The sequence below is a fragment of the Lagenorhynchus albirostris genome, chromosome 12 (assembly GCF_949774975.1).
Source record: "Lagenorhynchus albirostris chromosome 12, mLagAlb1.1, whole genome shotgun sequence".
Lineage (NCBI taxonomy): Eukaryota > Metazoa > Chordata > Mammalia > Artiodactyla > Delphinidae > Lagenorhynchus > Lagenorhynchus albirostris.
Window position 1 is genome coordinate 88,022,134 of NC_083106.1, and position 72,089 is coordinate 88,094,222.

The window sequence follows — 72,089 nt, forward strand, 5'->3', positions numbered from 1 at the left end:
TAGAATCCAATCCAATTAAATCCCTATCCATTAGAAGTGTGAGGAGTGGACAGAAAGAACTGCAGTGCTACAAAAAGAAATAAAAGCATGGTCCTTTAATTATTTTGCTTAAAATTCTTCATTGACTCCTCATTGCCCTCAGAATAAAGCACATGCTACCTAAACATGGCTTACAGATGCCATCTATATCATGTCTACACGAGGAGACTGCAGTACATATTAAACATTTCATCTGCTCCCCTACATTTTTGAGGTCCTTGCAGTTTTGGGGGAGGAAGAGCATGTAAATAGAGTTAGCTAATAGGTTGTGGCTATAAATGATGTATGTCACTTCTAGAAGGAAATATATAAAGGACATCCAGATGTCTCTTTTCCTGCTGTGGTGACTAAGAAAGCCAGATTTCCTGGTGTTGCAGCTACTAGATGGTATAGACCCATCCTTTTGGATCCCTCAGTGGCTGTGTGCATTCCACCGCTACAAGCTTGCCTCCATTTTACACTGGGTATGTATTGTGTGTGAGAGGTAACAGTTATTATATCAAATCACAAATATTTTGGGCATTTTCCTTTTACTTGAGTATAACCTAGATGATCTTGACTGGGTAGAACTCGCCTGCCCGAATCACTTCATCTTTTGCTTCCATTTTTCTTACGTTTGAGGCACAGCCAAACTGAAACTGCAAGTTCCTTGAACATGCCTGTTTATGATCCTTTGCACATACTGTTCCCTTTCTAGATTGCCTTTCCATTTCTTCTTCATTTGTCTAACTCTTTTTCATCCTCCTTTTCTCTGTCTGGAGATCACTTCCTCCAGGAAACTTGTTTTGACCTGAGTCTGCATTAGATGCCCTTTTTATAGCACCTTGAATCTCCCCTGTACTTATCACACCACTAGATAATTCCCTGCTCATTTATCCTTGTGTTCCTTTGAGCTGAAGAAAATTGTGGATAGATACCATATGTATGTTGGCCACCATTATATTCTTAACATGGAAAATAGTACAACCACACGGTAAGTTCTCAATAAATATTTGTTGAATGAATGATTGAATGGACAATCCCACCAAGGCTGAATCTGGAGAGCTAGGCCAAAGGGGGAGAGAGGGAGGCAGCATGGCAGCAATTGCAAGGCTGCTGGAATTTTGCCTTCAAGTCCTGCAGATGATGACTATCCATCTCCTCTCTACTGCCTGCTTGACTGCTGGGCTCTTGCACCTTCCTGACATTGCTCTTTCCCTGCTAGCTTACCATAATTTATCAAAGGTATGTTAGCGTCTATTGCCTGAATACTAAGTGGCAAATCTTTACTCCAAGCCAGATGAAGAAAGACTGTTCCCTTAGCAATATTCTGCTTCTAAGTGAGAGAAAGATTAATCAATTTTGACTGCTATAATGTCAAGGAGAATCAGTGCTTCTTCTTGAAGTATCTTTTGCACTCCAAGTAATTTTCTTAAATGGATAAGTCTGTTCCAGATTATAAAAGCTGAAAGAAGACACCCCACATAGTGTATTTTCCTTTTGTTCTGTTTTCTTCTGGGTTTGGCAATCCAAGAACATGATTTCCCTCTGCTGAGAAATGTTAGGATAAAAATAGTGGCTATTTGTGAATGTACAACATTGTTAAAATGCACTCTGTATGTTTTAATGAAATCTATCCACCCAGAAATCTTGTTCCAGCTATCAAACTGATTCAAATGCTGAAAGCAAATGCGTTGATGGGGAAAAAAATATCAAATTTTCCTCTTTTCCCCTTCATTTTAAGTCTATTCTCTAACTTTTCCTCTTGAATATTTAAAATTCTATTGGCTCAAATAATTAGCAGTCAGATACTTAGAAAAGAAATTAAAGAGAAATACAATGGATGAATGTTTTTTAGAGGCTCAGAAAAGACTGAGTGTATCCGTTGTCATTCACTTGTGTCTGTTAGGGAGTTATAGTGCAGACTATTGAATCCAAGCATCGTGATTTTCCTACATATCAGCATTAGTAGCCAGAGGGCTTGCTCTTCATCAAGACAATCTTCACCCTTCAAAAGCTTGGCCCTGAATAAATGGAAAGTACTTTTTCTTATTGAGTTTTATTGAGTTATGGTTGACATACACAGCATAATGATTTGAATTACATACATCACAAATTGATTATCACAATAAGTTTAGTGAGCATCCATTATCTCATATAGATACAAAATTAAATAGAAAAAATAGTTTTCTTTGTAATGAGGAACCTTAGTATTTACTCTCTTAATGATTTTCATATGTAATACATAGCATTGTTAATTCTATTTATCATGTTGTACATTACATCTCTAGTACTTATTTATCTTATAACTGGAAGTTTGTGCCTTTTGACTGCCTTCATCCAATTCCCCCTTCTCCATGGCCCACTTCTGGTAACCACACATCTGATCTCTTTTTCTGTGAGTTTGTTTGTTTGTTTTTGAAGTATAATTGACCTACAACACTATGTTAGTTCCTGTTACACAGTATAATGACTTGATATTTCTATACATTTCAAAATGTTCACCAGGATAAGTCAAGCTGCCATCTGTCACCATACAAAGATGTTACATTGTTATTGACTATATTTCCCACACTGTACATTCCATACCTTTGTCTCATTTATTTTGCAACTGAAAGTTTGTACCTCTTTATCTCCCTCACCTATTTCTCTCCTTCCCACAACAGCCCCTCTCTGGCAACCACATCTTTGTTCTATTTATGATTCTGTCTCTCTTTTGTTATGTTTATTCACTGGTTTTATTTTTTAGATTCCACATTTAAGTGACATTATACAGTATTGGTCTTTTGGTCTGACTTATTTCACTTAGCATAATACTACCTAAGTCCATCTGCATTGTTGCAAATGGCATGGTTTCATTCTTTTTTATGGCTGAGCAATATTCCGAGGTGTATATATATATATATATATATATATATATATATATATATATATATATCACATCTTCTTTATCCATTCTTCTATCCATGGGCATTTATGTTGCTTCCAAATCTTGCCTATTGTAAATAATGCTGCAATTAACATTAGGGGTGAATATATCTTTGTAAATCAGAGCTTTTGTTTTCTTAAGATGAATATTCAGGGTGGAATTGCTAGATCATATAGTAGTTCTAGTCTTAATTTTTTGAGGAATCTCTATACTATTTTCCATAGCAGCTACTTCAACTTACTTTCACACCAACAGTGTAGGAAGTTCTCTTTTCTTCAAATTCTTGCTAATATTTATTATCACTTGTATTTTCAATAATAGCCATTCTAATGGGTGTGAGGTGACTGTGGTTTTGATTACCAGTTCCCTGATGGTTAGTGATGTTGGGCATATTTTCATGTGTCTGCTGGCCATCTGTACATCTTCTTTGTGAAAATGTCTATTCAGATACTCTGCCAACTTTTAAATTGGATTATTTGGGTTTTTTGATGTTGAGTAGTATGAGTTTTTTGCATAATTTTGATATTAACTACTTATTGAACATATTGTCTGCAAATATCTTTTCCATTCAGTAGGAGAACTTTTTATTCTGTTGATAGTTTCCCTCATTTTGAAATTTGATGTTGTCCCATTAGTTTGATGTTGTCCCATTAGTTTGCTTTTGTTTCCCTTGCCTGAGGAGAAATATCAAAAAATATTGCTAAGGCTGAGGTCTAAGAGCTAACCTATGTTTTCTTCTAGAAGTTTTATGGTTTCAGCCTTACATTTAAATTTTTGATTCACTTTGAATTCATTTTTGTGCATGATGTGAGAGAGTAGTCCAATTTAATTATTTTACATTTAGCTGTCCAGTTTTCCCAACACCATTTATTTTTTATAAATTTATTTATTTTATTTATTTATTTTTGGCTGTTTGGTGTTTTCATTGCCCTGCACGGTGTTTCTCTTCAGTGTGGTGAGTGGGGGCTACTCTTTCTTGTGGTGCATGTGCTTCTCATTGTGGTGGCTTCTCTTGTTGAGGAGCACAGGCTCTAGGCACACAGGCTTCAGTAGTTGTGTCACGAGGGCTCAGTAATTGTGGGTCATGCGTTCTAGAGTGCAGGCTCAGTAGTTGTGGCATACAGGCTTAGTTGCTCTGTGGCATGTGGGATCTTCCTGGACTAGGGATCAAACCTGTGTCCCCTGCATTGGCAGGTGGATTCTTAACCACTGTGCCACCAGGGAAGTCCCCCAACACCATTTATTGAAAAGGCTGTCTTTTCCCCATTGTACATTCTTGCCTCTTTTGTCTTAGATTAAATTGCCCATGTAAGTGTGGGTTAATTTATGGATTTCTATTTCATTGATCTATGTGTCTGTTTTTGTGCTATTACCTTCTGTTTTGATTACTGTGGCTTTGTAGTATAATTTGAAATCAGGGAACATGATACCTCCAGGTTTGTTCTTCTGTCTCAAGATTGCTTTTGCTATTCAGAGTCTTTTGCATTTCCATACAAATTTTAGAATTGTTTCTTCTAGTTCTGTGGAAAATGTCATTGGTATTTTGATAGGGATTGCATTGAATCTGTAGATTGCCTTGGGTAGTATAGCCATTTTAACAACATTGGATATTTCAGTCCATGAACACTGTATATCTTTCCATCTGTTTGTGCTGTATTAAACTTTGTTCTTCAGTGTCTTACAGTTTTCTGAGTACGGGTCTTTTACCTCCCTGGTAAGATTTACTCCTAGGTATTTAATTCTTTATGTGATTGTAAATGGGATTGTTTTCTTAATATCTCTTCCTGATAGTTCACTGTTAGTATATGGAAATGCAACATATTTCTGTGTATTAATTTTGTAACCTGAAACTCTACCAAATGAATTGATGAGTTCTAGTATTTTTTTGGTGATATATTTAGGATTTTCTACGAATAGTATCATGTTTTTGGCAAAAAGTGACAGTTTTACTTCTTCCTTTCCAATCTGGATCCCTTTATTTCTTTTTCTTGTCTGCTTGCTGTGGCTAGGGCTTTCAATACCATGTTGAATAAAAGTAGTGAGAGTGGGCATAGTTATTTTGTTCTTGATATTTTCAGCTTTTCTCCATTGAGTATGATGTTAGTTGTGGGCTTGTCATATATGGCCTTTCTTATGTTGAGGTATGTTGCCTCCATACCCACTTTGTCAATAATTTTTATCAAATGGATGTTAATTTTGCCAAAAGTTTTTCCTGCAGTTATTGTGATGATCATATGATGTTTTTCTTCAATTTGTTAATCTGGTGCATCACGTTGATTGATTTGCAGATATTGAACTATCCTTGCATCCCTGGGACAAATTCTAGTTGATTATGGTGTATGATTGCTTCAATATTTTGTTGAATTTGGTTTGCTAATATTTTGTTGAGGAGTTTTGCATCTATGTTCATTAAGGATATTGGCCTGTACTTTTCTTTTTGTGGTGTCTTTGGGTTTGGTTTCAGAGTGATGTTGTCCTCACAGAATGAGTCCAGAAGTGTTTCTTTCTCTGCAATTTTTGGAATAATTTGCAAAGGATAGGTGCTAACTTTTCTCTAAATGTTTGGTAGAATTCCGTGTGAAGCCATCTGGTCCTGGACTTTTGTTTGTGGGAGTTGTTTTATTACTGGATTAATTTAATTACTGGTAATTGGTCTGTTTGTATATTCTGTTTCTTTCAGGTCCAGTCTTGGGACATTGTACGTTATTAGGAATTTGTTCATTTCTTCTAGGTTGGTCATTTTATTGGCATATTATTGGTCATGTAATCTCTTATGATCCTTTGTATATCTTTGGTTTTGGCTATAACTTTTCCTTTTTCATTTCTGGCTTTATTGATTTGGGCCCTTGTTCTTTTTCTCTTGATGAGTATAGCTAAATATTTATCAATTTTGCTTATCTTTTCAAAAAACTAACTCAATTTCATTAATCTTTTCTATTGATTTTTCAGTTCCTGTTTCATTTTTCTCTGCTCTGATTTTGATGATTTTTTTTCCTTCTACTAACTTTGGGGTTTTTTGGTTCTTTTTCTAGTTCTTTTAGGTGTAAGCCTGTGTTGTTTGAGATTTTTCTTGTTTCCTGAGGTGGGCCTGTATCAATATAAACTTCCCTCTGAGAAGTGCTTTTGCTGTATCCCATAGATTTTGGATTGTTGTGCTTTCTTTTTCACTTGTTTCCAGATATCTTTTAGTTTCTATTTTGATTTCTTCAGTGATCCATTGGTTGTTTAGCTGCATATTGTTTAGCCTCTGAGTGTTTGTGTTTTTTGCATTTTTTTCTTGTAGCTGATTTCTAGTCTCATAGTGTTGTGGTTAGGAAAGATGCTTGATATGATTTTAATTTTCTTAAATTTAACAAGACTTGTTTTGTGGCCTAACATGTGATCTATCCTGGAGAATGTTCCCTGTACTCATTGAACAAAAATGTGTAGTCTGCTGCTTTGGAATGGAATGTCATGTATATTTCTACTAATCCATCTGTTCTATTGTGTCATTTAAGGGCTTTGATTTCTTACTGATTTTCTGTAGGTTGATCTGTCTATTTATGTAAGTAGGATGTTTAAGTGCCCTACTATTATTGTGTTACTATCAATTTCTCCCTTTATGTCTGTTAATATTTGCTTTATATATTTAGGTCCTCCTATGTTGGGTGCATATGTGTTTACAAATGTTATATCTTCTTGGATTGATCCCTTGATCATTATGTAATGTCCTTCTTTGTCTCTTGCTACAGTTTGTGTTAAAGTCTATTTTGTCTGATATAAGTATTGTTACCCTGGCTTTTTTTTTTTTCACTTCTATTTGTGTGGAATACATTTTTCCATCCTTGTACTTTTAGTCTGTGTGTGTCTTTACATCTGAAATGATTCTCCTGTAGGCAGCATATATATGAGTCTTGTTTTTCTACCCATTCAGCCATTCTGTATCTTTTGATTGGAGCATTTATTCCACTTAAAGTGATTATTGATAAGTATGTACTCATAGCCATTTTGTTAACTGTTTTGGGTTTTCTTTTTGTAGTTCCTTTTTATTCCTTTCTTTTTCTTTGGCTCTTTTCCCTTGTAATTTGATGACTCTCTTTACTGATTTTTTTTTTTTTTGGATTCCCTTCTGTTTTTTTGTGTGTATATATCTATTATACATTTTTGGTTTGTGGTTGCCATGAGGTTGATAGATAGCAATCTCTATATGTGTGTGTGGTTATTTTAAGTTGCTGATTTCTTAATTTCAAAAGCATTTTAGCAACCCTGTATTTTTAATGCCCCCATGTTTACTGTTTTTGACATCATCTATTACATCTTTTTGTTTTGTGCATCCCTTAACAACTTGTGAATATATATTATTTTACTACTTTTGTCTTTTTCCCTTTTACTACCTTTACTGTATATTTGCCTTTACCAATGATCTTTTGCCTTTTGTATGTAATTTTCATGTCTCTAGTTATAACCTTTTCTTCTTCATTTAGAGAAGTCCCTTTAACATTTCTTGTAAAGCTGGTTTGGTGGTGCTGAACTCTTTTAGCTTTTGCTGTTGATAAAACTTTTATTTTATCCACAAATCTGAATTAAATCTTTGCTGGGTAGAGTATTCTTGGCTGTAGGTTTTTGATTTCACCACCTTAAATACCTCATGCCTCTCTCTTCTGGCCTGCAGTTTCTGATGAAGAGTCAGCCACATGGGATTTCCCTTGTATGTAATTTGTTGCTTTCCCTTGCTGTTTTTAAAATTATCTCTTTATTTTTAAATTTTTGCCATTTTAATTACAATGTGTCTTGGTGTGATCCTCTTTGGATTGATCCTGTATGGGACTCTCTGTGTTTTCTGGACTTAGATGGGTGTTACCTTTCCCAGGTTAGGGAACTTTTCAGCTATTATGTCTTCAATTATATTCTCAGCACTTTTTCCTCTCTCTTCTTCTGGGACCCCCATAATGTGAATGTTAGTACACTTGATGGTATCTCTGAGTTCTCTTAAGCTGTCTTGATTTCTGTTTATTCTTTTTTTTTTTTTACCCTGTTCAGCCTCAGCAATTTCCCCTCTCTCTTCTAACTCACTGATCATTTCTCTGCATCATCTAATCTACTGTTGATTCTTTTTAGCGTATTTTTTTATTTCAGTTATTGCATTCTTCATCTCTGTTTGGTTCTTCTTAACATTTTCTAACTCTGTTAAAAACTTCTAACTTCTCACTCTGTTCATTCAATCATATCCTGAGTTCTCTGAACATCTTTTTGACCATTACCTTTAATCTGTATCAGGAAGATTGCCTACCACCACTTCAGGTAGTTCTTCTGCTGGAGTTTAATCTTGTTCCTTTGTTTGAAACATATTCCTCTGTTGTCTCGTTTTGCCTAATTTGCTGTTTTTATTTCTATGTATTTGGTAGGTTGGTTATGTTTCCTGACCTTGGATAAGTGGGCTTTTGTAGATGTCCTATGTGTCTCAGTAGCACACTCCCATCTGTCATCAGAACAATATGCCATGGGGTTCCTCCCTGTGTGGGCTCTGGTGTTCCATCTGTTGTGATGGGCTGACTACTGTGGGCACTATGGTCCAGCTGGTTGTCAGGCTGTGATTTCTGCAGAGGCTGCAGTCTCATGTGGTGCCTGGCAACAGGGCCATGTGTGGGCCCTGGGACTAGTGCTGGCTCACTGGTGGGAAGAGCCAGGTTCTAGCACAGGTAGTTGCAGGGCTGAGGGTCCTGGATCTAGTCTTGTCCTGCTGGTGGGTCAGGCCATTTCCTGACTTGACTGGCTGCAGGTTTCATGATGTCTCAAAGCTGGTGTTGGTCCCACAGTGAATGGAGCTGGATCCTGGGGTGGCTGGCTGGGGGTTCCATGGTGGCTCAGAGCTGGTGTGGGCCTGCTGGTGGGTGGGGCTAGGGTCAATTGGATGCTGGGGCTAGTTCTGGCCCCTGATGGGTGGAACCAGGACATGAGCTCTCTGCCTGCAGTGTACTGGGTGTCCCAGAGCTGGTGTTGGCCTGATCGTGGGTGGGGCTGAATACCAGGATGTCTGACTGAGGGTCACAGTGTGTCCCCAAGCCTGTGTTTGCCTGCTGGTGAGTATAGCTGGGGCCCAGGTTGTTCTGGGGCTTGTGCTGACCTGCTGGTGGGTGGTCTGAGCTTGACATGGCAAACTGTGATGCTGTGGTGGTTCTGGAGCTGGTGTCCACCCATTGGTGAGCAGCACTGGGGCTCAGGAGATCCCAGGGCTGGTGCCCACCTGCTGGATTGTGAGGGAGGGTACTGGGGCTGGTGCTGGCCCATTGGTGGGCAAAGCTGTATCTTGTGGTCTCTGGCTGCAGTGCTCAAGTGTCCTGGAGCTGTTGTGCCCACACTGATAAGCAGGGCTGGGCAGAGGGGGTTCTGGGGATGGTGACTGCCTACTGGCAGGTGAAGATGGTTTCAGGTCTCAGGCAGGCCCACTTATGGGTGGGGCTGGTTTTCAATGGCTGGCTGTGGGGGCCCAGGGTATCTGTGGGCCAGTGCTGGAGCACTGATGGGTGGGACTGGGTCCTGGACCCTTTGGTGGATAAGGTCAGGTCCTGGGTAGCTGTGGGCTCAGGGCATCTTAAGGCAGCTGGCTTGCTGGTAGGTGATGCTGTGTCCCCCACTTGGCTAGTGCTTGGTCTGAGGTGTCCTAGTACTGGTGCTAACAGGCTGGTGGGTGGGCCTGGGCTGTGTCTCAAGGCTAGTAATCTAAATGGAAGATTCCAAAGTGGTACTTGAAAGCACCAGTGTCCTCATGGTAGAACAAGCTCCCCAAAATGGTTGCCATCAGTGTCTGTGTCCCCAGAGTGAGCTCTAGTCTCCTCCTGTCTCTTCAGGAGCCTCTCCAACATCAGCAAGTGGGTCTGACCCAGGGTCCTTTCAAATTACTGCTTCTGCCCTGGGTCCTGGAGTGTGTGAGATTTTGTGTTCACACTTTAAGAGTGGAGTCTCTCTTTCCCACAGCCTTCTGGCTCTCCTGAAAGTAAGCCCCATAGGCCTTCAAAGCCAAACTTTCTGAGGGCTCAACTTTCTGGTGCAGGGTCCCCAGGCTGGGGAGCTTGTTATGGGACTCAGACACCTCATTTTGGGGGAGAATCTCTGTATTGTAATTATCCTCCACCTTTTGTATGTAGCCCACTTTGTATACAAGTGGGTACAATATACCTTGTCTCCATACATCCTACCCATCTCACTGTGTTTCCTTTTTTATATCTTTAGTTGTAAAAGATCTTTTCTGATAGTCTTCCAGTCTTACTCATCAATAATTGCTCTGTAAATAGCTGTAATTTTGGTTTGCCCGTGGGAGGAGGTGAGCTCAGGGTCTTCCTACTCCACCATTTGGCAACTCTCCCTAAATGGAAAGTATTGATTAAGAGAAGTGAGGTTGGAGAATATTTTTGTTTCTTAGGTTTCAAATAGTACTCTTGGGTGCTTGTTATTTGCATTGCTCTTTACCAAAAGCCCTAAGGGTGTCTTTTCAGAGGTTCTCTGTGGTCTTCCCTTAGTAACAAGCCCTTTGGTTAAGTAAAAAAGAAACAGAAGGCTTCTCTTCTGTCTTTGAGGAGTGTATAAATGGTTAGAGAAGCAATACCTACAAAATTCAAACACAATTAGAAAGTAGCAAGGAAATACGGCAAGATAATCTGGCAAAGTAGCATCTATGGAATATGGAATCATACATTGTGGAGAGAGCAGAGTACACTGTTTTAGATCATGGGATGTGGACTACTTGGGTTTGAATCTCATGGTTGCTCTTTATATTTAATGTGTGAGTTTAGGAAAGTTACTTAACTTCTAGGCAAAATAGAAAGTGATTATCATGATACCTAGAACATAGTACATGCTCAAAAATGTTAGCTATTGTTATTAATATCATAGGCAATATTGTTGATCAGGGTATTGTCTCACTTAGAGGGGGTAATTTTCTACCCACTTTATTTATTTATTTATTTTTGTGGTACGCGGGCCTCTCACTGCCGTGACCTCTCCCGTTGCGGAGCACAGGCTCCGGATGCGCAGGCTTAGCAGCCATGGCTCATGGGTCCAGCCGCTCTGCGGCATGTGGGATCTTCCCAGACCCGGGCACGAACCCGTGTCCCCTGAATCGGCAGGTGGACTCTCAACCACTGTGCCACCAGGGAAGCCTTACCCACTTTAAATTGCTATCCTTCTCTCTTCTTTTTTCTTATTTTATTTCCAAACAGCATTTTCTATACCATTTAAAAATTTATCAAAGTTGAGTAATGTTAATACTCATCAAAATAATGTATCAGCCAAGTAGAGTGTCTTAAATGCGTTACCTATTTAATCTTCCCAACAACTTATAAAGTAGGCACTATATACCGACTAATATATACAACCACACAAATGAGTGTTTGTATATTTTGTTTCATGTATCAATCTAAAGAACCTGAATAAGAAATCTATCCAAGATCCAGGTTTTCCTTGTAATTTCAATGAAGAGTAGTAGTAATATTTACAAATAAAATCACAATGATTACTATATAATAATATAAATATATAATAATAGCTAATACTTGTAGCTATTGCCAAACATTCTTCTAACGTGTATTCATGTAGCACAATTTCAGAAAGTCTATACTGACACAAGGACCACCAACGATGTATTCTTTTAGCCACTTCACAGTGTTTTTTATTGAGTTTGGGCACATTTAACCCAATTAAAAAACTTTTTTTCTAGAACTCCTTAATTACTAGCATTTGTATCCCTGGGTCGCCTTAATGGTTAAAAAGAAAAACTGAATTATTATTTCTCAGTAACATGTCTTCTTATTGCCCCAGAAAATCCACAATAATATCAATAGCAATAATAGAGCCTTATAACCTTAGCAGAGCCCCCATAATAATTAAGAAATATTTATGCCAAAGCATCATATTATCTTCCTTCAGTGATTATGTTTTTCTAACATTTTATCACCAGCAACCTTTTTTTTCTCAGTTCCAGTCACAAGTTCCTCTTATTACAAGATCATATGTTTGTACAGTGTTATTTCTTTAAACAAGAGATTGAGAAGTCAAGGAAGAACAGGTATAATATCCAAGGCATGTGTAGGTTTTGTAGTCAGATATACTGTCTTAGATAGAAAAATGGAAATGTGTCATGAACCCAGGAATGTAATGGCTTCCAGAAGCTAGAAAATGTGCTGAAAAGAATTTCCCCCTAGAGCCTCTAGAAAGAACACAGCCCTGTGGATTAATTTTGGACTTCTGATTTTCAGATCTATAAGATAATAAATTTGTGGTGTTTTAAGGCACTAAGTTTGTGGAATAGGAAACTGATACACATATGAAATGGGAGAACCATCATTTGCTTTAATCTGGTCTTCCAATTTGACTATTCTGACTGAAATATTCCATGATTACAAATACATCTTCTCCATTTTGACATCTTGAAAATTGTGAAGTATTTTTTTTAAATTTAGTTTTAAATTTAGTTATTTATTATTTTTGGCTGCATTGGGTCTTCGTTGCTGCTTGTGGGCTTTCTCTGGTTGGGGTGATTGGGGGCTACTCTTCCTTGTGGAGTGCAGTCTTCTCATTGTGGTGGCTTCTCTTTGTTGCAAAGCATGGGCTCTAGAGTGCAGGCTCAGTAGTTGTGACACATGGGCTTAGTTGCTCCACGGCATGTGGGATCTTCCTAGACCAGGGCTCGAACACACGTCCCCTTGCACTGGCAGGTGGATTCTTAACCACTGCACCACCAGGGAAGTCCATGAAGCATCTTAAAATCAGTCACATCTTACAATTGCTGTTAGGCAGTAAAGGTACTATAGTAGCATTACACATTCCTTTGGAAACCTAAAAGCGCTGTCAGTAAAACTTGCAAAATGGGTATCAACTCTTTGAAATAAAATGCCAGAGAAAATGCTGGAGGTCCATTAAAACAATTTTATTTTGAAATAATTTCAGACTTTTAGAAAAATAGTATAAAGAATTCCTATATAAGCTTGATCCTGATTCCACAAAGGTTAACATTTTACCACATTTGTTTTACCATTCTATCTCTAAGTAATTATATATATCTTTCTTTAAGTAATTTGGTATATATGTGTGTGTGTGTGTACACATATCTCAAAGGTCATTCTCTTACATAACTACAATATAGCTATCAAAATAAGTCAATTAGCATGGATAAAATACTCTTAAAATATTTACGTTTTGTCAATAGTTCCACTGATGTCCTTTATAGCAAAATAAATCATAATTCTGGTTCAGGATACAGACCAAGATCACATACTGTGTTTAAATTTACTCTCTTTTAACCTGAAAAACTCTTCAGTCTTTCCTTGTAGTTCATGACTTGACATTTTTGAAGATTACAGGCCAGTTGTTTTATCGAATATACCTTAATTTGAGTTAGTTCTGATGTTTTTTCATGATTAGATTTAGGCAATTCTTTTTTTTTTTTTGGCAGAAATATCACAGATATTCCTTTCCAGTGTATCAAGGAGTTACCTGTCTCATTACTGATGCTAACTTTGATCACTTAGTGAAGGTACTGTCGCCGGGTTCCTACATCATGGTAACTATTTCTCCATTTGTAATAAGCACATATCATATAGGAAGACATTTTGTGATGATGTAAATATCCTTTCTCGCATCATAATTTCTCAGTAGATCACTCTTTTAAACCATAGGAACAAAATGGTTGTGGGGAAGAGGTATGGAAAGTGGTGAGTCACATGTTTGCTACACTCTTGAAATGCGAGTCGAAGGTGTGCCAACTCTACATAATCTCAAGGCAATACAGAGCCTTGTGCCAATGGCTTTTGTTCTTTGGTGGATTATTTCATGAAGTGCTGCATCACCAATGCAGTTGGTGGAATGGAGGATGACATTATGTAGAAAAAAATAAAAGCACAAACATTGGTGAATCTGAGCCCAAAAGACTTTGAATGTAGAAAATTTGTAGGAAAAAAACATAACCAATTTGTTATGATGTATGCATAGAAGTGCTGTCTAATAAAAGTCTGCATATAATCAAGTCCAAAAGAGCTCTTTTAATAAGAATAAATAAATATAATCAGTGTTTAAAAAACTTTGTCATTGTTTAATTGAGAGGGTTTTTTTCATTTTTATTAGTATGTAATGCTGTTTTACAATTCATGGTGTCTTAGATTCCGTATACTAGAGGTTTTGAAGTTACAGGACAAGGACTTTGCTCATTTATTCCTTCTATTTTATTCTTTACTGTTATTCCCCTATAAATTGTATTCTTATATGTCCTAAAAGAAACTCAGATGAAAATAATTTACAATGTGCCATCAGCATGATAAGCCCTAGTTAAAACTGTGATGTATAACCAATTCTTTGCTATTCTCAACCCAAATTTAGAAAATGCCCTTGGTCATATCTAACCATTTCTCTTGCCTCTCTTTTAATTAGTCGCTTCCCAACATTTAAGATAAAGCTGCTCTTAGGAAAAAAAGTCTGATCAACTATTTTAAAGTGAATTGAGTTAGGAAAAACAGTGCCCTTTCTCAGCATATGTGCATTTTTATGGGAACAAAACCATTGGTTAGCTTGACAAAAAAAAAAAAAGAAAGAAAGAAAGAAAAGAAAAGAAACTTGATTGAAGACTTTCTCACATCTTGGTACTCTGTGGGGTATTGTTTTTAAAGAGCTGCACAGATTTTTCTGATTCTGCCACATAGAGAACTACCTACTCTGTCTAGAACTGAGAGCTGACTTTCTGGGGTCCCCTGGATGTTGTAACCCCAGAGGACTGTTTTATTCACAGTATCTCTATAGTATCTCTTTTGCATGATAAATATAACAGGGCTAGTAGCATAACTAGAGACATTTAGTCACAAAATTGCCTATTCATCTTCATGAGTTACATATACATAATTTCTGAAGTCAACAGCTTTAGGAAGGTGCAGGCTGGAGAAGATTCTGCAGACATCAGTGAGCATAAGCGTAGATTAAAGGACTTTATCATGAAAAGTGAAAAGATTTGGGAATACTATATTCACTCTGCAAAAGAAAAGATTAAGGGAAAATGTTTTTGGTTTTGTAAAAATATGAACTAAGAATAAGCAGTTCTTTAACAAAACTACTCTTGGGTCCCTATTTTTCTCTCAACACCACCATCATCCTGGACATGAGACATTACATTGCTCAATTCAGGAACCTGAAAGGGCCAAAAGTCATTAGCATTGGATTATAGCAATACAAATCATTCCATATTTGGCTAATACAGATTTACACTAATAAAACATCTATTGTTTTGAATGCTGGTTCTCATTTACAGGTGAATGTAGAAAAAAATGTAGTGATTACTTCAGCAGCTGCAGTGAACAGAGGATTATTGTTTTCTTCCCATTTTTGGCTCTTTTGAGTTCTCAGGAGGTAGAGCAGAAAAATCAACACCAGATGGCTCTAAAGGAGATTACATGGAGTTTTAATTTATGCCCTATTTCTAAAAAGAATTTGAGGGAGCTCAAAGTCTCAAATAATTTTCAGAGTAGAAACTTCTAATTGTTCTGGATCTAAGTCTCCCTAGGGGGAAGTATTACTTCCATTGGTTTACAAAGCAAATCTCTTGGTTCAGTGGTTTACAGATATTGTTTGGTCTTTGCATGACCAGGCCCTATGACTTTAATTGCTGAGGCAGGGACCCACCTTAGTCCTGCTTCAGACAACCTAGAAAATAGAAATTATTGAAAGAAAAGCATCCATATCTGGTCTAGATTATCATCTAATTTCTTAGATAAGTCTGAATATGCCCATTAGTATTTTAACAACTTGCATTGTTGAAAGGTATTCATTGAAAGAGATGAAGAGAATGAACTATTGGCAAATGTGTTAGCCTTTCCACTCCAACAGAACCAATTTATTGTCTCATGTTTTCATTCTAATTTTTGCACAACAAATATGTATGATAAAAATCAGTATCTCACAAGCAGGGCTAGCCATATAATTTGCAGGACCCAATGAAAAATGAAAATGCAGACTCCTTGTTCCAAAAGAAGGAAAACTACATTTATTTCCTCCAAGATTTCTTTCTCAATATATCATATCTTCTGTATTTGCTATTTAGTAGCTTGCTCCTTTGGCAAAGAATTACTTGCAGGGAAAGTGCAGACCCTCACAGGAGCCCACGGCCCTGCCCTCTGACTTGGCAAGCAGGGCATTTGCATCTGACCCCAAACCATGCCCAGGCTCCAATGGAGGGGTTAGGGGGTGGAAAGTAACAGTGGTTACTGGTCGGTGAAGAGAGCATCCTTGAGAACCCACCCTGGGGATGTGGATAGGCAGGACCCCATGTGGGCTTCCAAGCCTCCAGTGCCTACTCCATTGTTCCATAAGAAGTCACATAATTCGGGGTGGGATAGGGAGGGTGGGAGGGAGGGAGACGCAACAGGGAAGACATATGGGAACATATGTTTATGTATGACTGATTCACTTTGTTATAAAGCAGAAACTAATACACCATTGTAAAGCAATTATACCCCAATAAAGATGTTAAAAAAAAAAAAGAAGTCACATAATTCAAAATAAAAGTAATAAGAATTTCAAGACAGTGACCACAAAGCACTAAATTGCAAACATAAAACCCATTTGAGTGTGGAACACTGTGCTTCTCTGCGGGTTGCAAGGCCCTGCTCATAAGTCCTTTTGAGGTAGGTTTTTATTATTCTTACATAAGACAGGGACCAAGCCAGCACATCTTGCTGGTTACTCTCTACTGGAATCACCTCAGGGCACCTAGAACAATTCACTCCACCTTTGCAATGTGACTTCTTACTTGAGGAGAATGTCACACAGTATTAAGATTCAAATATTTTTATCATAAGCTGAAATAATTGCATTTCCACTATGACAAGTGATACTTTCTATAAATCTTTATATCATAAATACCTGGAAGAGAAATGTGATTTTTGCCTCTTTTTCTAGAGCCATTTTGAGGACTCTTTTCCTATTTCTTAAATACTTTTTTTTTTACAACTTTATTGGAGTATAATTGCTTTGCAATGTTGTGTTAGCTTCTGCTGTATAAAAAAGTGAATAAGCTATACGTATACATATATCCCCATATCTCCTCCCTTTTGCACCTCCCTCCCACCCTCCTTATCCCACCCCTCTAGGTGGTCACAAAGCATGGAGCTGATCTCCCTGTGCTATGCGGCTTCTTCCCACTAGCTAGCTATTTTACACTTGGTAGTGTATATATGTCAATGCCACTCTCTCACTTCATCCCAGCTTCCCCTTCCCCCTCCCCGTGTCCTGAAGTCCATTCTGTATGTCTGTGTCTTTATTCCTGTCCTGCTCCTACGTTCTTCAGAACCTTTTTTTTTTTGATTCCATATATATGTGTTAGCATATGGTATTTGCTTTTCTCTGACATAAGTCACTCTGTATGACAGACTCTAGGTCCATCCAACTCACTACAAATAACTCAATTTCATTTCTTTTTATGGCTGAGTAAATATTCCATTGTACATATGTGCCACATCTTCTTTACCCATTCATTGGTCAATGGAGATTTAGGTTACTTCCCTGTCCTGGCTATTGTAAATAGTGCTGTAATGAACATTTTTTGAATTATGGTTTTCTCAGTGTATATGCCCAGTAGTGGGATTGCTGGGTCATATGGTAGTTCTATTTTTAGTTTTCTAAGGAAGCTCTGTACTGTTCTCCATAGTGGCTGTATCAATTTACATTCCTACCAACAGTGCAGGAGGGTTCCCTTTTCTCCACACCCTTTCCAGCATTTATTGTTTGTAGATTTTTTAATCATGGCCATTCTGACTGGTGTGAGATGATACCTCCTTTTGTTTTGATTTGCATTTCTCTAATGATTAGTGATGCTAAGCATCTTTTCATGTTTTTGTTGGCAATCTATATTTCTGTTTTTGTGCCAGTACCATACTGTCTTGATTACTGTAGCTTTGTAGTAGAGTCTGAAGTCAGGGAGCCTGATTCCTCCAGCTCCATTTTTCTTTCTCAAGATTGCTTTGGCTATTTGGGTGTTTTGTGTTTCCATAAAAATGGTGAAATTTTTCTTTCTAGTTCTGTGGAAAATGCTATTGGTAGGTTGATAAGGATTGCATTGAATCTGTAGATTGCTTTGGGTAGTATAGCCACTTTCACAATGTTGATTCTTCCAATCCAAGAACATGGTATTCTCTCCATCTGTTTGTATCATCTTTAATTTCATTCATCACTGTCTTACAGTTTTCTGCATACAGGTCTGTTGTCTCCTTAGGTAGGTTTATTCCTAGGTACTTTATTCTTTTTGTTGCAATGGTAAATAGGGAGTGTTTCCATAATTTCTCTTTCAGATTTTTCATCATTAGTGTATAGGAATGCCAGAGATTTCTGTGCATTAATTTTGTATCCTGCTACTTTACCAAATTCATTTATTAGCTCTAGTAGTTTTCTGGTAGCATTTTTAGGATTCTCTATGTAGAGTATCATGACATCTTCAAACAGTGAGAGTTTTATTTCTTCTTTTCTGATTTAGATTCCTTTTATTTCTTTTTCTTCTCTGATTGCTGTGACTAAAACTTCCAAAGCTATTTTGAATAATAGTGGTGAGAGTGGGCAACCTTGTCTTGTTCCTGATCTTAGTGGAAATGGTTTCATGTTTTCACCATTGAGAACGATGTTGGCTGTGGGTTTGTCATATATGGCCTTTATTATGTTAAGGTAAGTTCCCTCTATGCCTTCTTTCTGGAGAGTTTTTAGCATAAAAATCTGTTGAATTTTGTTGAAAGCTTTTTCTGCATCTACTGAGATTATCATATGGTTTTTTTTTTAAGGTTTTTTTTTTTAACATCTATCATATGGTTTTTATCTTTCAATTTGTTAATGTGGCATATCACCTTGATTGATTTGTGTATATTGAAGAATTCTTGCATTCCTGGGATAAACCCCACTTGATGATGGTGTATGACCCTTTTAATGTGCTGGTGGATTCTGTTTGCTAGTAGTTTGTTGAGGATTTTTGCATCTATGTTCATCAGTGATATTGGCCTCTAGTTTTCTTTTTTTATGACATCGCTCTCAGGTTTGGTATCATGGTGATGGTGGCCTTGTAGAATTAGTTTGGTAGTGTTTCTTCCTCTACTATATTTTGGATGAGTTTGAGAAGGATAGGTGTTAGCTATTCTCTAAATGTTTGATAGGATTTGACTGTGCAGCCATCTTGTACTTGGCTTTTGTTTGTTGTAAGATTTTTAATCACAGTTTCAATTTCAGTGCTTGTGATTGGTCTGTTTATATTTTCTATTTCTTCGTGGTTAAGTCTCAGAATGTCGTGCTTTTCTAAGAATTTGTCCATTTCTTCCAGGTTGTCCATTTTATTAGCATATAGTTGCTTCTAGTAATATCTAATGATTCTTTGTATTTCTGCAGGGTCAGTTGTTACTTCTCCTTTTTCATTTCTAATTCTGTTGATTTAAGTCTTTCCCCTTTTTTTCTTGATGAGTTTGGCTAATTGGTTTAACAATTTTGTTTATCTTCTCAAAGAACCAGCTTTTAGTTTTGCTGAGCTTTACTATCATTGCCTTCATTTCTTTTCCTTTATTTCTGCTCTTATTTTTATGATTTTTTTCCTTCTGCAACCTTTGGGTTTTTGTTGTTGTTCTTCTTTCTCTAATTGCTTTAGGTGTAAGGTTAGGTTGTTTATTTGAGATGTTTCTTGTTTCTAGATGTAGGATTGTATTGTTATAAACTTCCCTCTTAGAACTGCCTTTGCTGCTTTCCATAGGTTTTGAGCATCATGTTTTCATTGTCATTTGTTTCTTGGTATTTTTCGATTTCCTTTTTGATTTCTTCAATGGTCTCTTGGTTATTTATTAGTGTATTGTTTAGCCTCCATTTCTTTGTATATTTTACAGTTTTTTTCCTGTAATTGATATCTAGTCTCATACTGTTGTGGTCAGAAAAGATACTTGATACAATTTCAATTTTCTTAAATTTACCAAGGCTTCATTTGTGACCCAAGGTATGATCTATCCTGGAGAGTGTTCCATGAGCACTTGAGAAGAAATTGTATTCTGTTGTTTTTGGATGGAATGTCCTATAAATATCAATTAAGTCCAGCTTGTTTAATATATCATTTAAAACTTGTGTTTCCTTATCTATTTTCATTTTGGTTGATCTGTCCATTGGTGAAAGTCAGGTGTTAAAATCCCCTACTATTATTGTGTTACTGTTGATTTCCCCTTTTATGGCTGTTAGCATTTGCATTATGTATTGAGGTTCTCCTATGTTGGGTGCATAAATATTTACATTTGCTATATCTTCTTTGATTCATCCCTTGATCATCATGTAGTGTCCCTCTTGGTTTCTTGTAATAGTCTTTATTTTAAAGTCTATTTTATTTGATATGAGATTTGCTATTCCATCTTTTTTGATTTCCATTTGCATGGAATACATTTTTCTATTCCCTCACTTTTAGTCTTTATGTGTCTCTAGGTCTGAAGTGAGTCCATTGTAGACAGCATATATATGTGTCTTGTTTTTGTATCCATTCAGCCAGTCTATGTCTTTTGGTTGGAACATTTAATCCATTTACATTTAAGGTAGTTATTGATATGTATGCTCCTATAATCATTCTTAATTGCTTTGGGTTTTTTATTGTAGGTTTTTTCTTTCTCTTCTTTTTCCCACCTATAGAAATTCCTTTAGCATTTGTTGTAAAGCTCGTTTTGTTGCTGCTGAATTCTCTTAGGTTTTGCTTGTCTGTAAAGGTTTTAATTTCTCTGTCAAATCTGAATGAGATCCTTGCTGGGTAGAGTAATCTTGGTTGTAGGTTTTTCCCTTTCATCACTTTAAATATGTCCTGCCACTCCCTTCTGGCCTGCAGAGTTTCTGCTGAAAGATCATCTGTTAACCTTATGGGGATTCCCTTGTAGGTTATTTGTTGCTTTTCCTTGCTGCTTTTAATGTTTTGTTTTGTTTTTGTATTTAATTGTTGGTGGTTTCCTTAACATGTTTCTTGGTATGTTTCTCCTTGGATTTATCATGTATGGGACTCTCTACGCTTCTTGGACTTGACCAACTATTTCCTTTCCCATGCAAGGGAAGTTTTCAACTATAATGTCTTCAAATATTTTCTCAGTACCTTTCTTTTTCTCTTTTTCTTCTGGGACCCCTATAATGCTAATGTGGGTGTATTTAATGTCATCCCTGAGGTCTCTGAGACTGTCCTCAATTCTTTATTCTGTCCTCAATTCATTCTTTATTCTGCTCTGAGGTAGTTATTTCCAATATTTTATCTTCCAGGTCGCTTATCTGTTCTTCTGCCTCAGTTATTCTGCTACTGATTCCTTCTAGAGAATTTTAAATTTTATTTATTGTCTTGTTCATCATTGTGTGTTTGCTCTGTAGTTCTTCTAGGTCCTTGTTAATCATTTCTTGTATTTTCTCCATTCTGTTTCCAAGATTTTGGATCATCTTTACTATCATTACTTTGAATTCTTTTCCAGGTAGACTGCCTATTTCCTCTTCATTTGTTTGGTCTTATGAGTTTTTACCTTGCTCCTTCATCTGCTGCATATGTCTCTGTCTTCTCATTTTGTTTAACTTACTGTGTTTGGGGTCTTCTTTTTGCAGGCTGCAGGTTCATAGTTCCCATTGTTTTTGTTGTCTGTCTCCAGTGGGTAAGTTTGATTCAGTGGGTTTTGTAGGCTTCCTGCTTGGGGGGTTGATGCCTGTGTTCTGGTGAATGAGTCTGGATCTGTCTTTCTTGTGGGCAGGATCGCATCTAGTGGTGTGTTTTGGGGTGTCTGTGACCTTATGATTTTAGTCAGCCTCTCTGCTAATGGGTGGGGATTTTTTTCCTGTCTTGCTCATTGTTTGGCATGGGTGTCCAGCACTGGAGCTTGCTGGTCATTGATTGGAGCTGGGTCTTAGTGTTGAGATGGAGATCTCTGGGAGAGCTCTCATCAATTGATATTACATGGTGCCAGGAGGTCTCTGACGGTCCAATGTCCTGAACTCGGCTCTCCTACTTCAGAGGCTCATGCCTGACACCCAGCTGGAGTGCCAAGACCCTGTCAGCCAGGTATGTGGGGAGTTTCTTGCCTTTTGGGAAGTCTGAGGTCTTCTGCCAGTGTTCAGTAGGTGTTCTGTTGCAGTTGTTCTACATGTAGATGTATTTTCAATATATTTGTGGGGAGGTAGGTGATTTCCACGTCTTACTCCTCTGCCAGCTTGAAGGTCCTCCTCTTTTCCTATTAATGTTATCAAAGAGTTTCACTTACCTGACACGCAGCAAACCTAATGCTGAGATGCTGGAGGTTTGCAGCAAAGAGTTTATTCACAAGGCAACTGAGCAGGGAGATGTGAGAACAAATCTCAAGTCTATCTCTGCAAAAGTGGGAAGTGGGGATATTTATGGTTAAAGAGCATAGGGTGGCCAGAGGTGTAAGGGAAGGTGACTGGAGGGAGGGAAATGTGCAGCAATTGTCAGTCTGCACAGGACGGACAAGCTTCCTCATGGGACACATGTGCAAAGTCCAGGAGGGTTGGTATGAAACGTGCAGGGGAATTTGGGTCCGTGATGTCCAAAGGTCACCTACTGGACAAGCACGTCCATTCTGAGCAGACTCCAATCAGCTATTTTGGTTCCATCCAGTCTCAGCCAGTTTTGTTACAAGCAGAGTGGTTTTTAACAAGCTCTTCCCTTATCTGCTGTTTTGTAAGATAATCTCAAGACTTTCTGTTATTTTCCGGTTTCTGTTAACCTTGTGGGGCATGGTTTCAGGATGTTTTTTTTTTAACTCTATGAGGCATGGTTTCATTAGGACAGTCCACTTCTGGAATAATTCTGTAAACTCAATACACATGTTCCTTAACTTATGATGAGCTTATGTCCCAGTAAACCCATTGTAATTTGAAAAGTTAATACACCCCTTGTAAGATGAAAGGTAATGCACCTAACCTACTGAACGTCATAGCTTAGCCTCGCCTACCTTAAATGTGCTCAGAACACTTACATTAGCCTACAGTTGGCCATATCATGTAACACAAAGCCTGGTTTATAGTAAAGTGTTGAATATCTCAGGTAATTTATTGAATACTGTACTGAAAGTGAAAAACAGAATGGTTGTCTGGGTACAAAATTGTTGTAAGTTGTTACCCTCATGATTGTGTGGCTGACTGGGAGATGTGGCTCACTGCCATGGCCCAGCATCATGAGAGAGAGGATTGTACAGCATATCACTAGCCTGGGAAAAGATCAAAATTCAAAATTCCAAGCATGGTTTCTGCTGGTATTGCTTTTGTACCATCATAAAATGGAAAAACCATAAACCAAACCATTGAGAGTCGGGGACCATCTGTGTACAGTTTCCTTGGTCATTTCTTAGAGGATATTTAGTTCTTTTACTGCATTAGATCTTCACCTACCTCCACATTAGAATCACCTAGGAAGCTTAAGAAACTATTTGCCCCACCTTCTTTTTTTTTTTTTTTTTGCGGTATGCGGGCCTCTCACTGTTGTGGCCTCTCCCGTTGTGGAGCACAGGCTCCAGACGCGCAGGCTCAGTGGCCATGGCTCACGGGCCCAGCCGCTCCGCGGCATGTGGGATCTTCCCGGACCGGGGCACAAACCCATGTCCCCCCCGGCATCGGCAGGCAGACTCTCAACCACTGCACCACCAGGGAAGCCCCTGCCCCACCTTTCACTATTTAAAGCAGAATTCTGGAGGGGTGAGGACTAGGCAGCCGTGCTTACAAATCTTCCCAGGTGATTCTAATTTGAGTCTAGAAGCACTGCTCCACCTACAATTCTGAGTATCCTGACAGGGATTACATTCTTGTACAATAGAAAAGTCTTGTACAAATGAAAAGTCTTTTCATTATCAGAGTAAATTTCAAGTCACCTAACATTGTTTCCATCTAATACTTAATATGTGCATATGAATGCAGCCAAGTTAATGCAGAATTATTTCTCCTGTATGTACTTATTAATCATAATGGACTTCTACCTACATTTGAAAAGGCAGCACATATATGGGCAAGTCACATGACTTATTCCATCAAGATCATGCTGAGTGTTTGGTACAATAACTGTAGGACTTCCTGGGCCAAGTTCTCCAGGTTTTATCTGTGTATGGGTTAGTTCATCATAAAATAGCACACATGAACTGGTCTTCCCTTCCTTAAGATAAAGATTTAAAGACATTCTCACTATTTATAAAGAGAAATATGAGGAACATCAATTTCAAAGAATGTCTCTAAATTTCCTATGACTTTCATTGAAGAGACAGTGTCAATGTTCAGATGTGGCCCACCTGGGAAAAGTTGACGGCTTGCAGTCAACTCTCCTTTAGCACAAATAGAGGGGCTGCAGATTATGTTTAAATGATCATTCTTTAAACACATTCTTATTTTGTGCCAGGCATGCTTCTCACTCCAGGGAACATAGCAGTAAAAAACAAAAGGATAAAAATATTTGTCTTCATGGAGTTTATGTTTCAATATGAGAAACAGACAATGAACAAAATCTGTGAGTTAAAAAACTGATGGTTATATATATTTTGGAGAAAAATGTGCAGGGAAGGGGAATAAGGACAGTTGAAGTGGCAGAGGATTGATTTTAAATGGGGAGACCAGGAAAGACTTACAGTGAGAAGGTGACATTTTAGGAAAGACTTGGAAGTGAAGCACCTAGCCAGGAAGGTATTTTCTGGAGAGCAGCAAGTGCAGAGCCTGGTGTTTTCCGATAAAAGCAGCAGGACTATATTTTTGGAACAGAGGGAGCAAGGGTGAAAGAAGTTCCTGTGGATGGTGGGTTTGGGGGGATTGTGAACTTCTGCTGCTGATGGTGTTGCCAAACAAGTTAGTGCCATTTGAAGGAGAGTCTATAAAGTGTTCCCCATCCAATGAATACTTGGAACAGATAAAGTTTATGGGTCCTCATGAGATCTCATGATTCTTGATAGCTGCAAAGACACACTTTACTCTTACTGGGCAGGTGTCTTCAATTTCCAAACCAGTGGGGGAGAAACAGTGAAAAGTCAAATTCAGTTCCCCCTTATTGAAATATAAACTCCATGAAGGCAAAGAGTTTTACATTTTTTATTCCCTTTTTCCCCAGGAGCTAGAAGTGTACAAAAATGAATATTTGCTACAAAATGAATATTTGTTTAGAGAATCATCATTTAAGCTTACAATTAATCAGTATCCCCTCTATTCTTGTTAAGGATAAGTTAAAGGAAAATGAATCAATTTGTTTAGAGTTAGAATGATTTGGGGTTGTGATGTTAATACGCCTTTCTTTATAATCATGAAAATATTTTAAAGAGTGAAGACAATTGGTCGTATTACAATTTTGCCACTTAAAAGTCATGTATTTTCAGGAGCAGATCTCTCTTCTCTCAGTTACCTGCATGCCTCAATTCCTCAGATCTTACTTTCTCTATTCAAATGTCATTTTCCTTGACCACCTTATCTCAGTGTGCCTTCCCTACCCTTGCCTGTTACTCTCTATTTCCTTTACTCTGCTTCAGTTTTTCATAATATGGGTTATGAGTTAAATTTTGTCCCCACCCCCTAACATATATGTTGAAACTCTAACCTTCAGTACTTCAGACTGTGACCTTATTTGTAAATAGGTTCTTTGCAGATGTAGCTAAGTTAAGTTTATTGGGGTGGGTCCTAGTCCAGTATGACTGGTGTCCTTATAAAAAGGAGAAATTTGGACACAAACATAGACATATATAAAGGAGTCTGTGAAGAGACACAGGGAGAATGCCATGTGAAGATGGAGGATTGGAGTGACACATCTATCAATGCAAGCCAAGCATTCCTGGCAAACCCCCAGAAGCTAAGAAAAGGCAAGGGAGATTTCCCTTCAGGTTTCAGAGGGATCATGGCCCTGCAGATACCTCAATTCTGGATTTCTAGGCTCCACAACTATGAGACAATAAATTTCTGTTGTTTTATGTCACGCAGTTTGTGGCACTTTGTTGCGGCAGCTCTAGAAAACAAATACATCACTTGACGTGTGACATACCATTTCTTTGTTGAGTTTCTGCCTGCTCCTACCAGGCTCTTTAAGTTCCATGAGGAAAAGGATGTAATATATTTTGTTTGCCTTTGTACCCGAGTACTTAGAACAGTGCCTGACACTCAAACAGTTTTGCTGAAAGAATGTAGAGCTAAACTATTTTATTTTTCCCATTCTTTTTTTTTTGTTGTTGTTGTTGGGGGATGGCTGTTATTTGTTCTTTCTAAAGATGGATCCACATCCAGGATTGGAGAGGTAGGAAAATTTTCAAAATTGTAAAAGCATATAGTGGAAATTTTCACTCTATATTTTATTATGGTTCCCTAAAAATATACTCTTTGGTAGGAACTAATTCTCTGTGTGGAGGGTCTTAAACATCTCTGAGCATGTCCAGGAAAGCACTGTGACCAGGATAGAGCCATTGCTTGCCCAGGAGATCCTATTGGGCACTTAGGATTAGGTTATCCTTCATGTATGTCAGCCTCTTGCCTGCTGATTGTCAAAGGAAGTGGGAGCAGGTTCTGTCTGGATGGCTCCATCTCCTTCCCTTTTGCTCTTAGTGACCTCTGCTGTTGTAAAGCAACACTGCTGCTCGCCAGCAGAGCTGCTCTCTGATTTCTGACCAGGAAAAACATCAGTAATAAATCTCATCATTCTGAAAAATAAAAATACCCCCAGGCATCAAAGTCCACAGTGACTTCTGTGGTTTTCTTAGGTTTGAAAGTGGTTTGTGAGAATGTCTTCAGACTTCAGCGTTGCTGACAGAGGCAGGTGGGGGCTGTATGACCTCAAAAGAGAAAAGGAAACTTGATAGATGCATCTTGCACCTTCCCTTGACCACCAGATGTGCCTCCTGCTGCAGCTTGCTGCAACTCCAATTATTGAGGTCACGTCAGAGATTTATTTATTTGTTAGTTTTCATTAAAGAAGGTATCCGTTTTTCCATTAATCCTCATCCTTATCTAATTCAACCACCTCATCTGGCCGACTCATATGAGGAAAAACAATACTGTCCCTTTGTTTAGGTAGGCAATCTAATGTGACTCACAATAAAACATTTTTTATGTTAATGATCTTAGTGAAGTCCTTCTAATAAGGTAGAAGCATGATATTGTAAAATAGGAAGCATAAAAACAAAATGTGTATGTGCATAAATATCCTTTCTAATACATGAGTTTTGGAAAGTCCCAAATTTCATGAACCATTAGCCTGATTTATATTGATATTATATAATCCTTTCAAAAACAAGACTGTGTAGATGTTGCCATCTACTGTTTGCCTAGATACATACTAGTACATATAATTCGCTTTATATAACAATATTCTTCCCTCTAACTGCATTTCTTTTTCTGCAAAGATCATTTTAACCTCAATGCCTTCTTCTTTTGAAGTGATTTATTTACTTACTTACTTTTAAATACTGTACCCAAAGGGTCATTACAAGAAATTCTTCCACTGATACATTGGAAAAATCCTGAGAAAGTGACCTAATATTCCTTAAATCTTCTCCAATATGTTGACATCATTTTGAAGTTGGAAAAGAGATGCAGTATCTATAATTGAAACTCCACTTTAATAATGCTTTAGTCTCTAATCTAATTCAAAGAGGTTAAGATTACTGGATTGCTGTTACTTTTATTTTCAGATTCAAATTCAAGACATGTATAAAATAAATATCTGGTTGTTTTTTTTTTCCCTGTAAATACATTTAGATGTCAGTGATTGTGTCAGATTCTTTTTATTAGGATAAAATACCAATTAGTTTACTTAACAATTGTTTTTCTGAATTGTTTACTTTGTAGTTTTTTGATGTGTATGTAGCACTTTTTAAGTATGCTGTTGATTCAATCTGGAAATAAAGTAAAATTTAAAAATTCTGTGCACTTACAGTTCAGACTAATTTTAGTGATCTGAGATAATCTATGGTCTTCAAACATATAACTATGACTAGACCCAGTAGCAATCATAAGTAAAATCTGTGAACTGTTTTACAGTTTATAAATTTCTTCAAATATTTTAGTTAATTTGGTACTAGTAATAATACTGTGAAGTAATTAGTAAAGTAATTGGTTTTTTATAGGTATATTCAGCTTTATGAAGAAAACATACTGAAATATTAGGGGAAAACAGAATTTTTTTTCTGACTCCACTAAATACTATAAAATCTGTTGATACTTTTACAGAAACTAATCCTTTTTTTCAGGAGAATATCCAAGGAAAAAAAACATTATCATTTTTTCAATGACATAATGACTGGGAAAGAAAAGCCATGAACATATGTAAGCTAGTATTTAGATGTTGAATTTGCACAAAGACCCCAAGTGGGAATAGAAGCATTGTGTTTAATGCAGGCCAATAATCTTTTATATAGAATTGTTCCATGATACTCTTTTTTATTTTTTGTTAGGTTCAGATGTACAGTGTAGTGATTCAATAGTTTTATAAATTATACTCTATTTAAAGTTATATTAAAATAAGGGCTATATTTCCCTGTGTTTCTTCTCTTTTATAGTTTGTACCTCTTAATCCCATACCCTTATCTCACTCCTCACACCTTACCTCTCCCCATTGGTAACCACTTCTTTGTTCTCTCTGTCTGTGACTTTGCTTCTGTTTTGTTATATACAATATTTTGCTTCAGTTTTTTAGATTCTTCATATAACTGATAACATACAGTATTTGTCTTTCTGTCTGACTTATTTCACTAAGCATAATACTCTCTAGGTCCAATCACATTGCTGCAAATTTCATTCTTTTTTATGGCTGAGTAATATATATATATATACCACATCTTCTTTATCCATTTATCTATTTATGGACACTTGGGTTGCTTCCATATCTTGGTTATGGTAAATAAGCTGCTGTGAAAATTGGGGTGTTTGTCTCTTTTTGAATTAGTGTTTTCATTTTCTTTGGATATATACCAGCAGTGGAACTGGTATCATATGGTACTTCTATTTTTAGTTTTGAGGAATTTCCATACTGCTTTCCATAGTAGCTGCAACAATCCCACCTACAGTGTACAAGGGTTCCCTTTTATTCACATCCTCACCAACATTTGTTATTTATGGACTTTTTGATGACAGCCATTTTGACAGGTGTGAGGTGATATCTCATTGTGGTATTGACTTGCTGTCTCTGATGATTTGGGACGTTGAGCACTTTTTCATGTGTGTGTTGGCCATCTGTATATCTTCCTTGGGAAAATGTCTATGCATGTCTTCTGCCCATTTATTAATTGGGTTGTTGGTTTTTGTGATTTTGGATTGTATGAACAGTTTATATATTTGGATATTAATCCCTTATCAGACATATCATTTGCAAAGCCTTGGCTGTACAGGAGTCTTTCTGCTAGTCTCCAGTTAATTTTCAGGGAGAATTATTCCATGTGCAGATGTATCTTTGATGTGTTCTTTGGAAGAGGTGAGTTCTGCATCTTCCTACTCTGCCATCTTGATCCAAGTTCATTACTATAGTAATTTTTTTTTTCATATTACAGTAATAGTGAAAGAAATCAAGGTATTTGTTGACTATTGCATGGCCAAAAGAACTATAAATCTAGTTTTCTTAACTCCAGAGCTTATTCACATTTATTGTTACTTATGAGTTAATTTAATTAATTTACATATAGGTAATCAACTTTTTTCAACTTTTGCTTATTGAGTGAATAATTTTAAAATGTTTAAAAATATTCAAGACAGAAATTGGCCAATATGGCAGAGTAGAAAGACCCTGAGCTCACCTTCTTTCACATGCACACCAAAATCACAACTATCTGCAGAACAACCATCAATGAAAAAGACTGAGACCTACAAATAAAGATCTTCTACAACTAAAGATATAAAAAAGGAACCACAATGAGATGGGTAGGAGGAGTAGACTCACAATATAGTCAATCCCCTACTCCTGGGCGGGCAACCTACAAATTGGGGAATAATTACATTACAGAGGTTTTTCTAAAGGAGTGAGAGGTCTGAGCCCCATGTTGGGCTCCCCAGCCTGGGGCTTCTGCAATGGGAAGATGAGCTCTCAGAGTATTTGATTCTGAAGAAGAGTGGAGCTTACATTTAGGATTCCCAGAGGGCTGGGGAAAATAGAGATTTTACTCTTAAAGGGTGCACACAAAATATCACACACTCCAGGACTGAGGGCAGAAGCAGTAATTTGAGAGGAGCCTGTGTCAAACCTATTTGCTGAACTTAGGCAGAAAGCAACAGCAGCTCACTCTGGGGACATAGACACTGGTAACAGCCATTTTTGGGAGCTCCTTTTACCACGTGGACACTAGAGTTGGCAAGTGCCATTGCAGCATCCTCCCTCTAGCTCATTAGGCCAAGACCTGGCCTCATCCAACAGCCTGTAGGCACCAGTGCTAAGACTCTTCAGGCCAAACAACTAAATTGGTGGGGACACATCATCCATCAACAGACAGGCTACCTTAAGACCCCCTGAGCCCACAGCCTCCTCTGGACATGACCCTGCCCACCAGAGGACCCAGGATGCAGCTGTACACAACATTGGGCAGACACGAGTTCCAGAATTCCTTGGTCCCTGGTCCTGCCTTCTAGGGAGCCTCCTCTAGCCTCTGGACAAGCCTCACCCACCAGAGGGCTGACACCAGACTCAAGAAAACCACAGTCCCACAGCCTGCAGATCCAGCCTACCCATCAGCAGGACAGACCCTTCCCTGGGATCACCTGGGCCCTGGTACTGCCCACTAGAAGGCCAACACAAGTTTTGGGACACCCTGGGCCCATACCCAACTGTGTCAGAAACGACCCCTTCCCCCAACTGATCTGACACCAACTCTGAGAAACCTGGGTCCTACAAGCAGGCTCCAGGACCCAGCTCTGCCTGTCAGTAGTGCAGCACTTGGCTTCACCTACCAGTGGGTAGGCAATAGTACTGGAGTCTTCTTGACCCCAACTCAACCCACTAGTGAACTAACATAAACCCTGGAGACCACTGGAGTTCTGCAGTCAGCCATTCATGATGCAGTACCACCAGCAGCAGCCTCTACACAAGGCATGACCTGGAAACAGACCAGACTGGGAGCAACAAAGTCCATGAAACCACACACATAATCCGTCCCCCACAACAGAAGGACCCATGCAGCCCTCATAACAGGAACCCCTAGAATAAATAGCTTGGGGGATGAGAGTGGGGTACACTGCTGGTATGCATGGGACATCTCCTACAAAATGTCACTTCTCCAAGATTGGGAAACATAACCAATCTACTAGATACATAAAAATAAAAACAGCAACTTAGGCAAAATGAAGCAATAGAAGAAAGTGTTCCAGACAAAGGAACAAGATAAAACCCCAGAAGAAGAACTAAGTGAAGTGTAGATAAGCAATTTACTCAAGAAGAAATTCAGGGTAGTGATTGTAAAGATGATCAAAGAACTCTGGAGAAGAATGGGTACACAGAACTAGAAGTTACACATTTTTAACAAAGAGTTACAATTATAAAGAAGAACCAGAGATGAATACAGTAATCAAAATGAAAAATACACTAGAAGGAATCAACAGTAGATTAAATAATACATAAGAATGGATCAGAGAGCTAGAAGACAGAGTAGTGGAAATCACTACTGCTGAACAGAAAAAAGAAAAAAAAAGAAAAAAATTGAGGACGGTTTAAGAGACATCTGGGACACTATCAAGTGCACTAATATTCATAATACAATGGATCCTGAAAGAAGAGAGAGAGAAAGGTGTTGAGAGCATATTTGAAGATATAATAGCTGAAAACTTTCCTAACCTGGGAAAGGAAACAGACATCCAAGAAGTCCAGGAAGTCCAGAGAGTCCCATACAGGACTAATCCAAAGATGAACACATCAAGACACATTGTAATTAAAATGGCAAAAATTTAAAGATAAAGAGAGAATAGTAAAAGCAACAAGGGAAAAACAACAGATTATATACAAGAGAACTGTCATAAGTCTATCAGCTGAATCTTCAGCAGAAATTTGGCAGGGAAGAAGGCAGTGGCATGATATATTTAAAGTAATAAAAGGGAAAAACCTACAACCAAGATTACTCTACCCAGCATGGTTCTACTTCAGATTTGATGGAGAGATCAAAAGCTTAGCAGACAAGCAAAACCAAAAAAGTACCACAAAACTGGCTTTACAAGAAATGTTAAAGGAACTTGTTTAAGCAAAAAAGAAAAGGTCACAACTAGAAAAATGAAAATTATAAAATGAAAAAGCTTATTGGTAAAGGCAAACATATAGTAAAGGTAGGAAATCATCCACACACAAATCTACTAGGAAGGTTAAAAGACAAAGTAGTAAAATCATCTGTATCCACAACAAGCAGTTAAGGGATATATAAAATAATTAGATGTAAAATAAGATATCAAAAAGAGTACTTGTGAGGGGAAGAGAGTACAAATGCAGGATGTTTAAAATGCATTTGAAACTAATATCAGTAACTTAAAACAAGCATGTATACATATAGATTACTATGTAAAAACCTCATGGTACCCACAAAACAAAAGTCTATAATAGATGAACACACAAAAAAGGAAAAAGGAATCTGAACATAACACCAAGATGGTCATCAAATCACAAAAGAAGAGAACAAAAGAAGATGAAAGGAATAAAAAATACCTATGAAAACACCCCAAAACAATGAACACAAGATGGCAATAAGAACCTAAATATCAATAAATATATCCATAAATGTAAATGCGGTAAATGCTCCAATCAAAAGACATAGAGTGGCTGAATAGATATAAAACAAGGCCCGTATATATGCTGCCTATAAGAGACTCACTTCAGATCTAAAAACACACAGACTGGGGATTCCCTGGTGGTGCAGTGGTTAAGAATCCACCTGTCAATGCAGGGACACAGGTTTGAGCCCTGATCAGGGAAGATCCCACATGCCACAGAGCAACTAAGCCTGTGCGCCACAACTACTGAGCCTGCACTTTAGAGCCCATGAGCCACAACTACTGAGCCCCTGAGCCACAACTACTGGAGCCTGCATGCCTAGAGCCCATGCTCCACAACAAGAGAAACCACCACAATGAGAAGCCCATGCACCACAACGAAAAGTAACCCCCACTTGCTGCAACTAGAGAAAGCCTATGTGCAGCAACAAAGACCCAACATAGCCAAAAATAAAATAAATAAATAAATTCTTAAAAAAATAAAATAAAGCACACAGACTGAAAGGAAGGGATGGAAAAAGGTATTCTATGCAAATGGAAATCAAAAGAAAGCCAGGGTAGCAATACTTAGACAAAATGAACTTTAAAGTCTGTTATAAGAGACAAAGAAGGATATTATATAATGATCAAGGGATCAATTCAAGAAGATATAACATCCAACGTAGGTATAACTAAAGTCCTAAAGCAAATATTAACAAGCATAATGGGAGATATTAACAGTGACACAATAATAGTAGGGGACTTCAACACTCCACTTACATCAATGGACAGATCATCCAGACAGAAAAATCAATAAGGCTGTAAATGACACTTTAGACCAGATAGACTTACTAGATATATGTATAGAATATTCCATCTGGAAGCAGCAGAATACATAGTCTTTTCAAGTGCACATGGAACATTTTCCAGGGTATATCACATACTAGGCCACAAATAAGCCTTGGTAAATTTAAGAAAATTGAAACCATATCAAGCATCTTTTCCAAAACACAATGCTATGAGACTAGAAAACAACTATGAAACAAACACTTGGAGGCTAAACAATATGCTACTGAAGAATCAATGGATCACTGAAGAAATCAAAGAGGAAATAAAAAAATACCTGGATACAAATGAAAACAAAAACACAGCAATTCAAAATCTATGGGATGCAGCAAAAGCAGTTCTAAGAGGGAAGTTTATAGCAACACAAGTTTACCTCAGGAAACATGAAAAACTCAAATAAACAACCCAAACTTAGACCTAAAGGAACTAGAAAAAGAAGAATAAGCAAATCCTAAAATTAATAGAAGGAAAGAAATCATAAAGATCAGAGCAGAAATAGAGGCTAAGAAAACAGTAGAAAAGATCAATGAAACTAAGAGCTGGTTCTTTGAAAAGACAAACAAAATTGATAAACATTTAGCCAGACTCATCAAGAAAAAAAAAAAAGAGAGGACCCAAATCAATAAAATCAGAAGTGAAAAAGGAGAAGTTATGACTGACACCACAGAAATACAAAAGATCATAAGAGACTACTGCAAACAACTATATGCCAATAAAATGGACAACCTAGAAGAAATGGACAAATTATGTATAATCTCCCAAGACTGAAGCAGGAAGAAATAGAAAATATGAACCGACCAATTACAAGTAATAAAAATTGGATCAGTAATTTAAAAACTGCCCCCCCAAAATGTTCAGGACCAGATAGCTTTACAGTGAATTCTATTAAACATTTAGAGAAGATTTAACAATTATCCATCTCAAACTGTTCCAAAAAATTGCAGAAGAAGGAATGTCTCTGAACTTATTCTATGAGTTCAGCCTCACCCTGATATCAAAACCAGACTAAGATATCACACAGACACAAAAAAATTATAGGCCAATATCACTGATGAACATAGATGCAAAAATCCTCAACATTATATTAGCAAACTTAAATCAACAATACATTAAAAGGATCATACACCATGATCTAGTGGGATTTATCCCAAGGATGTAAGTATTTTTCAATATCTGCAAGTCAGTCAATCACCACATTAACAAATTGAAGAATAAAAACCCTATGATCTTCTCAGTAGATGCAGAAAAAGCTTTTGACAAAATTCAACACTCATTTATGATAAAAACTCTCCAGAAAGTGGGTATAGAGGAAACATACTTCAACATAATAAAGGCCCACAGCTAACAATCATACTCATTATACTTATCAAGCAGAAAAATTTTTTTCTAAGATCAGGAACAAGACAAGGATAGCCATACTCACCACATTTATTCAACACAGTATTGGAACTCCTAGCCACATTAATCAGACAAGAAAAAGGAATAAAAAGAATCCAAATTGGAAAAGAAGAAGTAAAACCATCACTGTTTGCAGATGATGTGAACTATACATAGAAAATCCTAAAGACACTACCAGAAAACTACTAGCGTTCAGCAATGAATTTGGTAAAGTTTCAGGTTATAAAATTAACATACAGAAATCTGTTGCATTTCTATGCACTAACAATAAACTATCAGAAAGAGAAATTATAAACCTACCTAAGGAGGTAAAAATCTGTACTCAGAAAACTGTAAAACACTGATGAATGAAACAGAAGATGACACAAACAGATGGAAAGATATACCATGTTCATAAATTGGAAGATTTTATGTTGTTAAAGTGACCATGGTACCCAAGACAATCTACAGATTCAATCCAATTCCTATCAAAATAACAATGGTATTTGTCACAGGACTAAAACAAATAGTTTTAAAATTTGTATGGAAACACAAAAGACCCTGAATAGCCAAAACAATCTTGAGAAAAAAGATCAAAGCTGGAGGTATCCTGCTCCCTGATTTCAAACAATACCACAAAGCTACAATAATCAAAACATTATGTTACTGGCACAAAAAATAGACACGTAGACCAATGGAACAGAATGATCAATTAATATATGACAAAGAAGGCAAGAATATACAATACAGAAAAGACAGTCTCTTCAATAAGTGGTGCTGGGAAAACTGGACAGCCACATGTAAAAGAATGACATCAGAACATTTCTCTCACCATATACAAAAATAAATTCAAAATGGATTAAAGACCTAAATATAAGACCAGAAACCATAAAACTCCTAGAAGAAAACACAGAACACTTTTTCACATAAATGGTAGCAATATATTTTTTAGATCTGACTCCTAAAGAAAAGGAGATAAAAACAAAAATAAATAGATGTGACCTAATTAGACACAAAAGCTTTTGTACAGCACAGAAAACCATGGACAAAATGAAAAGACAAGTTACTGAATGGGAGAAAATATTTGCAAAAGTGGTTAATACCCAAAATATATAAATAGATCATACAACTCAACATCAAAAACTCAAACAACCCAATTAAAAAATGGGCAGAGAACCTGAATATACATTTTTCCACAGAAGACATACAGTTGGCCAACAGGCACATGAAAAGATGCTAAACATCAGTAATCATCAGAGAAATGTAAATTAAAACGAGAATGAGATTTCACCTCACACCTGTTAGCATGACTATTGTCAAAAAGACCACAAATAAAAATGTTGGTGAGGATGTGGAGAAATGGGAACAGTCATACACTGTTTCTGGGGATATAAATTGGTGTAGCCACTGTAGAAAATGGTATGGCGGTTTCTTAAAAAACTAAAACTAGAACTACTGTATGACCCAGCAATTCCAATCCTGGGCATGTATTTGAAAAACAATGGAAACACTAATTTGAAAAGATACATACACTTCAATGTTCACAGCAGCATTCTTTATAATTTCCCAGATAAGAAGCAACCTAAGTGTCCATCAACAGATGAATGGATAAGGAAGATGTGGTATATATATACAATGGAATATTACTCAGCCACAAAAGAATGGAAGTTTGCCATTTGAGACAACATGAATGGGCTTGGAGGGTATTAGGTTTAGTGAAATAAGTCTGTCAAAGACAAACAAATACTGTATGATATCACTTAAATGTGGAAACTAAAAAGTTAAGTAAACTAGTGAATATAACAAAACAGAAACAGACTCACAGATATAGACAACAAACTAGTGGTTACCAGTGGGGAGAGGGAAAGGGGGTGGGGCAAGATAGAGGTAGTGGATAAGAGATACAAACTATTATATATAAAATAAATAAGCTACAAGGATATATTGTACAACACAGGGAACATAGCCAATACTTTATAATACTATAAATGGAGTATAACCTTTAAATATTGTGAATCACTGTGTTGTACACCTGTAACATATATTTTTTTACATCAACTATACCTCAATAAAAAAGAATATAATCCATCTTAAGAAAAAAAAAGCAACCAGATTACCATGCATAGAATGATAGTTAAATGAATTTGATTTTTTCCATTATGGAGTATTATGTTGCTTATATGATCAAATTTTTATAAAATTTACAGGAGCAATAACAACAAAAGAACAGATTTATTCTTCAGATTCACACGTGCTTGCTAAGTATCTTTTAAATATTTCCTTTTAAGCATTCTTTTCCTTTCAAGGTATTTTCTTTCTCTCTGAAAAATTGAGAAAAAAATCAAATTGGCAATTTCTGAAAAAGAAGAGACAAAAGTATGTGAAATACATTTTGGTTTCAGATTCTCTATAAATGCCATTCTGAAATTTTTCCTTTCCTTAAACTTTCAGCTATCACTCACTTTCTACAAATGAAAGAATTATATTTCCTCCTATGTAGACTTCCAACTGAAGATTTTACTATTTAGAAATGCTAAATATATGATATCAAACATCACTCCTAAAAACTCTAAAACACCTGTGCCCTCATAAAATCGATTGACAATTTGATTTTTGCTGTAAGTGGTCAAATAAATTTCCCACTCAGATGGGACAATTTTAGAGACAAAGAAATTATACGAATAGAGCTTCTTTAATCTGAATGGCTCCTGACAGTCTCACTAATGAAAAGAGAAAAGGGTTATTGAAGCTTCCTCACCTTATATTTATGCATCTATTTATGGTTTCTTAGGTGCTGAATTTTTTAAAAGTCTGGATTCCTTCCCATCTTGCCTTTGTGGTTGAGGGTATGGACTCTGGGCACAGGCTATTGGAGTTCATATCCTGGTTGTGCCACTTACTAGCTGTGTGAGGCTTCCACAAGACACTTAAGATTTCGGTGCCTCAGTTGCCCCCTCTGTAAAATGGTGGTAGTAATGGTGTTACCTCATTGGTTTTGGTAATTAAATGAGTTATTATCTGTAAAGCACTTAGAAGTTCACTCTAAGAACTATTTAAGTCTATCTTATTTTATTCATTACAATAATGTGGCAGTGCTAAATATTTGTTAAATCCTTAAAGCTTTTGTTGTAATTACAAACTTTTACAACTGGAGTGGAGGAAGCAGTGTGGAGACTCCAGCTTCATCTAGGTCACAGTTCCAAAGTAAAGAGACTGATATACACTGTGCTGTGTAGGCACATGGGCTCTCATTGAAGAAGCTCGGTTAATGAGCAGAGGAAAGAAGTTTTAAAAAATTTTTATTTCTTTTTCTAAAACATGTTTGCTTAATTAAAGACATATTACTTTAAAATTTATGATACCATCAGAAATTTATTTATTGTGTTGTAACATAAAACACACCAATGGACAGGTGATATATACCATTTAGATTATTATCTATCATCCTTTATAATAGCCAGTATACAATGGAAACTAAAGTCTTCAAATGATCTTGGGTCCTATTATTTGAGAATCTAACGTCATTATGGTTTTTAAAAATATATTTGTATATAGATTACAATTATATCTGTTTTGCAGACAAAATTATTCATAAGTCATCTAGACTCAAGTAGAAGGTACAACTTATCTTTAATTCTGTCTACTATCTAGGAGGCAATGTGGTACGAATATCAAGTTAATTTTGTGAATCTTAAATGACTCCCCTAGAATGATTCTTAACAAACCCGAAACAGGAGTAGATAATACAGATTACATTCTAAATCAGGAATGTGGTTAGAGAACACTAAAGTGTTTGGTGTGTAAATTGTGTGAAGGGCTCTAACTTTATCTGAAAAAAAATTATGAATATAAATAATTACTTATGGGTGAAGATGTCTGACAGTAGATATTTTCAGTCCTTTATCTAATAGAAAGAAGGCACTGTGGCTATGGTGATTGACAGGAGTATAGCGGATATCACCAGAAACTAGGTCATCATAAAAATTTGATTTGGTACAGCATAAGAGAGTATTTGTTCTTTGGCAATACATACTTAATTCTCATAATAGAAATGTAACATTTTTTCCTAGATAATAAGTTCCATTTTTCTCATATATCATTCATTCATTCAACAAATGTATACTGATCTCTTGTAATGAAATAGGCAGTGTTCCAGGTGCTCAAGTTACAAAAGAGAATCCAAATTCTAGGATGTGAACCCTCTGCTATGTGAAACTCTAGGAATTCACAGCTTAGGTGGGAGATATAAAAACAGATAAAATACAGTAAAACTTGATGAGCACTATATAGTTATATGAAAGCCAGAGGATAGAGTGACTAACTGTACATAAATTAAATAAGATATCATCAAATAAAGAAAGATCAAATAAATACAATTGAAAGAACTGCTTTTTGAAGAAAGAATGTCAACAATTTATTCATTTCTCTATGCCCCCATTTTCATATTTTTAATTTTATGTTGGAGTATAGTTGATTTACAATGTTGTGCTAATTTCAGGTGCACAGCAAAGTGATTCAGTTATACATATACCTATATTCATTCTTTTTCAGATTCTTTCCCCATGTAGATTATCACAGAATATTGAGTAGCATTCCCTGTGCTCTACAGTAGGTCTTTGTTGATTATCCATTTTATAGATAGTAGTGTGTAGATGTCAATCCCCAACTCCTAATATATCCCTCCTCCACATCGGAGACAGGGTGTGGTGTGGACGCTGCTGAGTGGAAGAGAGCACAGCCCGGCCATCAGACCTACTTCCTCATCTTGCTGATTATCTATTTTTATGGGTTTACAACTTCTCTAAGAACTTTTGTATACAAAGGAACTTTTTTTTTTTAAGTAATTTCCCCTTTATATTTAATCCAAAGAAGGATCTCGGGCAATTTGGGGTTTTTGGTTTTGGCCTCGTTTCTAAGTCTTTTTTCCTCTTTGTTGACTTTGGTGTTCGGGCACCCCCACTGCTTCGGACTCCTGAGGACCTTCTGGGCACCCACATTAATGAGGCAGCCACCCAGGGAAGGGGGAAGAACTGCGTCCAGCAGGTGTCCTAAATAACCGTGGGTGGGGGAGCTCTCCCATGTGAAGTGACTTCCCCCCGGGGCTTCCCGTCTGCCCCTACGACCTGGCGGCGGCGACCGTGGCCACCGACCTGCAGAGTGGCAGAGTCAGCGCGGCTTGTGACAGAGCAACCCGGCTCTCCTACCCTGGAGGGAGATGGAGGAGTTCAGTGATCTCCTGGACCTGGACTTTAATCTCTCCAACTCACTGTCCCATCATGAGCCAGTGGTTTCCACCGTGTCGTCAGCATCAGCCTCATCCTCGTCCTCCCCTTAGAGCAGCGGTCCTGCCTGTGCACCCTCCACCTGCAGCTTCAGCTGTCCAGACCAGGCTGGGGGCGACCCAGGCTTGGAGCCAGGCAGCAAGGGCGGTGGCCTGCTCCATGGCCGGGAATCTGCACCCCCTGCAACAGCTCCCTTCAACCTGGCAGACATCAACCACGTGAACCCCTCTGGCTGCTGCGTGGCTAAGCTCCTGTAGCCCGAATTGGACCCAGTGTACACTCCATGGTAGCAGCCGCAGCTGCCAGGTGGCTTGATGAGCACCGTGATGGGCAAGTTTGTGTTGAAGGCGTTGCTGAGTGCCCCTGATCATCGGTGTTAGCAAAGGCAGCCTGGATGGCAGCCACTTGGTGGTGGCGGCACCCTACAGTGGTGGGCCGCCCCGCTTGTGCCCCAAGATCAAGCGTGAGGCTGTCTCCTCATGCATCCTGTCGTTCTGACCCTAGAGGCCCACTTGGTCACTGGACCCCCTTTCAGCAATGGCCACCGGCTGCTGGCGCATGACTTTCCCCTGGGGTCGCAGCTCCCCAGCAGGAGTACCCCAACCCTGGGTGCCGAGGAACTGCTGAGCAGCAGTCATCCTGCCCTGCCGCTACCCCAGGCTTCCATCCCCACCCAACTACCCTCCCTTCCTGCCCTACCAGATGCAGCCACAGGTCCCACCGCTCCATTACCAAGAGCCCATGCCACCCAGTTCCTGCATGTGGGAGGAACCTGAGCCAAAGAGGGAAGAACGTCGTGGCCCCAGAAAAGGATGGCCACTCACACCTGGGATTATGCAGGCTGCGGCAAAACCTACAGGAAGAGTTCTCATCTCAAGGCACACACCTGTGAGCCCACCCAGGTGAGAAACCTTACCACAGTGACTGGGACGGCCGTGAGTAGAAATCTGCCCTCTGAGATGAACTGACCAGGCACTACCGCCAACACACCGGGCACCACCCCTTCCAGTGCCAGAAGTGCGACCCAGCATTTGTGAGTTTGGACCACTTCGCCTTACACGTGAAGAGGCACTTTTAAATCCCAAAACAGTGGGTATGACCCACCTTGCCAGAAGATAATTCAGTATTTTTTACCTTTCACACTGTCTTTCTGGTGAGGGAAGGAACCCAGCTGGAAAGCACTACAATCATGGTCAAGTTCCCAACGAATGAACTTGTGAATGGATAATCAGGAGACCTGAGGAAACCAAACGACAAAGAACAGATGGGGTCTGTGACTGGATCTTCTATCATTCCAATTCTAAATCCAACTTGAATATATATTCCTGGACTTCGAAAACACCAAGGGGGCGACTGGAAGTGGTGGATATCAGGGTATAAATTAGATCAGTGAGTGTGGGGGAGGGAAGACCAGAAAGCCTTGAATTGTTTCAATGCAATGTAAGCATAAAGATCACCTTGTATTCTCTTCTAAAAGCCGTTATTACGATCTTAGAAGAAGAAGAAGAAAATCAGGTACAGAAAATGTGTTTTAATAGCCTAAACAATGGTGCTTGGTGAGTCTTGGTTCTGAAGGTGCCAAATGAGGCCAAAATTTTCAAACTGCTGCATACTTTGACGAGAAAATCTATTTTTGTCTTCGAGTCTACATTTATAACCTAAGTCAGGTAAATGCACCTGGTTTACTTTAACCTTTTTAGGCAGAGAGTCTTTTATGCACTGTGGTTTCAGTTGGGCAATAATTTGTACAATGGTTTATCTCCAAATATGCCTTAAGCAGAATTTTTTTATATATATAGTTCCTTGTCTTAATAAACATGTAATATAAATTTTAAAAAAATGATCTCACTGCAATTTATGTCAAAATGTTCTGCCTATATTTTCCTCTAAGAGTTTTATAGTATCTGGTCTTACATTTAGGTCTTTAATCCATTTTGAGTTTATTTTTATGTATGGAGTTAGAGAATGTTCTAATTTCATTCTTTTACATGTAGCTGTCCAGTTTTTCCAGCACCACTTATTGAAGAGACTGTCTTTTCTCCATTGTATATTCTTTTCTCCTTTGTCGTAGATGAATTGACCATAGGTGAGTGGGTTTATTTCTGGGCTTTCTACCCCCTTCCATTTATCAATATTTCTGTCCCTGTGCCAGTACCATACTGTTTTGATTACTGTAGCTTTATAGTAGAGTCTGAAGTCAGGGAGCCTGATTCTTCCAGCTCCATTTTTGTTTCTCAGGATTGCTTTGTCTATTCAGGGTCTTTTTTGTTTCCATACAAATTGTAAAATTTTTTGTTCTAGTTCTGTGAAAAATTCTGTTGGTAATTTGATAGGGATTGCATTGAATCTGTAGATTGCCTTGGGTAGTATAGTCATTTTGATGATATTGATTCTTCCAATCCAAGAACATGGTATATCTTTCCATCTGTTTGTGTCATCTTTGATTTTTTTCATCAGTGTCTTATAGTTTTCAGAGTACAGGTCTTTTGCCTCCTTAGGTAGGTTTATTCATAGGTATTTTATTCTTTTTGATGCAATGGTAAATGGTATTTGTTTCCTTAATTTCTCTTTCTGATCTTCTGTTGTTAGTGTATAGAAATGCAAGAGATTTCTCTGTGTTAATTTTGTATCCTGAAACTTTACTGAATTCGTTGATGAGCTCTAGTAGTTTTCTGGTAGCATCTTTAGGATTCTCTATGTATCATGTCATCTGTAAACAGTGACAGTTTTACTTCTTTTCCAATTTGGAATCTTTTTATTTCTTTCTTTTCTCTGATTGACATGGTTAGGACTTCCCAAACTATGTTGAATAAAATGGTAAGTGTGGACATCCTTTTCTTTTTCCTGATCTTAGAGGAAAGAGTTCAGCTTTTCACCATTGAGTATGATGTTAACTGTGGGTTTGTCATATATTGCCTTTATTATGTTGAGGTAGGGAACTTACATACGCCCACTTCATGGAGAGTTTTTATCATAAATGCATGTTGAATTTTGGCAAAAGCTTTTTCTGAATCTATTGAGATGGTCATATGGTTTTTATTCTTCAATTTGTTAATGTGATGTATTACAATGATTGATTTGTGGATATTGAAAAATCCTTGCATCCCTGGGATAAATCCTACTTGATCATGGTGTTTGATCCTTTTACTATATTGTTGGATTGGTTTGCTAGTATTTTGTTGAGGATTTTTGTATCTACATTCATCAGTGATATTGCCCTGTAAATTTCTTTTTTTTTTTCTGGCATTTTTGTCTGGTTTTGGTATTAGGGTGATGGTGGACTCATAGAAAGAGTTTGAAAATGTTCCTTTTTCTGCAATTTTTTGAAATAGTTTCAGAAGTATAGGTGTTAACTCTTCTCTAAATGTTTGATAGAATTTGCCTGTGAAGCCATTTGTTCCTGGACTTTCATTTGTTGGGCATTTTAAAATCACAGTTTCAATCTCAGTACTTGTGATTGGTTTGTTCATATTTTCTATTTCTTCCTGATTCAGTCTTGGAAGACTGTACCTTTGTAAGAATTTGTCCATTTCTTCTATGTTGTCCATTTTATTGGCATATAGTTGCTTGTAGTAGCCTCTTATGACCCTTTATATTTCTGGGGTGTCTTGTAACTTCTTTTTCATTTCTAATTTTATTGATTTGAGCACTATTCCTTTTTTCTTGATGAGGCTGGCTAAAGGTTTATCAATTTTGTGTATCTTTTCAAAGAACCAGGTTTTAGTTTCATTGATCTTTTCTATTGTTTTCTTCGTCTCTATTTCATTTATTTCTGTTCTCATCATTATGATTTATTTCCTTCTACTAACTCTGGGTTTTGTTTGTTCTTCTTTCTCTAGTTGCTTTAGGTGTATGGCTAGGTTGTTTATTTGAGACTTTTCTTATTTCCTGAGGTAATATTGTATTGCTATAAACTTCCCTCTTAGAACTGCTTTTGCTTTGTCCTAAAGGTTTTGGATCATCATGTGGTGTTTTTCATTTGTTTCTAGGTGTTTTTTATTTCCTCTTTGATTGCTTCAGTGATCTATTGGTTGCTTAGTAACATGCTGTTTAGCCTACACATGTTTGTGTTTTTTACAGTTTTTTTTCTTGTATGAGATTTCTAATCTCAGAGCATTTTTGGTCAGGAAAGATGGTTGATAGGACTTCAATTTTCTTAAATTTACTTAGGCTAGCTTTGTGGCTTAGGATGTGGTCTATCCTGGAGAACGTTCCATATTCACTTGAAAAGAATATATATTCTGCTGCTTTCAGATGGAATGCTCTATAAATATCAATTAATTCCAACTGATCTAATGTGTCATTTTTTTTTTTTTTGTGGTACGCGGGCCTCTCACTGTTGTGGCCTCTCCCATTGTGGAGCACAGGCTCCGGATGCGCAGGCTCAGCGGCCATGGCTCACGGGCCCAGCTGCTCCGCGGCATGTGGGATCTCCCCGGACTGGGGCACGAACCCGTGTCCCCTGCATCGGCAGGTGGACTCTCAACCACTCTGCCACCAGGGAAGCCCTAATGTGTCATTTAAGGCCTGTGTTTCCTTATTGATTTTCTGTCTGGATTGTCTATCCATTGATGAAAGTGGGGTGGTAAACTCTCCCACTATTTTTGTGTTACTGTCAGTTTCCCCTTTTATGGCTGTTAGCATTTGCCTTATATTTTGAGGTGCTCTTATGTTGCGTGCATATATATTTACAATTGTTATATCTTCTTCTTGGATTGATCCCTTGATCTTTATGTGGTGTCCTTCTTTGCCTCTTATAACAGTCTTTATTTTAAAGCTTATTTTTTTCTGATATGAGTGCTGCTACTCCAGCTTTCTTTTGATTTCTATTTTCCTAAAATATCTTTTTCCATCCCCTCACTTTCAGTCTGTATGTGTCCCTAGAGATGAAGTTGTTCTCTTCTAGACAGTGTATAGATGGGTCTTATTTTTGTATCCATTCAGCCAGTCTATGTCTTTTGGTTGGAGCATTTAATCCGTTTACATTTAAGGTAATTATCAATATGTATGTTCTTATTACCATTTTGTTAATTGTTTTGGATTTGTTTTTGTAGGTTTTTCCCCTTTCTCTTTTAGTCTATTGTCTTGTGATTTGATGTCTGTCTTTAGTGTTGCGTTTGGGTTGCTTTTTCTTTTGTGTGTGTGTATCTATTGTAGATTTTTGGTTTAAGGTTACCATGAAGTTTTGATAGAGCAGTCTATATACATACAACATTGTTTTAAGTTGCTGGTCTCTTAATTTCATGTGCATTTCCAACATCCTGCATTTGCACTCTCCTCTTCTCACAATTGCTGGTTTTGATATCGTATTTATGTGTGGATGATTTCTTACCTTTACTGTATGTTTTCCTTTACTGGTGAGCTTTACCATTTATAATTTTCTTGTTTCTAGTTGTGGGCTTTTCTTTTCTGCCTAGAGAAGTTCCTTTAGCATCTGCTGTAAAGTTGCTTTTGTGGTGCTGAATTTGCTTAGCTTTTGCTTATCTATAAAATTGTGATTTCTCTGTCAAATCTGAATGAGAGCCTTGCTGTGGAGTACTCTTTGTTGTAGGTTTTTCCCTTTCATCACATTAAATATATTGTACCACTCCCTTTGGCCTGCTGAGTTTCTGCTGAGAAATCAGCTTATAGCCTTATGGGGAATCCCTTGTATGTTATTTGTTGCTTTTCTCTTGCTGCTTTTAATATTTTCTGTTTTTTGTCAATTTGATTAATATATGTCTTGTGTTCCTCTTTGGGTTTGTCCTGTATGGGACTCTCTATGCTTCCTGGACTTGAGTGAGTGTTTCCTTTCCCATGTTAGGAAAATTTTCATTTATTATCTCTTCAGATATTTTCTCAGGCCCTTTCTCTCTCTCTTTTCCTTGTGGGACCCCTATAATGTGAATGTTGGTGTGTTTAATGTTGTCCTAGAAGTCTCTTAGACTGTCCTCATTTCTTTTTTCTTTATTCTGTTCCACAGCAGTGATTTCCACCAATCTGTCTTCTAGCTCACTTATTCATTGTTCTGCCTCAGTTATTCTGCTATTGATTCCTTCTAGCATAATTTTTCATTTCAGTTATTGTATTGTTCATCTCTGTTTGTTTGTTCTTTAAATCTACTAGCTCTTTGTTAAACATTTCTTATATCTTCTCCATCTGTGCCTCCATTCTTTTTCTGAGATCTTGGATCATCTTTACTATCATTATTCTGAATTCTTTTTCAGGCAGATTGCTTACCTCCACTTCACATCGGTGTTCTTCTGGGGTTTTATCTTGTTCCTTCACCTGGAACATATTTCTCTGCCGTCTCATTTTGTCTAGTGTTCTGTGTCGTGGTCTCTATTCTGCAGGATGCTGAATTGTAGTTCTTCTTGCTTCTGGTGTCTTCCCCTTCATGGGTGAAGTTGGTCCAGGGGCTTGTGCAGGCTTCCTGGTAGGAGGGACTGGTGCTCACTGGTGAGTGGAGCTGGGTCTTTTCCCTCTGGTGGGCAGGGCTGTGTCAAGGGGTGTGTCTAGAGGTGGCTGTGGGCTCAGGAGGACTTTATGCAGCCTGCCTGATGGGTGGTGCTGTGTTCCCACCATGTTGCTTGTTTGGCCTGAGGTGCCCCAGCACTGGACCTTGCAGGCTGTTGAGTGGGACCAGGTCTTGGTGCCAAAATGGTGACCTACAAAAGTGATCATGCCTAGGAATATTCACTAGGGGCTTCAACCTCCAGTGTCCTTGCCTCCCACAGTGGGCCATAGCTGACTCCCTCCTCCCCTGGAGACACTCCAAAACCTGCAGTTAGGTCTGGCCCAGGGTCCTATGGTGTCCCTGCTTTGCCCCGGGTCCCAGTCCATGTGAAAATTGTGTGAACCCTCCAATAGTTGAGTCTCTGTTTCCCCCTGTCCTGTGGAGCTCCTGAACTGAAGCCCTGCTGGCCTTCAATGTCAAATGCTCTGAGGAATCCTCCTCCTGATGCCAGACCCCAGGCTTGGGAGCCTGATGTTGGTCTCAGAACTCTCACTTCTGTGGGAGAACCTTTGCAATATAATTATTTTCCAGTTTATGGGTCACCCACCTGGCAGGCATGGAATTTGATTATATTGCAAAAGTGCCCCTGCCTTCTGTCTCATTGTGGCTTCTTCTTTTTCTATGGATGTAGAATATCTTTTTTGGTAGGTTCCAGTCATTTTTTTGTTGATGACTGTTCAGCAGTTCATTGCGATTTTGCTTTCATGAGAGGAGGCGAGCTCAAGTTGTTCTACTCTGACAACTTGTCTCCAATCATTAAAGTTATAAGTGCCCATGGTTTAAAGAGTTAAACAGTTCTTTGTTCTACCTCTTTTTCTCCTCCAAAGACATCCATTCTCAATTTCTTTAGCTATATCTTTTGTTTGTACTCAATATGTCTAAAAATTGTACTTAAATTACTATTTATGCCTCTGTAATTGTTTGGCATTAACTACTGACTTCTCACATTGGATAAATGAGGATTTAGCTCTTTTTCCTCCCTCCTCCCTGAATGCACATGCACACTTTCAATTTTCCTAATCATCTTAATAAAGTATTGTGATTTTAGTAGAACAAATATTTAGTCTTTACATTGTGAATGTAATTCACAATTGTAAAGCTATCCACAATTGGGCCATGTAGTATTATCATATGATAATTTTTCCTTGCTCATATAATTTTTTCTTTTCCATGGAGTTGATAGGCATAGAGTAATATAATTAAACAGTTAGTTTAGAAATCCTACTAGAAGATTAAAGGAAGAAAGGGAATTTTAAGGGAGTTTGGAAGACTGTTGTAAGCCAGTGACCACTTAAGAAAATAATCCAGTAGCCTAGCAACAATTTATTTTACCTTGAAGGAAGACCAGGTGCATTTAAGCACCAGGCACACTCAAGCCACAAACCCTGATAATTAAAACACATGACAATAGATATGGGGTCTGAATCTTGTTACATGAAGTCAGGGAGTTAATGGTCCTCGAAGAGTAGAATCTCTGCATGTAACCAAGACAGGAATACAGGTGAAAGGGGAAAGAAACTAGGTGAAAGGGGACATTATACAAAAACCTGGGATGAATCACCATATTTTAGTATACATTACCACCATTTTGTTAATATACCTATGATTTAAATAGCACCATGACAGTCCCTGTTATACGATATAGGGTCAAAGGAGGAACTAATGACATAAGCCTTGATGTCTACCCAAAAATGAGGAAGAAGGGAGTCTTATCTCCTCCCAATTTTCTTTGATTTTAAAAATGTAATGCTCTTTGTTCTTAGGGCTGCGCTCCCTTGCCTACCTGCTCATATCTCTCACAAGCATCCCTCGCTAATAAACTCATTTTTTGCCTGTCACTTTGCCTCTTGCTGAATTCTCTCTGTGCCGAGACAAAAGAACCTGAGCTTCAGTAAGTCCTGTGGCCAGGTGTACAGTTTCAATCAAAAGACTGTGGGTTTGAGTTCCCTTCTACATCAGAGAATGTGGGTTCAAGTCCCAATCTGAAGTGCAGCTGGCTTCAAGTCCTATCCAAGGTGTGTGGTTTCAGAGTTAATAATTGTCTTTTTTTCCTAGTTGCTTACTATCCCATATATATATATTAGAAATTCAACCTCAATTATTTCCCAACATTCATGTACAAGAGGTATTTTATTAACTTATTCTTCTTGTAAATTATTTCTTGGGCTTTTGTCCTGAACATATCTGATAGTACTTTACTGCTTATAAAAGTAAAGTACTATCATATATGTCATTCAGCTGTCATTCTGAGATTTCACCTTATCAATTTCCTGGGGATTCCCTTTACTCTCCACCATTTGGATCTCCTGTTACTTGGTTTTATGGTTTTCCTCTGTATTGGTTTCCTATTTCGGAGAAACACATCTTTCATCAGTTTTTTGAGAAAAGTATATGAGTGGTATGTGAAACATGTCTTCATTTTGCTCTTCACTTGATTGTTAGTTTTGACTCAGTATAGAATTATGGGTTAGACAATTTCCCACATGATTCTGAAATTCTTTCTCCATTGTTTTCTAAGTTCCAGTGATGTTATTAAGAAGTCTGAGTTCATTCTGATTCCTCATCCATGGTATGTGCTAGCATTCTGAAATTTTATGACGGTGAGTCTTGTATCAATTGTAATCTACTTAGCTAGGTATACAGAGTACCATTTCATTCTGGAAACTCATGCCCTTCAATTCTGGGAAATAAATATTTTTGAAGGTTTATTTCCCTCTATTTTCTCTCATCTTTTTCAGAATCTTTTATTATTCATATGTTGAACCTCCTGGATTGGTAATCTTTTTCTTTTTTAATCCCTTCTATCTTATTTTCCATTTCTTTGTTTTATTTCTCTTATTTTTGGAAAGTTCTATGTGGTACACTGCATTGTTTCCTGGTTTTCCTCACTAATTATGTGGGAATAGCTCTCTGAGTTTTGTTAAATGTTTGGTACAATTTTTCTTACTGCTTTATTCCACCCAGATCTTTTTTCTTTTGTCCCCATTTCCATTTTCTTTTCTCACTTTTTGCTTATGGTATTTTGTTAACTTTTTTTTTGAAAGAGGCAAAAGTAAGTGCATGTATTAAATGTGGCATTTCTCCCCAAAAGGCCTCATCAACATTTTTAAGAAAAGCTTATAAAGGTAAAAGATGTATTTTATCCTAAACAATCAGGTAAGAAAATTGGTTGGTTAATCAAGAAAGTCAGCAGAAATAAGGAATCATAAAAAAGAGTAAATATTTTAAACATATTATTTTAAATTGAGTTGTATAATTATACATTTGTTAACCAACATATTGAATTTAGAACAATGTCTTTTTTTGAGTATACATCCATTGGTTTGAATCTCATATTGTCTTTCTTGCAAAAAACCATTATCATAGTGCATCATATAAGAATAATATAAGATTTTTTGTTTTTTGTTTCTTGGATGCTAGGTCTTAAAAACCATTGTAAGACAATCTGAAAGAGAATTCTAAATTTAACAAATTGTTTTAATTTTTTTTTACATTTATATTACCCAAACGGAATTCAACAATTTGTATTTGACATATACTGCTATGAACTGATCTCTCATAAATTGGATTAGTGCCCTTATGAAAGAGACTCCAGAGAGCTCCCTCACCCTTTCTGCAAAGTTAGGACACAGTGAGAAGACAGCTGTCTATGAATCAGGAAGCTGCCCTCCCCAGATGTTGAATCTGTTCTTGATCTTGAACTTTCCAGGCTCCAGAACTGTGAGAAATAAATTTCTATTGTTTATAAGCTACCCATTCATTCTATGGTATTTTGTTATAGAAGCCCAAACTATGGCATGTATTATATTTTCAAGTCTTTCTAAAACATTCAGCTTAGATTTGAAGAAATGTTAAATATCTTTCTTCATATTAGTTTACATAATATTTAATTAAATTGCATGTATGCAATAACCAGCACAACTATGATAAACAATTGTGAAAATAACCACAGTCAGTATACAACTAGACTGGTGGGAGAAGAAGCTGGATGGGGGGCGGGGGGAGACTGTTAAAACAGTTAATCTTGAGGTTTAGTTCAGGAAGAGTCCAATTATAATGAGGAGGGGCTAAAGATAATTTGATTAGTAGGTTAGATGATGACGTACAGGCCCAATGAGTACAACAGAGTTGGAAGGATGCTCGTGAATAGGTTGTCACTAGAAATGAGAATCTCTGAATTAAGATCTCTTTGACTTAATAATGTGCAGTTTATGCCTCTATTGGGCAGATAAGACAGCTCTTCATGACATGGAAAATCTTATAAATGAAGAATAACTAAGTTCTAACAACTTAGTAAGATCTAATAGTTTATCTGATTTATTTGTCAGAAATGTACCAACTCTGTGTTTTATGACACAACAATTTTTCCATTTTACTTCAAATATTAGAATTAGGATGAGTTATTAATTTGGAGAGTTAGGAAAAAGTTGTGGCTGTGGATGCAAACTGTATTTAGATTGTTGTGTTTTATGTAAATAATATTGATTATCTGGCAACTTCAGGTATAAGTTTTTACTTCATCTTGATTCTACAAAATAGATAGATGCATTATTAAATTTTATAAAGAGAATCAGCATTTAGGTTTGGATGAAAAACAACCAAGTGAACAGGTAAATAGGTTAATTTTAAGCTTTTTAAGTTTTAAAAGAGAAATGAAAACACTTTCAAATACTCATTTTTGTAATTAAGAACAGAGATAAAAATTTCTCAGCAATATAGCAACTGTTGTACACAGTATGTTTGAATTTTATATTGCAGTTTGAGTAGAAAGAAACAAAGAGGGTAAACGGAGAAGATATTGACATTCATAAGGTAGGAAAGAGAGACAACTGGAACGATGATCAAAGAAATAAAGGAAAAGGTAGAGTTGATTACAACAAACATAAAATAATGACTATGCAATTGCAGAGATAGAACAAGAGAGTCAGTCCCAGCTGACCAGTTGGAGTTGGGCCTGGACTTTCTTGGGCCTAGACGCCCTGGAAAGGAGTGATCAGCTGTGGAGACTATACATCACACAAGGAGGAGGGTACAGAGGGTTTGACTGGATTCAGAAAAAGCCTCCTACCATCCCCCATCAACTAGACTTGAAGTTGTGGTTGAAGGCAGCAAACTCCCTTTGAGAAAGCATTTCCTATTTCCTCTGACTGAGTTAGGATTGTTTCTGGGACCATGTAGAGCAGCTTGTAGATGATTTCTGTGCTCATTGTGGACAGCTGTAATGGCTGGGGTTCTTCAGAGACTGACATTTGGAGAATTGAAAAGGCTAAAGAAAGATGACAGTAGTTATACAACACAGGACCAGAATTAATTTAGAGACTAGAAGTGATGCTAGAAAGGAAAATAAAAATAGAAATTACAAATAAGTAGATCTTTGACATCAGTAAAAATCTGGGTCACTTACAGGTGTATTTTTCCAAATATGTTTTTGTCTGTGGACTTCGATAGCATAGTTGTCTAATAAATATTTCATTATCTCAGTCTAACAATAGATTTCATTCCAGAATACAATTGTTATATAACAAAACCAGTATGTTGCAGAAAATGTTGATCAACACAGTTTTAAGCTTTGTATATCCTTTGTTTGTAGGGAGTCAGGCATAAATGAACATTTGTCATTAGACTTTTCTAGTGCATTTCTAGTGTATTGTGCCTTGGGCATGACACATCAGAGTCTGGTGCTTATCTTTTGTTACCTGTCAGACCCCTCTGGAAAGAGCCTCTATGCAATTCATCATCTGCAGTGTTTGTTTTGGGTATACATATAAATACATGTTGAATGCATTTGTTGGGGAGACTGTGGTTTCCTAAGCCAACTTAAGTAAAACTGTGTGAGATGAATGATGAAGGGGACCTTCTGAAGGAGGTATGAAGTTAATAATTAACATGTTATTTATCAAAATACTGACAGCAAAGCTTTTTATTATTCTATGTCAACTGTTTGAGTGTCAGAATGAATAAGGACAACGTGATTACACTTGTTTTATGTCTGCACTGGGGAAGTTTATGAAGAAACTCTCTACTACACATTGAGTTTATAAATGTAATAAAAACTAAATTCAGAATTTGCATTAGGAAAGCATATTTAGTTTGATGAATCATTTAAAATAACTTCATTAGGCACTGAGTTTGAAGCATAAGTATGATGTAAAAATTTTTATGCCTATTTTGGTTGTTATTGAGAGAACAATCTTTGTTTTCCCAAAGTTTTTGTTTCATTCAAACAAAAATGCTTTGAGGTTAAATGACTAAAGGTAAGAAGCCATTTTCAAATTATATTTGAAATGCACGTCATTTTAAATAGTGACAGCCACTCATCTCTTTTAGAATATATTTAAACAACTCAGTTGTCAACATGTAGCATTTCTCATTACTTCTTAATGTGTATATACCCAACTTTGACTCCTGTTATTCTCACAGACCATTCTGAAAGTCTAGAATGTAGACTGGGAGGTATGTTGTGGTCAAGTCTGGGAGTATGTGGGTTTTCATTAGTTGAAGTTAAGAAAATACAGAGTAAGAAGCATGCCTACTCTGTGTGAGGCACAGTGTTAGACCAATGCACTGTGTTTGAAATAGTGGCAAATAGAGAATAGACTTCTCCATCTAGTGGGGAAGACAGCTAAAAACCTAAGGAAGCGGGACTTGCCTGGTGGTGCAGTGGTTGAGACTCCGCCTGCCGATGCGGGGGACATCGGTTCGAGCCCTGGTCCGGGAGGATCCCACATGCCATGGAGCAACTAGACCTGTGTGCCACAACTACTGATCCTGCGTGCCACAGCTACTGAGGCCCGTGTGCCTGGAGCCCATGCTCCACAGCGAGAGAGACCACCGCAGTGAGAAGCCCGCGCACCACAGTGAAGAGTAGACCCCGCTTGCCACCACTAGAGAAAGCCTGCACGCAGCGATGAAGACACAACACAGCCAAAATAAATAAATAAATTTATTAAAAAAAGAAAACAAACACCTGAGGAAAAATGGGGTAACTACTGTGTCTAATGAGCATAAGCAGTGTGCTTTGGGATGGAGACAAGTGCTTTCCACAAGGAAAGCGGGTTACACTGTGTGAAGAAGGGACCCACTGCGGAGTGGCTGTGGCTTATCAAGTAGTGTCCTGTCATTGTCAGAGGCATCAAATGATAGACATGTGTAAGAGAACAAGTTAGTCTGAAAGTAAACTTGTAGCTGCAAATGATGACTTAGAGAAAGTAGGTAGTATACACATAATAGCTTTTTGAAATTTTGATTTCTAACTATGTAATTTCTTCTTGGATTAGGTTTTACTACTCCTGAGCTTATGGCAGAACTGTGTTTTCTCCCCCACCTTCCACAATTTTAAGGATTTCAGGTGACCCAGATTTTGTGAAAATATATGAGTCACACTCTCCCCAAGACCAGCCTAGACAAAATGTTGATAGTTTATTCTTAGGAGAATACAAAAACCAACAATATGATTTTAAAGTACACAATTTTTACAACAAAAGACATATTCTGACTTTTGGGGAAAAGTTCCCTGCTAACTGGGATGGACATTATATTTAATAGATGTAGTAAAGATGAGTCTTGGTGTCCACTTTACCCAACTCTTCATTGAATAACCTCCTCTGTGTTTTCCTGCCTAGGGTCATATTTCAGAGAGAGAATGAATATGAGAGGAGCGAGGGAGATGGTGTATGATATCCTTTTCCTGTTAACTGATGCCTAGAAAAGGACGGTGATTGTGTGCTGTACCAAACACTCTGGTAAAGTAAGCAGCAGCAGCACGAGGTTAACAAAGGCCCGATGGATTCAGGAGGGTGGATTAGATGTAGGAAGAACATCTCCAGGATGATCATGTACCCAATCTGAACAAATTCTTTGTCAGAATCTTCAATAAAAATGAACTGTTATTAACCTTAGATATGGTATGTCCCTAAAGAATATTTTATTGACATTCCCTATTCCAATGTCATGAAGTTATGTGTTCAGCCAAATTCTTATCAACAGTGAAAAGAAAATAGATCAAAACCACATTCTTATTCCTCAAAATACACCCTATGGGTGTATGACATTGTGAAACTGAGGAAAATAGCAGCACATCAAGTTATCAAAATTAAAATCTACCTAACAAAAACCTTGAGTGCGGCACTGAGTTGCATGATACGCCAAGAGACCTGGGTAAGATCTGCTCTCTGCCCTGTAGATGCTTATGGCTCAATACGGAAAACCTCCACCCAGGTGGACACAAAAGGCTGAGCCTTCCACATTGAAATGTGGAAGAGAAATGGGTGCCAGCTGGGGTGAGACCAGAGGCTTCTCATCCTCTGCAGCCTCTGTATGTGTTGGCAGCAAGCATGGCACCGGGGGAGGCTGTAACTGACTGAGGCCACACTCAAGGCTACAGATTTACCTACCCTACTTTTCCTGCTCTATGCTACTGTGTGTGCAAGTTTATAAAGACTTCTTGATCCTATTTTTATATTTTAAATGTGTTTTGTCTTTTAGGATTCAAAGTCTTGTTTTCAAGGTTTTTAGCTCATTTTATACTTATTTTCATTTGCCTCAAATGTACCTCCTTCCAGTTCATTAAACGCCTCTCTCAATGTTAAAAATTAGGTTTGTGTTTCACATGCAGTGACTAAGAGTACATTCCCTGAAGCCAAAATGTCTGTGTTTTAATCTCAGCTCTATTACTTACTATCGGTGTCACATAGGGCAAATTATTGGACTTCTCTGTGCTTCATTTGGACATTAATATTACCAAATGGAAGAGGTATTGTGGAGGGATTAAATGTCATAATACATGCAAAGTGCTTAGAATAGTGCTTACAACACAGTGAGCACTCATGAAACAGGAATTAGTTATCATACATACTTTAGTATATTTTAGACTGACTAGTAATATCTTCCCTAAGTTTTCATTTTTACAGCCTTAAAGAGTTTTACACTTTTTATTTACATGGTAGAACTTCATTTGCTTTTCTATGTCATAATGAAATAATTATATGTGGTATACATTTATATAAACACACATCTATTCACTTCTAGCCCATTAAGTCTTTCCTAAGGTATAGTGATGAGAACTATATTTAGTATTCTAGTTATAGGCACATCATATTTTTAAAAAGATAGAATGCCTTCTCCTGTCATATTTAAAATATTTTTGATGAGACCCAGTATTTTTATCTACTGCAGCCTATCAGTTGATATTTTCACCAACAGTTCTATAATGTTCTTGGATCTTATTTCAACTATATTACAAGAATCCATTATCATAAATATTATATTATATTCTAAATGTACATTAAAATTTTTCTACAAGTCTTTTCTTAGTATTGAAGTATATTTGTTGCTTTTCTGCCCATGCACAAAGCCTTCAAAAATTACTTTGATCCTATCTACACAGATAAATATATTTTTAGGTGAAAATCTTAATTTCTCTGGAAAATGTGGAGATTTCTTTTTTGGTTCACTTATGAAAAAGCAAAGTAAGACTGGTATACTAGCACCAAGCCCAGGGAATTGACCGAACGTTTTGCTTCCTTTATTATTTCAGCTTCCTTTGTTATTTAGTTTCATGTTATGAAAATAACATGGTGTTAGACCTTTATAAGAACATTTTTCCCTTATCTGAAACTATTGATTAGGCATTTTTTTTCTTGTATAGAATGTACTGTTGCACATTTTGCTTTGCCCCCGAAGTTGCGATTTTCTCTGGGCTTGGTGCTGATGTTGCTTATTTGCCATCTTGCTGGGAATGGAAGCAAGATCCAGAACTCTCCACTTGAGGAACAGCCATATCATTTACACTGTGACAATTGCTTCACACAGAGGCTTTTTATAATGATAGTTTCTCTATAATTCTTGGGCGGATGTGGATATATATTATGTTCCACCGAATCTGCCAACTAGTATATAGATTATCTTATTGCAAAGGTGGTGAGCATCTATGGTGGTAGAACTGGAAATGATCTGGGTCATCTCTGACATTTGACTCTCTAACCTTTCCACAAATGAACTTGAGGATAAGAAGCTTGACACTTTTCCAAATAGCCCATCCCATGTTAGCCCATTATATTAAGTAAAATTTGGATTCTCTGTAACTTCCAAAAAATTTATTTGTATTTTTCGTCGATGCATAGTTTCACTTCAAAGGATGGAGATGGCACTCTTCGGTTGGAATGTGAAGTTTAAAAAAAAACCTCAGATTTCTTATTGCTTTTCATGTATTCAGATGAAGGTTCCTAAAATGCAACACAGTTCAAGGATGAAAATTCTTTAAAATATAAAGATGAAGGTCTAGTTTTTATAATAAGTAGATATGTAGATAGTGTCTTTGTAAGAATATCTTATTTTCTATAAGTTGGGTCCTTGTGCATAATGATCTCAGGGACTCTCTAATTTAGTGAAAGACTAAAGTGACTTTGCAGAGACAGCTTGGTGGAAGGAGTGAATTACTCACTAAGCCATAAAGCGGTGTGGAAGTTTTTCTTTTTCTATTTAATTATTTATTGCCATGTGGGATCTTAATTCCCCTACCAGGGATCAAACCTGTGTCCCCTGCAGTGGAAGCTCAGATTCTTAACTACTGGACATCCAGGGAAATCCCTGAAATTTTTAAATAAACTCCAAATGATGTTCATTTATCTGGGAAGCCAGACAACTTAAAAGGAGAATAATTTGACTAAGGTTTTAAATAAGACATGGAACAGATCAGCGTATACAAACATAGTTAACTGCCAGTGAATATTTTCACTGAAAGTGAATATTTTGGTTCTCTTTAATGTTTCTGAGTTTTCTTTATTTTCTTTCATATAGTTCTTTAATGTTTAAAACATTCTTTTGAAATATTAGCATGTTTCAGCTATGCTATAAGGAAGCATTGGAAATAAGATTCTATATTTTAAAGGGAGTAATCATAACCCTGGAGATAAGGTGTTTTGAGGATAAATATGGTGAATAAAACCCTGAAGGAAATTATGAAATGGTGAAATTAATGGGGAGAGGGGACAGAGTTGTGGAGCAGCTTGTCACCAGCAGAAGCTTCTCTTTCTCTAAGCCCTTCTCGAGAAAACTTTGAAGGATTCCACATAATATTTTATCTAGGAAAGCTGTTTTGATTATGTCAACCTATTGGATTACTATCAAGTCCTGTTGGACATTTAAAGAAATCTCATTTGGTATTATTTATGAAGGAGAGATCTGAATCAAATGTCCCTTCTGGCCTTGTGTTTCAACATGGTAGACCTTGGTTGCCATTAATTCATTCATTTATTAGAAAATACTTAATCAATTTCCATTTTATTCTAGTCAATATATTAAGCTCAAGGGTATATCTAAAATGGCCCCTTCTAGGACTCTCCAATCCCTTGACTAGGTTCTCTTTGTCAGTCTTTCCTGATTTCACTTCCTATGCCATCTGTCTTGGATTTCATGTCTCATTATTTTAGCCTCTTACTTGCCAATATCTTCAACTTATTTTTGTCATTGTCTTCCTGAGTTTGTATCATCACAAAACCTCAACCATGTGTTTTTCACAACACCAACAGAGCTTTGCTGGAGAAAAATAATTTACCTGTGAAGATTGGTGCCACTAAAACTTTAAAGTCTTCAGTTCTTTTAGACACTAGACATTTTTGTTTCCTGAGTTGGATTTTTCTTGTTCTCTGCTATGTCTATGTCAAACCACTTCCATTCTTCTTAAACCTTAGTGAGCACACCCAGAATGGATAAGAAAGATCAAAGTTTAAAATTAGTTTTAAATTCAGATTCTGCCACTCATTAGGTGCAATTAATCTTACTGAGGTACAGTTATGTCATCTGAAAAGCACTCATTAAATGTTGAGGATTCCTTCTTTCTCTCCTACTCCTAATTCTCCTCTTCCTCCAGATTTTTCCTCTTCTCCCCTCCTCTAAACTTCTATCTTCTATCTTCTTTATTTCCTCTTATGGAAGGAGATATATTAAAGTTATTCCTTCATTTCAACTCTAGTTTCCATAATTTTTGCCCTTTCAGGGATCTCGCTTTATCCTTTTTCTCCTTTCTTCAACATCTCCTTCTTTATAGACTCCTTTCATTAAGTATTTAAATACAATACACGTAAGTCTTTTCTTCCTAAAAGCAACATAAGCTTTTCTTGGACCCCTAGGCACTACTCTCCCATTGGCCATCCTGTCTGTCTTCTTCTCTTGTATTTTTGAGTTGTATTTCCTGCCTGTCTCCACTCGATGGTGGTGGACATCTCTGGTGCACTTATTGTGTGTGGACCCAGGACTGAACACTTCTCAGTCCTCCTCAGTTTACTGCATTCTGGCTGCTGCTTACATTCTTCCACTGAAACTGCTCTTACCAAGGCCTCCAGTGACCTTGTTGCAAAAAACGATGGGCAAGTTTTAATGCTAACTTTATTTATCATTTCAGTAGCATGGCCTATTGGTGCTCCCTTCTTTGAAATACAGCTTTTATCTTTTTATGTCAATGAAGCCATGCTGTCCCAGTTTTTTCTTTCACATTCTCATCCTTTGTTCTCTGACTACTGTCTGAGATTCAATTTCTATGTTTAATCATTAAATATTGTTGTTCTCATTTTTATCTTAGTCCTTATTTTTTTCAGTCTCTGCTCTTTTTTTCCTTAATAATTCCAACCACTGTCAGGCCTTTGCTTTTTTCCTTTTGTTTCTTTTGGGTTCTGACCCATATGGCTAATATTTGCTGGGTACCTCCAGATGACACACTTATCTTAGATTCTATATACCTGAAATAGAACCCAGAAACTCTCCTCTCAGGTCTCCTCCTCATTTGGGTTTCCTGGTCAGAAACCTTACTGCTATCTTTAATCCTTCTGTCTACTTTATTTCCTATATCCAGTCAAACACCAACCTGCCAAATCTACCTCCCCAATATATCTGTAGTATGCTCATTTATTGCCTCATCTCTACAGCCATTATCCTAGTTCAGATCACTGTAATCTATACCCTAGATTGCCCAAGTGGATATTGGGAGGTCTAAGTAGTTCCTTGGTTTATGGCTGCAGAAGTTCTTAATTCTAGAAGGGGCACCTAAATACATACTTGGCACTTAAGGAATCATGATACTTGGGCTAAACTAATCATTGCCTTAAGGTTTGGAGAGATTGGTAAGGCTGGGTTATGCAGGGCCTCAGAGAATACTAATCTGAATTTTTCCTGAAGGAGATGGGAAACTGTGGAAGTATCCTAAGCAGAGAAATAACAAGACCAAAATTGTGATTTAGAGAAGTGTTATGGGCAGAAGTCTGGAGGATGGGTAGGAGAATGGTAACACTGAAGGTAAGGAGAAAGTTGGTTATGACTGTGGTAATCTAAGAAAAATGTGGGAAATGGAAGCACGTACTTTTAAATGGGGAATTGTTGAACAGAATTACCACACTGTATTCAACTCTTCCTACTTTATGCTGCTTTCAAGTTTTCACTATTATAACAAAGATGGCACTGGACATGCATATAACTTTACATATTTTGAATTATTTTCTTAGACCAAGTTGCCGGAAGTAGGAAAATGTTTAATAGGTATGGATATTTTTAGATAAGCTGATGTGAGTTTAGAATGTGTTCTTTGAAGTATCTTTCTACAAATATTTTTAACACATTTCTTCCCCTTTTCTTTGAAGAATACATTCTAAGGAAACTGAAATTCTTTTCTCTTTGATATATTCTTTTAAATTTGATAATCACTGATCCTTTTTAACATTATTTCTAACACAGGTTAAAACTTGATGTGGCTTTTTTCCCCCTGTGCTGTACAGTAGTTCCTTGTTTGTTATACATTTTAAATATAACAGTGTGTACATGTCAACCCCAAACTCTGATTTTATTAATGAGGGGAGGTACATGAAAAAGCAAGCAAGCAAATACAAAAACAAAAATTAAAAAGAAACAAACAAAAAAAATACTTGATGTAGGGATGTGGGATTTTTTTTTTTCTTGCTGGCTGTTTCATGCATCTCCCCTCATCAACAAAATCAGAGTGTATGGTAAATGCATTAATAATTATACCACAGACTATAGCCAGTATACAGGGGTTAAAACAAGGATTTTTAAAGTATTGACATTGAAAAGGTAACTGTTAGAGAAAATTAAAAATAAATGAACAGAATCAGTGATATCTAGAATCTAAATAACACTGGTTACTTTATTGGAAAGAAACTTATTAGGTCAAATTATGCCTAAATTTAATGCTTGGCAGTATCCCTTTAGGTTAAATCTTTTAGATAACTTGATCAGCCACTGAGTGTAAATGCAAAATGACAAACATATTAAGCCATATAAACAATTTTCAAAGGAAATGCTGTGATGAAAAAAACATGAATTATGAAAATATCTTGTAATATGAAATATTCTTTAAAGACCATTCCTGTGTATGAACTGAAGTCATCTGATAGAATGAAAGTAGAAAAGTATCTGAAGTGTGAAAAGCTTCTCTGGTGGAAATGTCAAAAGAAATCAGAGTCAACCGGTTGTAGTAGAATTTTGAGACTGTCCAAATTAAGCATAAATTAGATTTGTATGTTCACACATATCCGTGTTTATGCTCATGGTTTTTCCAGCTTCGTTTATTGACTTCTTTCTATCTTTAGTTCAAGTGTCCCCTCTTCTGTTTAAGCTTGGCCTAGTTTCCCTGAAGACTCTCTGAAGACCCTATTTATAAAACAATCTGCCTGTTTAATAGCAGTGCTGTAGAGTACAAGCATGAGTATGTTGGCTCCCAGCTGAGAACCCTCAGACTACTTGACATATCCTCACCTCTCTGAGAGGTTCCACTAGTTTACTGTGTTCAGAGTCTAGAGATGCTTAGAAAAGAGAGGGATTAGAGCCTGACTGAATAAGAGTCATCTCTCATGAGTTAAGGGCCTATGAGGTAGCCTAGAAAGAGGAATCTTTGAAGCAGAGATCTTCAGTAATGCATGGTGCCTGGGTAAAGATAATCATGACTAACATCTATTTAATACTTACCACGCATCAGGCACTGCTTGTCCGACTAAACGGTGCAACCAGGAAATTTGTCGGCTGCACCTGTAATGTCAATTACTTGATCAACATTTCTAAACTGGTTGGTAAATAGCTGCTGACGAGTCCCTTGAAGATACCCCAACCCTCTGAATTTCTCTAGCTCTCCTACTGTTTCCCTGGGGCCCTTAGACCTCTCCATAATCCATCTACTAAAGAGTTAACATCTGGTCCTGCAGGGACCCTCTAGAATCCTGTCCTGGCTTCCCAGCACCCCAGCAATGATTCTGGGGCATTCTGACTGACTGTATTCATTAATAATGCATTAAGCACTTGTGCTCTGGAGCCAGTTTCCTGGGCTCGAGTCCTAGCTCCACCACTTACAAGATGTGTGGGCTAATTAGTCTTTCTTTGACTCAGTTTTACTCATCTCTAAAATGGAGATGACAATGTATCTCTCTCAAGTGGTTGTTCTGAGACGAAACGCAGAGCATTTAGAAGAGAGCTGACACATAGTAGGTAAAATAAAAGTATTTGTTATTTTTATTATCTGTACTAATGGTTAAATATCTTGACCATCTCTACTAACCACCACTGATGGGGAAAAGATAGGTGGTCTCTGCTGCTATCATTGTGCCCAGGGCCTGTAGCACTGCTGAATATTCTGAACAACATTCCAGTCTTTTTGAGATCTGGCTATATGGGAATTGAGTATCTTTCTTCTCTTCTTTACTACCTACTTTATACTTTAAATTGATTGTCAACATTTTAAAAAATCATAGAATTTCAAATGAAAATCCAGATTTCTGGCATTCCTTGGAAATTTGGAAAACTGGCATCACTAGGGCCACATTTTGTCACGGCAACTGTTGGCTACAGCCACACATTGGTTCCTTCCTTGGATGGATGTCAGCTCTGGTGTTCACCATACAGCCCACTGCATCTCTGTTACTTGCTCAGCATTGAGTTTGCTGCCTCTGAACTAGGGTATCCTAACTATATCTCTTTCTTTGTAACATGGGAGCCTTCAACTTCAATAACAACACTTTATCTCCTATACTAGATTGTAAGATTCTTTATGAAATGGACCATGTTTTATTTATTTTTATGTCTTTGATTTTACCTTACCCATAGTCCTCATTGTTTGGACTGATGAAGTTTAAGCTAATAGTGACTTAAGATGGTTTTAACCCTTATTCAGGAAAGAGTTATTAAAACACAATATAATTGTAGAAGAATATGTAACTGAGGGAGTTGAGTGAACAAATTTTTACAAGTCATACAGATAATCTTATAAAATAGAAGTGGAATTTCATCTAGTTCAGCTGTCTGCTATGGTGATGTGGGAAGCTCCCCAGATAATTCCTATTCTTCCTTGGCAGTCATATGACCTTGAACAAATCATTTCCTGGTGAACCTGTTTCTGCCTTGGCAAAACGTAGGTGATAATAAATGTTCCCTGAAAGTTGTGAGTATTAAATAAGATATAACATATTTTTTAAAATACTTGTTATAATACTGGTTATAAAAATACTTGTAAAATGTTAATATACCTTTGGGAATTGTACTTATAGCAGTGTTTACAGATGAAAATACCAAGGATCCAGAGGACTTGCTACTTAGTGGAAAAGTCAGAATTAGGACTCAAATCACATGAATCTTGACTAGTAGATTTTTTTTTACTGAAACATCATTCACATTGTAACTAAATGTAGTTAAGAGATTAAGGAGAATAAAAATACTTATTGGAGGTGAGGTAAATCAGGGATCCACTAAATTTGTTTGAGCTATTATAGAAATGATCATTTTAGTATATAAAGGAAAATCAGAGGACTGAACTAAATGTATTCTTCATTTGAAAAAAAATGAGCATCTATTTTGGAGTCAGAGGCACATACTATGACTTAGTTCTAGGGTTTTTATTGGTGAAATTCTCAGTGTAGGAACTTGATAAATTGTCCTTGTTTTTCTCTTAATAAACTTTCCCTTTTGGTCTGGTTTATATGAAGGCAGGTGAAAATTACTAAAATAAACATTCTCTGGGTTTGAGTTTCTGAAATTTAGGAAGCAGAATGGCATTTTGGAAACCAGAGGACATGTTTGCATCAATACTCTGTACTTTCCATTCACTTTTGTGGCCCTGGGCAAGTTATTCAGGGTCTCACTTTTCTCATTTGTAGGATGGAGATTCTACCATCTTGAGGGTTATGCTGAAGAAATGTGCCTGACAGAGTGCTCAATTGTAGCACATTGTTATTTGGTTGCAGTTAGAGTTTGAAGCTGGAAGAAATCTTAAAATTTGTTTCATTTGATTCCATCAATCTGTATATGAGAGGATCCCTATGAATCAAACTAACACAAATATTAGTCTGCTCAGTTTCCTTTGAAATTTGTGTAACTGGCCTAATAAGTCATTTTCTAAAGAAGACTTCTTAAAAATAACCAGAGACATGAATATGTAAAAACATTTACCAAAATTACAACTATATAATGTATATTTCTGGCAATGCAATCTTAGAAATTGTGAATATATACAATAAGGCTAGTATGTCACTGTCAGAATCCTATCCAAAGTGCATAGGGATAATTTACACAAATATTTGAATAAAATTATAAACTACTAAAAAAAATAAATTACTATAAATATCACATGATCCAAATATAAGATTATCTGTAGTGAAAGACCACAATTTTCTAAAAAGTGAAACTTAAAATCACACAAGATGTTAAAAAAAAAAACACTATGGCCAACTTAAAAATTGCTTCAAAATTTAAAAGGCTAGATCTCATGTTAAGTGTTCTTACCATAATAAAATTAAAAAAATTTAAAGTATAATGTTGGTATTTAGTATCCATTAAGTGCTTAATAAATATTAGTTTCTTGAAAAAAAATCACACAAAGACTTTATCCTATGAAATATATCTTTTTAAAAACCATGGTAACAATAAGAACAATGTACCATAACTATATGTAGACACAAAACAGTTAAATTCATGTTTCTTCTTTTAATCTTCAGAGATTGAATTGATTTAATTGACAAATGGTACAGCTGTTCCCCAGCAACCATTCTGGACATGTATTTATAACTTGCCTCCAGGGATGGAAACTTCAGAAATAGCTCTTCAAAAAGAAAATAGCTCGAAACATTTTAGAATATAGTTTTTGACCCTGATCCTCTCACCTCAAACCACAATGAGGAGTTTGTAAAAAAACATTAAAAATACCAGTGACAGCATAATTCCCTCCAGGTTCATCCAACTTGTTGTAAATGGTAAAACTTCATTTTTTATGGCTGAATAATATTCCATTATATATATGCCATATTATCCTTAGTGAAATAAGTCAGACAGAGAAAGACAAGTACTGTATATTTTCACTTATATGTGGAATTTAAAAAAATGAACAAATATAACAAAACAGAAACAGACTTGCAGATACAGAGAACAAACTACCAAAGGGGAGAGGTGTGGGGAGGGATGGGCAAAATAGGAGTAGATGATTAAGAGATACAAACTACTAGGTAGATAATAAATAAGTTACAAAGATGTAATGTGCAGCACAAGGAATATAGTCAATATTTTATAATAACTTTGTATGGAGTATACTCTATAAAAATATTTAATATTGTACACCTGAAACTAATATAATATTGTAAGGCAATTACACTTCATTAAAAAAAATCAGAAAAGTTGACTTGGTAGAAGTAATGACACCTACACAAAACTTAAAATAGAATCTGTAGTCAGTACATTATGATGTGCATAAAGTATCAAGCCATTTGAGTAGAAAATAATTGATTCTTTTAAAAATTATTTCAGTGAAGTAAAAATAAAAGTGTATAAATGAAAAAAATCAATGTCAGCTTTTTACTTTAAAAAATTCTTATTTATTTCAGTTGTGACTCAGGACTGCAGGGATTATTCTGTCCACTGATGGGGCAGAGACACCATAGCTCTCCATCCCCAGCCCCTGCCTCACTGTCCAGCTCCCCGTGGGGAATTGCCCTTGACAGCTCTGTCAAGGGATCCTGTCAAAGATTATAACTAGAGTGTTGAAGTTAGGTTATTTTGTTTTAATATGTATTTCTTTAGGTTTTCCTAAGCTATAAAACACTTTGAGCATGACATTGTTTCACATACATAAAATACAGTCACAAAATAGAATTTTATGAAAGCATGTGCTTTTTTGAAGTAAATATTGACGCAATTAGGATGAGGGTAAGAAGAGGAGAATCTAATTCCTTAGGTATAATACTTATGTCTCTGGTCAGAAACATTAGAGATCCTAAAAAAGAGAAAGAGAAATTATAAAAGAGGGCTTTTAAAGCTAAAATGGGTTTGGTAAAATTACTTAAGAATAAATAATGCAAAATATCCCAGAGTAAAAAATATAGAAAATCCTGACTAGTTGGGCAAGATTTTAATTTATTTGGTGATATTTTTTGTACCACATATAAAAGGAGATACAGAAAATCCATCCTGTCAGCAGAATGTTAAGCCTCTTAATTTTGAATTATTCAAGTGGATGTGGAAACAAAATTTACCTTGTTTTTAAAGTCTTCTAGAATCATTTTTATATCATCATTCTTTCTTGACCTCCAAATTTCATTGTGTGCATGATCTGTTATTTGACTTTTTGTTTATTAATTATTACAGGACATCAGAGATGAAGGTAATGAGACTAAAGCCAGCAGGATGAGTAAATTAAGAAATACAAGAAAGGAAGTCACTAAACTACATAGTTTGTCAACTGAAATAGGAGAAGTGGATATAGCCAACTCAAAAGGTATCTTGCTACTATGATCCCTCAAGAATATGTAGTCAAAGATAATCTCTATTTGGTCTCTTCTTCATAAAACATTTTTCTTCTCTTCTATGGGAGAAGCAAAGAAAGAAAGAAAATTTATTCCTACATAGGCAACATAAAAGATGGAAAATATAGGCTTGCAGTATAAATATATAAAAATAATAAAAATATTTAGAATTTTAAGGGAGTAGAACTAAGAAAATAATAGTGTGAACAAAAGAGAGTACAGAACAGAAGGAACATATGAGTAAGAAAAGAAGCATATTTCTGCTCTGAGAATGAGTACAAAGATCATTACTGAGAGAGGCCACAATGAAGATGTGGATCAAGTTTTCATAACACAAGTTGGAATTCCAACTAGACTCCAGTGGATTTGAAACAGTGCTGAAACTAGGAGTTGATGTGGACAACAGTCTCAATTCTAGGAAGAGTGGTGTTCCAAGGCAGGGGCAGTACAAATGGCCAGTGCATGGCAACAATAAAATGCAGTTAGACTTTTGTAAACTTTATTATTGTTTTAAAATTCTCTACAGAAAATGCAACCCCATATATCTTGAAACCAGGGTGAACTACTCCCACTGCCCCTTATTTGGTATGTCATTGCCTAGGAATAAATTATTTTATCAAGTATTCCTCTTTACATCATATTGAAAGACAGTTGAAAACAGTGCCAACATTTTTAAACATTTTTCTTTCTTCATTTAAATTGATGTATAGTTGATTTATAATATTGTGTTAGTTTCAGGTGTACAGCAAAGTGATTCAGCTATATACATTTTTTCAGATTATTTTCCATTATAGGTTATTACGAAATATTGAATATTGTTCCCTGTGTTATACAGTAAATCCCTGTTGTTTATGTATTTTATATATAGTGATGTGTATCTGTCAATCTCATACTCCTAATTTTTTCCCTCCCCACTCTCCCCTTCCCCTTTGGTAACCATAAGTTTGTTTCTATGAAAACCGTTAAATCTACTACAGAACCAGTAAGTCCGTTTCTGTTTTGTATATAAATTTGTCTTACTTTTTTAGATTCCACATATAAGTGATTATCATATATTTCTCTTTCTGACTTACTTCACCCAGTAGGATAATCTCTAGGTCCATCCATGTTGCTGCAAATAGCGATATTTCATTTTTGGGGCTGAGTAATATTCCATTTTATATATATATATATATACACATACATCACACATACCACACCTTCTTAAACCAATCATCAGTTTATGGACAAGTGGGTTGTTCCCATGTCTTGGCTATTGTAAATAGTGCTGCTATGAACATTGGGGTACATATATCTTTTTGAATTAGAGTTTTCATCTCTTCTGGATATATGCCCAGGAGTGGGATTGCTGGAACATATGGTAGCTCTATTTTTAGTTTTTTAAGGAACCTACGTACTGCTTTCCATAGTGGCTACACCCATTTACATTTCCACCAAAGGTTTAGGAGGGTTCCCTTTTTTAATCTAGCATTTATTTGTAGACTTTATGGTGATAGCCATTCTGACTGGTGTGAGGTGATACCTTATTGTGGTTTTGATTTGCATTACTCTAATAATTAGTGATATTGAGCATCCTTTCATGTGCCTGTTGGCCATCTGTATGTCTTCTTTGGAGAAATGTCTATTTCATTTTGATAAAATGGCCATACTACCCAAAGCAATCTGCAGATTTAATGTGATCTCTATCAAATTATCTATGACGTTTTTTCACAAAACTAGAACAAATAACTCTAATATCTATATGGAACCATGAAAGACCCAGAATTGCCAAAGCAATACTGAGGAAAAAGAACAAAGTTGGATGTATAACCATCCCAGATTTCAGACAATACTACAAAGCTACAGTTATCAAAACAGCATAGTATTGGCACAAAAGCATCATACAGATCAATGGAACAGAATAGAGAGCCCAGAAATAAATCCACATACCTAAGGTCAATTAATATTTGACAAAGAAGGCAAGAATATACAGTAGAGAAGAAAGTCTCTTCAGCAAGTGGTGTTGGGAAAGTTGGACAGCTGCATGTAAATCAATGAACTTAAAACATTCTCTCACACCATATACAAAAATAAACTCAAAATGGTTTAAAGACCTAAATATAAGACATGACACCATGAAACTCCTAGGAGACATGAATTGTAGCCATATTTTCTTACATCAGTCAATATTTTCTTTAGGCCAAGGCAAAAGAAATAAAAGCAAAAATAAATAAATGGTACGTAATCAAATTTAAAAGCTTTTGCACAGCAAAGGAAACCATCAACAAAACGAAAAGACAACATATGGAATAGGAGAAAATATTTGCAAACAATGAGACCAACAAGAGGTTAATATAAAAAATACACAAACAGTTCATAAAACTCCATATCAAGAAAACAAACAACCTAATCAAAAATGGGCAGAAGACCTTAACATTTTTCTTTATTTCTACAGAAAGGATTAGAAACCAAATGGTGTGTCACAAATTGGGGGATACCAATAAACCAGTCATGGGACCTGGCTCTGCTGAATCTCATTTGTCAGAAGATGACAAGGATTCCAAAGATCAGAAAATAGTGATAAAGCCATTGCCCATCAAAACATCAGTTAACGCTCCTGGTGGTGAATTTCACCCAAACTCCAACTATACTGGTAAGGACTCTGGGACAAACTGGCAAATCAAAAATGGGCAGAAGACCTTAACATTTTTCTTTATTTCTGCAGAAAGGATTAGAAACCAAATGGTGTGTCACAAATTGGGGGATACCAATAAACCAGTCATGGGACCTGGCTCTGCTGAATCTCATTTGTCAGAAGATGACAAGGATTCCAAAGATCAGAAAATAGTGATAAAGCCATTGCCCATCAAAACATCAGTTAACGCTCCTGATGATGAATTTCACCCAAACTCCAACTATACTGGTAAGGACTCTGGGACAAACTGGCATATGGGTCTAGTTGCTAATCCCAAATTTGTATTTGAATTAGTGATATTGTGTTGTTGGTTGAAAATGCTAGCCTGAAAGTCAGAACACTTAAAATAATTTATACACCTATCATTTATAAAATGCTTTACAGTTTTCTTTCCCCACTAGGCTGCTCATATGGAAAATGGAGGGGTTGCCATGCATGGTCTCTCAAGTCTTTTCTAAAAGTAAAATTGTTATTATTATTTTTTTTTTTTTAGATTCTATTCCCATATAGGTCATTACAGAGTGTTGACTATTCACTGTGTTATACTGAAGATTCATATTAGTTACCTATTTTATATATATAGTGTGTATATGTTAATCCTAATTTATCTCTCTCCCTTTTCCCCTTTGGTAAATGTAAGTTTGCTTTCTTCATCTATAACTCAATTTCTGTTTTGTTAATTGGTTCACTTGTACCTTTTTTTTAAAGATTCCACATATAGGATGATATTTGTCTTTCTCTGCCCTTTGTACTTCCCTCAGTATGACAATCTCTAGGTCCATCCATGTTGCTGTAAATGGCATTATTTTGTTCTTTTTAATGGCTGAGTAACATTCCACTGCACATATGTACCACATCTTCTTTAACCATTCATCTGTTGATGGACATTTAGGTTGCTTCCTTGTCCTGGCTATTGTAAATAGTGCTGTAATGAACGTTGGGGTGCATGTATCCTTTTGAATTATGGTCTTCTCTGGATATATGCTCAAGGGTGGGATTTCTGGATCATATGGTAGCTCTATTTTTATTTTATTTTTTATATCTTTATTGGAGTATAGTTGCTTTACAATGTTGTGTTAGTTCCTGTTGTACAACAAAGTGAATCAGCTACAAGTATACATATATCCCCATATCCCCTCTATCTTGAGCCTCCATCCCACCCTCCCTAGCCCACCCCTCTAGGTCATCACAAAGCATCGAGCTGATCTCTCTAGGCTATGCAGCAGTTTTACACTAGCCATCGATTTTACATTTGGTAGTGTATATATGTCAGTGCTACTCTTTCACTTCATCCCAGCTTCCCCCTTCCCACCCCCCATGTTCTCAAGTCCATTCTTTACACCTGTGTCTTTATTTCTGCCCTGCCACTAGGTACACCAGTACCAGTTTTTTTTTTATATTCCATATATGTGCATTAGCATATGGTATTTGTCTTTCTCTTTCAGACTTACTTCACTCTGTATGACAGACTAGGTCCATCTACCTCATTAGAAATAACTCAATTTCTTTCATTTTTATGGCTGAGTAGTATTCCATTGTATATATGTGCCACATTTTCTTTATCCATTCATCCGTTGATGGACATTTAGGTTGTTTCCATGTCCTAGCAATTGTAAATAGTGCTGCAATGAATATTCTGGCACATATCTCTTTTTGAATTATGTTTTTCTCAGGGTATATGCCCAGTAGTGGGATTGCTGGGTCATATGGTGGTTTTACTTTTAGTATTTAAAGGAATCTCCATACTGTTCTCAATAGTGGCTGTATCAATTTACATTCCCACCAACAGTGCAGGAGGGTTCCCTTTTCTCCACACCCTCTCCAGCATTTATTGTTGTAGACTTTTTTGATGATAGTCATTTTAACTGGTGTGAAGTGATACCTCATTGTAGTTTTGAGTTGTATTTCTCTAATAATTAGTGATGTTCAGCATCTTTTCATTTGCCTCTTGGCCATCTGTATTTCTTCTTTGGAGAAATGTCTATTTAGATTGTCCACTCATTTTTAATTGGAATATTTGGTTTTTTGATATTGAGCTGCATGAGCTGTTTGTATATTTTGGAGATTAGTCCCTTGCTGGTTGCTTCATTTGCAAATACTTTCTCCCAATCTGTGCTTTGTCTTTTCATTTTGCTTATGGTTTCCTTTGTTATGCAAAAGATTTTAAGTTTAATTAGGTCCTATTTGTTTATTTCTGTTTTTATTTTCTTCACTCTCAGAGGTGGATCAAAAAAGATCTTGCTGCAATTTATGTCAGAGAGTGTTCTGCCTATGTTTTCCTCTAAGAGTTTTTCAAAATAGTTTTGGAAGTCTTAGCCATGGCAATCAGAGAAGAAAAAGAAGTAAAAGGAATCCAAACTGGAAATGAAGAAGTAAAATTGTCACTGTTTGCAGTTGACATGATACTATATATATAAAATCTTAAAGATGCTACCAGAAAACCACTAACGCTCATCAATTAATTCAGTAAAGTTGCAGGATACAAAATTAATATGCCCAAATCTCTTTCATTCCTATACACTAACAATGAAAGATCAGGAGAAATTAAAGAAACAATCCCACTTACATCAAAAATAATAAAATACTTAGGAGTAAGCCTACCTAAGGAGGCAAAAGATCTGTAGTCAGAAAACTATAAGATACTGATGAAAGAAATTGAAGATGACACAAACAGATGAAGAGATATACCATGTTCTTGTATTGGAGGAATGAATATTGGCAAAATGATTATAGTACCCAAGGTAATCTATATATACAAAGTAATCCCTATCAAATTACCAGTAACATTTCTCACAGAATTAGACAAAATATTTTACAATTGTACAGAGACACAAAAGACCCTGAATAGCCAAGGCTATTATGAGAAAGAAAAATGGAGCTGGAAGAATCAGGCTCCCTGACTTCAGACTACACTACAAAGTTACAGTAATCAAACAGTATGATACTGGCACAAAAACAGAAATATAGATCAATGGAAGAGGATAGAAACCCCAGAGATAAAGCCACACACCTATGGTCACCTAATCTATGACAAAGGAGGCAA

At 36.9% G+C, this 72,089-nt stretch overlaps 1 protein-coding gene and 1 pseudogene across 1 annotated transcript in view; both read left to right on the plus strand.

Moving 5' to 3' along the window:
- The first annotated feature begins 9,076 nt into the window (after positions 1-9,076).
- Positions 9,077-41,494, plus strand: LOC132530512 (Krueppel-like factor 4; annotated as a pseudogene).
- A 24,240-nt stretch (positions 41,495-65,734) lies between these two features.
- The window catches only part of LGSN (lengsin, lens protein with glutamine synthetase domain), a 16,179-nt gene continuing 9,824 nt past the window's right edge, over positions 65,735-72,089 (plus strand). Inside the window, exons 1-3 of the mRNA XM_060167693.1 lie at positions 65,735-65,776; positions 66,215-66,344; positions 68,807-69,004. Of these exons, the coding sequence (XP_060023676.1) occupies positions 65,735-65,776; positions 66,215-66,344; positions 68,807-69,004 (370 nt within the window). The remainder of the gene's footprint in view (positions 65,777-66,214; positions 66,345-68,806; positions 69,005-72,089) is intronic.